The sequence below is a fragment of the Cynocephalus volans genome, chromosome 14 (assembly GCF_027409185.1).
Source record: "Cynocephalus volans isolate mCynVol1 chromosome 14, mCynVol1.pri, whole genome shotgun sequence".
In the NCBI taxonomy this organism is placed as follows: Eukaryota; Metazoa; Chordata; class Mammalia; order Dermoptera; family Cynocephalidae; genus Cynocephalus; species Cynocephalus volans.
The window spans coordinates 85209515-85281603 of NC_084473.1; the positions used below are offsets into that span (position 1 = coordinate 85209515).

Genomic DNA, 72089 nt, shown 5'->3' on the forward strand with positions numbered 1-72089 from the left:
TGGATAGATCCCTTTATCATTATATAATATCCTTCTTTGTCTCTTTTTATGATTCTTGGTTTGAAGTCTATTTTACCCAATATAAGAATAGCTACCCCTGCCCATTTTAGGTTTCCTTTGCATGTTATATCTTTTGCCATCCCTGCACTTTTAATCTATGTTTGTATTTATAAGTGAGATGGGTCTCTTGAAGACAGCATATAGTTGCGTCTGGCTTTTTAATCCAATCAATTAGTCTGTGTCTTTTGAACGGGGAGCTAATCTATTTACATTTAGGGTTGTTATTGATAAGTATTGCTTTATTCATGTCATTATATTGCTTTTGGTTCAGATGTTTTAAATATCATTTGCCTCTTTCTTCCCCCTTTATTTTTCATCTTCTATATTAGTTGGATTTTTCAGGTGACATGATTTAGCTTGTTTCTCTTTCTCATTTGCATTTTTGCTTCAATGGTGGGTTTTGCTCTTTCTTGTGAACCTGTGATACTGATTATCATTTTTCAGATTCCAGATGAAGGATTCTTTTGACTATTTCTTGCAGGACTGGTTGTGTGGTAGCGAACTCCCATAATTTTTGTTTTTCAGGGAAATACACTATTTCTCCTTGATTTCTGAAAGATAAATGTGCTCGGTATAGAATTCTTGGCTGGCAATATATTTCTTTTAGTAATTTGACTATATCATCCATTTTCTTCTGACCTCAAAGGTTTCGGTCAAGAAGTCTGCTGTTAGTCTCATGGGGGCTGCCTTATAGGTGACTTGATGCTTTTCTCTTGCTGCTTTAAGAATTCTCTCTTTGTCTCTAAGTTTTGCCAGTTTGACTATCATGTGTCTTGGGAAGGATCTTTTTGGGTTGAAACTGTTTGGGGATCTTTGGGCTTCCTGGAACTGAAGGTCTGCATCCCTTCCTATACCTGGGAAGTTTTCTGTTATTACTTTCTTGAATAAGTTTTCAATTTCTTTTCCCTTTTCTTTCCTTTCTGGAATACCCATGATTTGGATGTTTCTGCATTTGAAGTTGTCTGCTAGTTCTCTTAAATTTTGCTCATTTTTTAAAAATTCTTTTTTCCTTATTCTTGTCTGCCTGGGTTATTTCAAAAAGACCATCTTCAAGGTCTGAAATTCTTTCTTCTTGCTCTAGCCTGCTGCTCAAGCTTTCTGTTCTGTTTTTTATTTCATTGAGAGAATCCTTCATTTCTAGGAGTTCTATTACATTCTTTTTTAAACTGTTATCTCTTTGTAAATTTCCTCCTTCACATCCTGGATATTTTTCTTGTTTCATTGTGTTCTTTAGCTGAATCTTCTCTTATTTCTTGGAGTTTTCTTAAAATCAGTGTTCCTTTTCAGTCATCTCAAGGGTTTCTTGCTCTATGGGGTTTGGTACTTGAGAATTATCATATTCTTTTGGTGGTATATCTTCTTGTTTATTTGTAGTCCTAGTATTTTTATGCTGATGTTTGGTCAACTGGTAGAACATTTATTTCTTCTGTCACTCTGGAGTGGGTTATGAGGAGGAAGATTTCCTCTTCTATTTATAGTTTCTGCTGGTGACTTTTCTTGTATCAATGCAGTTGATCATGCAGTGGGCTGCCTTGGTTCCTGTTTGGTCAGTGCATGAGTACTGCACAGTCCTGGGCCACCACATTGTGGGTGGGCAGGCCTATATGCCCCCCTCTGATGCTCAGGTGTGGGCAGGGCCTGCATCTGTGTCAATCCCAAGGTGCAACATGTTTCCTGTGCACTCACCTAGGCCTCCACATATGGTGGACAGGCGAGTGGGTCAGCGTGCACCCCTCTGGTGCTTGCATGTGGGTGAAGACTGTGGCCTCATCAGTCCCCCTCATTTTTAAGTTTTTGTTTCTTTAACCCAATCATTTTTTATGACAACAATTAAGGTAATTCTGGGTCTTTCTCCTGGCTTTGAAGGTCCAATGCAATAGGTGTTCCCATTACTAGATAGGATGCTGTTGTCCTGAAAATTCTAGCCCTCATAATTAACCATGCTAGTGAAGTATGTCAGAAAGGTAAGCAGCTGAAAGGGAAAAAAAGACACTATTATAAATCTTAAAGTTAGTCCTTTGAAGGACTGTTCTAAAAAGGTATTAAATTTAAAACTAATTTTACACATGCTTATGGATTAAATTGTGTACCCCAAAAAGTGATGTTGAATTCCTCCCAATACCTCATAATGTAAGTAACATTATTTGGAATAAGAGTCCTTGTGATATAACTAGCTAATTAAGTGAAGTCATACAAACTGTAGTATCGAAGGTCCTTAATCGAACATGACTGGTAACCTTATAAGGTCTTTTATAGGACACAGAGACAGAGACACACAGGTGACCATGTAAAGATAGAAGTAGAGATTGGAGTTATGCTGTCACAACCTAAGGACTCCTGGGATCTTCCCCCACAGCTTTCACAGAGTGTATAGCCTAGGTGATACCTTGATTTCAGACTTCAAGCCTCCAGAACTAAGAGAAAGTAAATTCCTGTTGTTTGAAGTTACCAAGTTTGTAGTACTTTGTTAGGGCGGCCCTAGGAAACTAACGTACCCTCTATCCAATAAGTAAAGTCAGTGAGAATTCTGTCATGTTTTCTTTTATTAAAAATCAATTCCTGAAAATCTTACTTTCACAAAGTATTCTTCAAGACGATGAATTCCAGAAAATATTGCTGTTATCTCTGAATTTAATATAAATCTTTTTTAAGTTTCCAATTCTGATTGGTTGTTTTACCTCATAATCTGCTGACCTGAAATGTACAGAAAATGTGAATTATCTTAGCAGTTTGGGGGAAGTCAGGAAAAGGTTCTAAAATTTTTCTATGCTACCTATAGAAACAAAGCACATCATTACTAACTCTAAAAAAGAGTTTCTATTTCCTGTACATTAACAAACTGTGTTGCAAGCTGTAAAAGAATACTTAACACTGGATACAATGTCAGCAAAGGGATGCAAAAATGACCTTCATTAGGTTGAGGTGGGAGCAGGACTCTCTGGGTCTGTAATCTCAACCATAGTCAACTGAATGAGGAAGGAGTGAAGGGTTTTAGAGTAGTTTTTTCTGTATTGCCAGATTCTGTCAGTGTAGGGTTCACAAAACTAGAAGCCAGTGTGTGTAATTTGTATGACACAGGAAGACCGTCTTGGTGAAACTGATTGTGTTATCTTGGGGTCAGTGATTACAGACTGGAGAGTGTGATACCATTATAAATCCTGTTGACTGCATTCTGTAGACTTTATCAGTCCAAACTGTTCAGACTCATATTACTCTAGACAAGATTAGAGACCCACAGAGGACTTTTTCTCTACCCTAAACCCAAATGGAAGTTGTTTCTGATTAAAGGTGAGAATTTGTCCCCTGGTGAGGATTGACATCGATCCACCCAGCAGAGGGACTTCCCCTAGTACAGAACTTCCAAAGTGGATTCCTAAGCCCTGAGGCACCTGTAATTGAAGCTGGAAGTCTTTTCTAAATAACTAGTAATTATCACCCACAAGAGGATAATTTTATGGATAGTATTTTAGTTTACAGGAAACTCAGGGAAGGCTCTGTGAATGTGTTTATCAACAAACTAGAGGCTGTGAAAACTTGTTAGATATTTCCTGGGGAAGATCTTACTAATCTTTCATGTCCTTTCTCTGAAGAGTTAGGAACTTTCTCAATCCAGAGACTGTTTGGCTTGCTCATATTCTGGAATCCTAAAAACCCTAGATGAAAATGATTCTACATATTTTCAGAGCTAAGAGATAAAAAAATAAAAACTGTTAACAAAATTTGTCCCAAGGTCAACATTTGCACAGAAGGAGGTATAGTGAAGCACAATTTTTTTAAACATTCCCATAGTGTTCATAAATTCAATGAGATCGGCAAATACAGAAAAACGTTGGACGAGAACTTCGAACGTGTGTTGAGAATTTGACTTGAGCACCCCCTAGTGTCCTGTTGCCATAAGGACTAGGGCAAGTAGGTTCAATAGAAGTAGGGAAATTACACTGTCAAACTTAGGTCAAGCTAAGAAAAGCACCAGTCCAGGGATTATGTCAAAATGAGTAAAACAATCTGAAAATTACACAAATCTCTTTCCTGGCTGCCTAGTAACATTCTAGCGGAGGTCTAAGAGCTTATGTCTCCTACTTGGAGTTGTTGTGCAGCTAGTATTTCTGTGCACTCCCCTCTACAACTAAAACCATATCACACAAAATATTTCCCCCACTAATAAAATAATGCTCATGTTTGCTTCATAAACAGGGCTTGAGAAGGAGGAATGTACATTCCATCCAGTGTGTTTAATGAGTGTCTTTGTCTATAAAGGATGGAAGCCCCAAGTAGGCTTCCTTTGGTTCTAGAGGCAACACTTTCCCCACTTCAGAATACAGATCTGGTCCAGAGAGTAGGAGACATGGAAACCTGACAGCTGTGAGCGGGGCCCTGAAGGACAAAGGGAACTGCTAGAGGTCTAACCTGCAGTGCAAGCAGCCTTGTTACTTATTTTTACACATTTGTGGTGTACAGTGCTCTGTTTCATGACATGCATATAGTGCACAATGACTCACTTAGTGTAGATAGCATAGTTATGTACTCACTTCTCCTCCCCCCACCCCCTCCAATCCCAGCCTCTGGTAACCATTATTCTACTCTCTACTTCTATGAAAACCCCTCTTCCCTCTTTTTAGATTCCACTTATGAGTAAGATCATGTGATATTTCTCTTTCTGTTCCTGACTTACTTCGTTTAGCCTGATGGTTTCCATTTCCATTCACGTTGCAAATGAAAGGATGTTTCTTTTTATAGCTTAAGAGTATTCCATTGTGTATATGCCACAGTTTTTTTTTTTTTTTTTTAATCCATTGATCTGTTGATGGGCATTTAGGTTGATTCCATCTCTTGGCCATTGTGAATAGCGTTGCAATGAACGTGGGAGTGTGGGTGTCTTTTTGATACACTGATTTCTTTTCCTTTGGGTATATAACCAATAAGCGATAGATAGTGTAGTGGATTGAATTATGTCCCCCCAAATTCCCTAAAGCTTAAATTGTGTCCCCCAAGATTTATGTATTAGAAAATTAGCCCCCACTGTGACTGTTGAGGGTGGGAAATCCTATTATGGTAATTTAAAGATGGAGGCTTGACAAGGTGATTGGGCTGTAGGACCCTGCAGTACTGAATGAATTAAAAATGGTGGTCATGGGCGTGGTTCTGAGGGCGCTAAAAGAAGAGAGAGGAGAGTCTGTTTTCACTCTTTGCTCTCTCTGCTTCCATCATCTTGCAATGTGAGATCCCTGGGTCACAGCCACCACCACCAAATGGACTTTGAATTTCCCAGCCTCAGAAACTGTAAGCAAGAAATTTCATTTTTGTTATAAATCACCCACTTCAGCATACTTTGTTATAAGCAACAAAAACAGACTAATACAGAGAGGTCATAAGGTAGATCTGTTTCAGTTCTCTGAACAATCTCCACACCATTTTCCACAATAGCTGTACCAATTTACACTCCCACCAGCAATGTAGTTGCCTTTTCTCAGCATCCTAGCCAGCATTTATTTTCTGTCTTGTTGAAAACAGCCATTGTAACGGGTGAGATGATATCTCATTGTGGTTTTAATTTGCATTTCCCTGGTGATTAATGATGTTAAGCATTTTTCACGTACATGTTGGCCATTTGTATGTCTTCTTTTGAGAAATATCTGTTCAGGTCATTTGCCCATTTTTCAATTGGGTTATTTGTTTTGTTTTGATTTGTTTTATTTTTTGTCATTGAGTTGTTTTCGTTCCTTATGTATTCTGAATATTAGCTCCTTGACTGATGTGTAGTTTGAAAACACTTTCTCCCATTATGCAGATTGTCTCTTCACCTTGTTTGATGGTGTTCCTTGCTATACAGAAGCTTTTCAGTTTGATGTAGTCCTAATTTGTGTATTCTTGCTTTAGTTGCCTGTGCCTTTGTAGTCTCACTCAAAAAAGCACTGCCCACTCCCTTTCCATGTAGCATTTCCCCTGTGTTTACTTCTAGTTGTTTCATAGTTTCAGGTCTTAAATTTAGGTCTTTAATCCATTTTGTATGGTGAGCAATATGAGTCTAGTTTCAATCTTCTGCATGTGGATATCTAGTTTTCCCAGCACCATTTATTGAAGAGGCTATGCTTTCCCCACGGTATATTCTTGGCCCCTTTGTTGAAAATCAGTTGCCTGGAGTACAGAAATGCTACTGATTTTTGTGTGTTGATTTTGTATCCTGCAACTTTGCTGAAATCATTTATCAACTGTAGGAGTTTTTTTGTAGAGGCTTTAGGCTGTTCAATGTACAGGATCATGTCATCTGCAAACAGGGACAGTTTGACTTCATCTTTTCCAATCTGGATGCCCTTTATTTCCTTCTCTTCTCTGATTGCTCTGGCTAGTACTTCCGACACTATGTTGAATAGGAGTGGTGAGAGTGGGCATACTTGTCTAGTTCCTGTTCTTAAAGGAAAAGCTTTCAGCTTTTCCCCATTCAGGATGATATTGGCAGTGGGTTTATCATATATGGCTTCAATTATGTTGAGAAAGTTTCTGTGTATATCTAACTTGTAAAGAGTCTTTATCATGAAAGAATGTTGAATTTCGTCAAATGCTTTTTCAGTGTCTATAGAGATTATAATACGGTTGTTGTCTTTGCTTTTATTGATGTAGTGTATCACATATATTGATTTGCATATGTTGAACCAACCTTGCATCCCTGGCATAAATCCCACTTGATCATGGTGTATAATTTTGTGTATGTGCTGCACTATTCTGTTAACTAGTATTTTATTGAGGATTTTTGCATCTATATTCATCAAGGATATTGGCCTGTAGTTTTCTACTCTTGATGCATCTTTGTCTGGCTTTGGTATCAGGGTGATGTTTGCCTCATAGAATGAGGTTGGGAGAATGGCTTCTGTTTCAATCTTTTGGAACAGTTTGTAGAGAATTGGTACAAGTTCCTCTTCGAAGGTTTGGTAGAACTCTGCAGTGAACCTGTCCGGTCCTGGGCTTTTCTGTATTTGGAGCCTTCTGATAACAGCTTCAATCTCTTTTATTGTTAACATAGGGGAAACACTCCAGGAAGTAGGAGTGGGGACAGACTCCATGAATAGGACCCAAAAAGTACAGGCAACTAAAGAAAAATAAACAAATGGGATTATATCAAACTAAAAAGCTTCTGCACAGCAAAAGAAGCAATCAACAGAGTAAAAAGACAACCAACAGAGTGGGAAAAAATGTTTGCAAAATATATATCCACAAAGGATTAATATCCAAAATATACAAGGAACTCAAACAACTTTACAGCAAAAAAACAAATAACCCAATTTAAAAATGGACAAAGGAGATGAATAGGCATTTCTCAAGGGAAGATATATGAATGGCCAACAGACACATGAAAAAAAGCTCAACCTCACTCAGCATCCAGGAAATGCAAATTAAGACCACTGAGAGATACCATCTCACTCCAGTTAAGATGGCTAACATCCAAAAGACTGAGAATGATAAGTGCTGGAGAGGTTGCAGAGAAAAAGAAGCCCTCCTACACTGTTGGCAGGGCTGCAAAATGGTGAAGCCTTTATGGAAAATGGTTTGGAGGTTCCTCAAATGATTACAGATAGATCTGCCATATGACCCAGCGATTCCGCTGCTGGAAATATACCCAGAGGAATGGAAATCATCATGCCGAAGGGATACCTGTACTCCAATGTTTATTGCAGCACTTATGATAGCCAAGAGTTGGAACCAGCCCAAATGTCCATCACCTGATGAGTGGATAAGGAAACTGGTATAGCTACACAATGGAATACTACTCTGCTATAAAAAAGAACAAAATACTACTATTTGCAACAACATGGATGGACTTAGAGAAAATAATATTAAGTGAAACAAGTCAGACACAGAAAGAGAAACGCCACATGGTCTAACTTATTTGTGGGAGTTAAAAATAAATAAATATATAAACACAAAAATAAAGAAGTGGGGGAGAAGACATAATAACCACAAAAATTCCTTGAACTATTTAAGTCAAGTGAACAGATATGATGTGGGGGATGGGGGGTGGAGAGGAATAGGTAAAGGGGCATGAAAATCAATTACAATGTATATTGAGAAGTAAAATTTTTTTTAAAAGAAAAAGAAAATAAAATTAGTTTACCATAAGGAAGACATCAAAAAAAAAAAAAAAAAGAAGAAGAAGAAGAAAGAAAGAAAATCAGTTGCCTGTAAATGCATGGGTTTATTTCTGAGCTCTCTATCCTGTGTCATTGGTCTATTTTTCTATTTATGTGCCAGTATCATGGTTTTTTGATTACTATAGCTTTACAATATATTTTCAAGTCAGGAAGTGTGAAACCTCCAACTTTGTTCTTTTAGTTCAAGATTGCTTTAGTTTTACAGGGTCTTTTGTGGCCCTATACAAATTTTAAGATTATTTTTTCTATTTATATGAAGAATGTCATTAGTGTTTTGATAGGGATTCATTGAATATGTGGACTGCTTTAAGTAATATGGACATTTTGGTGATTTTAATTCTCCTTACCCCAAAACATGGAATATCTTTCCATCTATTTGTGTCCTCTACAATTTTTTTCACAAATGTTTTATCATTTTTATTGTAGACGTCTTTCACCTCCTTGGTTAAATTTACTCCTAGGTATTTCTTTTTTTTTTTTTTTTTTTCTTTTGTTTTTGGTAGTTATTGTGAATGGGATTACTTTCTTTGGCTATTTTTTTATTGGTGTATAGGATCATTATTGGATTTTGTGTGTTGATTTTGTATCCTGCCTTTATACTAAATTCACTCATTAGTTCTAATAATTTTTTGGTGGAGTCTTTGGGGTTTTCTGTGTACATGATCATGTAATCTGCAAATAAGGATAGTTTGACTTCCTCCTTTCCAATTTTAATACCCTTTATTGCTTTCTCTCGAATTATTGTGTGGCTAGAACCTCCAGTTGCTATGTTGAGTAAGACTGGGGAAAGTGGGCATCCTTGTCTTATTCAAGATCTTACAGGAAAAGACTCCAATTTTTGTCCATTCAGTTTGATATTAGCTGTGGGTTTGTTATATGTGGCCTTTATGGTATTGAGATGTATTCCTCCAACACCTAATTTGTTGAGTATTTTTATCATGAAGGGGTGTTTGATTTTATCAAATGCTTTTTCTGCATCTATTGAAATGATCATATGGTTTTTTTCCTTTATTCTGTTGATGTGATGTATCATGTTTATTTATTTGCATATGTTGAACCATCCTTGCACCCTTGGATAAATCCCACTTGATCATGGTGAATGAGCTTCTTAATGTGTTCTTGGATTCTGTTTGCTAGTAATTTATTACGGATCTTTGCATCTGTGTTCATCAGGAATATTGGTCTGTAATTTTCCTTTTTTTGTTGTGTCTATTTCCAGTTTTGATATGAGGTTAATGTTGGCCTCGTAGATGAGTTTGGAAGTATTCCCTCCTCTTTAATTTTTTAGAAGAGTTTGAGAAGAATTGGTATTAGTTCATCTTTAAATATTTCGTAGAATCTGTCAGTGAAGTCATCTGGTCCTGGGGTTTTCTTTGTGGGGAGACTTTTTATTACTGCATCAAACTCATTACTTGTTATTGGTTTGTTTACATTTTCTAGTTCTTCATGATTTGACCTTGGTAAGTTGCATGTGTCCAGGAATTTATTCATTTCTTCTAGGTTTACCAGCTGTTTGCATATAGTTTTTCATATTAGTCTCCTATGATCCTTTGTATTTCTGTGGTATCAGTTGTAACATCTCCTTTTTCATTTCTGATTTTATTCATTTGAGTCTTCTGTCTTTTTTCCTTAGTTAGTATAGCTAAAGGTTTATTGATTTTGTTTATCTTTTTGAAAAACCAGTTCTTTGCTTCATCTTTTGCATTTTTTTTTAATTTCTAATTCATTTATTTCTGCTCTGATCTTTGTAATTTCTCTCCTATTACTGATGTTGGGTTTGGTTTATTCTTGTCTTTTGAGCTCCTCAAGGTATGTTCCAATGTTAGGTTGTTTATTTGAAGTCTTTCTTCATTTTTGATGTAGGCATTTATTTGCTTAAAACTTCCCTCTTAGAACTGTTTTTGCTGTATCCCATAGATTCTGGTACATTGTATTTTCATTTTCATTTTTCTCTAGGAATTTTTTAATTTCCTTTTTAATTTCTTCGTTGACCCATTCATTGTTTAGGAGCATGTTGTTTAATTTCCATGTATTTGTATTGTTTCTACTGTCCCTATTATGGTTGATTTCTAGCTTTATTCCATTGTGGTCAGATAAGATGATTTAAATTTTTTTTAATTTGTTAAGATTTGTTTTGTGACCTAACATATGGTCTATTCTACAGAACGTTCCATAAACTGCTGAGTAGAATGTATATTCTGCAGCTGTTGGATGAAATGCTCTACATATGTTTGTTAGGTCCAATTGGCCTAGAGTACAGATTAATTCTGATGTTTCCTGGTTAATTTTCTGTTTGGATGATTTGTCCTTTGGTGAAAGTGGGGTGTTAAAGCCCCAACTATTATTGTGTTGGAAGCTATTTCTCCCATTAGGTCTAATAGTAATTGCTTTATATAACTGGGTCCTCCAGAGTTCGATGCATGTATATTTAGAATTATCATATCCTCTTGTTGAATTTATTCCTTTATTGTTATATAATGACCCTTCCTATCTTTTTTTTTTTTACTTTCCTTCTTGGCTTGAAGTCTATTTTATCTGATATGAATGTAACTACTCCTTTTCTTTTTTTGTTTCATTTGTGTGAAATATCTTTTTCCGTACCTGTACTTTCAGATGGTGTGTGTCTTTATAGGTGAACTGAATTTCTTGTAGGCAGCATATGTTAGTTCTTGTTTTATAATCCATTGAGCCACTCTGTCTCTTTTAATTGGGGCTTTTAATTTATTTGCATTTTGAGTTATTATTCATTTATAGGAACTTGTTACTTCCATTTTATTCCTTTCTTTCTAGTTGTTCTGTTGATTCTTTTTCCCTTTTTTTCTGATCTTACTGTCTTCCTTTGTGATTGAGTGGTTTTCTCTAGCAGCGTATTTTGATATCTCACTGTTTATTTTTAGTTTCTGTCTTATAAGTTTTTGTGTAATGGTTACCATGAGGCTTATAAAAATCATGTTATAGTTATAAAAGAATATTTTAGACTAATAACAACTTAACTGTGACATCCAAGAAAAAAGAAAAAAACAAAGCCAACTCTACACTTTGTCATCATCTCTCCCAACCCCTCACTTTTTGACAATTAGTTGTTTTAAGATACATCTTTTAATATTGCCTATCTCTAAATGGTAGTTTTGTATGTTAGTGTCTTCTTAGGCCTGTCTTTTAGTCTTCATGAAGTAGCTTATTTGCCACTCTTATTGCACTGCAGTATTCTGAGGTTATCTGTGTACTTACAGTTTCTTTTTTTTTTAATAGAATAAATTTGCAGGTATGGAATTGCCAGTATCAAAACAAAAGTTTTAATAAATCATGAGAGGATGGTTTTCACAATGCTTTACACATTTTTCTTTTACAGAAATAAATGAAACTTTGTTATCAAGATAGAGATAACTTAAGTACATGAGCATTTTAGGGAGATAACAGAATAAGTAAGAAAATAGTTTCTATTATATTCATGATTGGTGATTTTAACAACTCACTGTATACCAAAACTGCCTCAACATGTAGTCCTCAGATCTTCTCAGAGCCTTCCTGCTTTTTATAAAATGTTTGGCTATGCCAGAGAAGCTAAGTGGTAAACTGTGGATCTTTCAGGAAGAGATTCCACATGGAAGAAATTGAGAACTTGATCCAAGGGTACGATATCTAGAATAAATTGGACTAATTTCACTGCAATCTTGATTTTCTAGTGGTACTATAGCTTAGAACATTTGTGTTAGAGTCTGCCCAGATGGCTTGAGGTTTTCATGGCACCTTCCATTTAAAAAAAAAAAAAAAAAACATAATTTAAACTTAATTTTTAATTGTGCTACACACACACACATACACATGTACAAATATGTGTGCATGTATATGTATGTGTGTATATATATATTGTGTGTGTGTGTGCTGCATAATGATGTTCAGTCAACAATGGACTGCATGTATGATGGTGGTCCCATAAGATTATAATAGAGCTAAAAAAATTCCCATAGCCTAGTGATGTTGTAGCCATCATAACATCATAGCACAACACATTTACTCATGTGTTTGTGGCAATGCTGGTGTAAACCTACTGGGCTGCCAGTCATATAAATGTATACACATACAATTATATATTGTACAATATATAATCCTTGATAATGATAATAAACAACTATTTTACTGTTTTATGTATTTACTGTACTATCCTTCTCAATGTTATTTTAGAGTGTGCTTCTTCTACTTATAGAAAGAAAGTTTACTGTAAAGTAGCACTCTATCATATGCCAGCAGCAGCCTCATACACCTCGTGTTTCTTATATCCCTTGATTGTGTATTTTCTCTTGTGAATGATTTAATTTTGCATCATTTCATATATTATAGCCCCAAAATCCACTGTTAATGGTGCCAGTAAGAGGCCATGTTGAGTGATTGAGCTGTCAATAAAATAAATAAAATTTTAGATGATTAAGGACTCTGAAGGTGGAAAATCAGTGATGGTTATTGCTCACCAGTCAGGTAGATGCCCTTCCACCATAGCTACAATCTTGAAGAACAAGAACAAAATGACAAAAGTTGTTAACGAACGTACTTTGTTGAAGTCAATGAGACAAACAAAAATTTAAGAATGGTCTATATCAGATATGGAAAAAATTCTAATGACCTGAATTGATAAGCTGATCGCAAAGAAAAATAACTTGCCAGAGCAAATCATCAGTAATGGTGAAATCTCCCTATTCTGTAAATGAATACCTGAAAAAGTTTTCACCCATAAGGAGGCCAAGTTAATGTCAAGTTTTAAGACTTTCAGGGACAGGATAACAGTCTTGCTTGGAGGAAATGTTGCAGGCTACAAATTGAAACCCTTTGTGATCTGTCATGGTGGGAGCCCCAGGGACTCAAGCATATCGATAAGCAAATAGTGCCAGTGTACTACAGGGACCATAAGAAGTCACGAATGGCCCAACTTCTCTTACAAGATGCCCTCCTGAATTATTATGCCAGAAAAATGGAGAAGTACTATTTTAAGGAGGAGAGATGTTACAAAGATGGTGCAAAGAATATTCTTGATATCAGTGCTCCCCACAAGAATACAACTAGCAGTAAATGAAGCTCAAAATTGACATCCTGAATTAACCAGAATATGGAGAAAAAGGTGGGAAGTCCCTTGGAGCCTGTGGAAGTGAACAAAGCTATAAGTGGTAAAAGGAAAGATCACCTAAGACGCCTAAATCCCCTCCACTAAGCCAGCATAGCAGCCTGTAACAGAAAAGTTCCTCTAAGCCCAAAAAAGTGAGAAAAACAGAGACTGCTGGGATAAAAATTTACCACAGACTGCCTCCATCCCATCCTTCTGGCTAACATTGTGCCACACATGGAGAAATTCACTGGACCTATGCTTTCTGAAGTGAGAAGAAGGAATATAGGTAGGTGTTTGATTTGTACACTGGTCTGCAAATCTCTGTGGGAAGCTCACCCAGGGTCTGCTCTATGTGAAATGGGTGGAGTGTCAGGAGAGACGAACCACCCAAGGTACATTGAGGTGCACCTGCTTTGCATTCTGATCAGCATGGGCACCACACAGAGAAGTCTGGCCAGCACCACAGTACTACTGGGGGTACAACTCATGGGAAAGATCCATGTCTAGCCCAAATTTTCCATGCATATGGACTTTCCATTGACTGAGAAGTGACTAAAAGTTCAGCAATTTAATTCCAGTCCTCACAAGTCTTCCCCAGACTGGCAAAAAAATAAAAAGGCAAGACAGTAATTTAGTTCTAACCCAGTGCTCAAGTTCTAGTACTAGCAATAAGTCTTTCCCAGACTGGATGACAACAGCAGAACAGCATGTTAGTTTCAGTGCAATGTTTAAATTGTATTGTTCACTATAAATCCTTCCCCAGAATAGGAAACAACTACAGTCCAGAGATAAAGTTTTTATGTTAAGTGATAAAGGTATAAAAACACCAAAGAACACCTGCAAAAGATGGAAGAGGTAGCCATGCCCTCAAAAGTGCAGAAATCAATGTAAAGACACAAGTATCATGAGAACAGAGAAATATGACACTACCATAAGAAATGAACAAAGCTCAAGCAATGGACCAGAAGAACTGCAGAATTATGAAATGTCTGATGGAAATTCAGGATAATCCTCTTAAAGTTCAGGTAGTCACGAAAAAAATAAATAAATAGACTGAAAATAAAATGATATTGGAGGGAAATAACAGGAGAAAAATGAGAAACTAAAATGGAACCATTTTTTAATATATATATCAATTCTAGAAATAAAGAATATGTTATCTGAAATAAAAAGTTCAATAGAAAGCTCTCTCAGCAGACTTAATCAAACAGAGGAAAGAATCAGTGAGATCAAAGACAGAACATATAAAATTACCATCAAAGGAGGAAAAAGAAAATGATTTTTTTTTAAAATGAAATAGGCCTACAGAAGTTATTATTTTGCACCACCAAGCAAAATAACCTACACATAACAGGAGTTCCCAAAAGAGATGAGAGAAAAGTTATAGAAACATATTTAAGGAAATGATGGCTGAAAATTTTTTAAGTATGGAGAAGACCAACAGCATCCAGGTACAAGAAGCTCAGAAGTCACCAATCAAATTCAGCCCAAAAAAGGAATTCTCCAAGACACATCATAATCCAAGGAGAAATAAAGACTTTTATAGACAAACAAATGCTGAGGGAATTCATCAACACCAGGCCTATCTTATAAGAAATGCTATAGTTCTTCAATCTGAAAAAAAAAAAAAAAAAAGACACTACCATATAACAAGAAAGCACCTGAAAGTTAAAAATTCACTGGCAAAGTAAACAGAGACAAATTCAGAATGCTCTAATACTGTAAGTATGGTGAGTAAACCACTTATATCTTTAGCATAAAGACTAAAACACAAATCTATCAAAGGCAGTAACAAATGCAACAACTGTATAACAGACAGGCAATATTAAAATACATAACTTGAAACAAAAAGCTGTCAAAATGTGGGGGAATGATATCAAAGTGTAAAATCTGCTTTAGGTATCTTTTTCTTTTCTTAGCAACAAAAGTTAAGTCATTGTTAGTGTAAATAATCTGTTATAACTATAAAATTTTTTGTAAGCCTCACAGTAACCAAAAAGCAAAACCTATAATAAATACATTAAAAATAAATATCATGAAATCAATATATACTTCATGAAATCAGTATATACTTTTAGACATAACCACATAATTGTAAAAGAAGACAGTAAGAGACAAAAATAGGGGGAAAGGATCTAAAAATAACCAGAAAACAAATAACAAATGGCAATATTAAGTCCTTTTCTATTAATAGTAACTCTAAATATAAATAGATTAAATTCTGCAATTCGAATAATATATATAGTGACTGAATAGACTGAAAAACATGGCATAATTGTATGCTGCCTACAAGAAATTCACCTCACCTGTAAAGACACATATTGGCTGAAAGTGAAAAGATGAAAAAAGATATTTCATGCGAGTTGAAACCAAACTAGAGCAGGCATAGCTATAATTATATCAGAAAAACAATAGACATTAAGTCAAGAACAGTTTTTAAAAACCACTATATAATAATAAAGGGATCAGTTCAATAAGAGAATGTAACAATTCTAAATATATATGCACCCAAGTATATAAAGCACCCAGATATATAAAGCAAATAATATTAGATGTAATGGGAAAAGTAGACTCCAATACAGTGATAATGGAGAACTTTAATGCCCCACTTTCAATAATGAACAAATCATCCAGACAGAAAATCAACCAAGAAACATCAGAGTTAAACTTCACTTTAAATCAAATGAACCTAAGAGACATTTATAGAACATTCCTCCCAACAGCTTTGGAATACCCATTCTCCTCAGCAGTGCATGAAACATTCTCTATAATTGACCATATGTTAGGTCACGAAACAAGTCCTAAGAAATTCAGAAAAATAAAATTATATCAACTCTTTTCCAATCACAATGTAATAAAACTAGAAATCAATATCAAGAAACATTGACACCATACAAATACATGGAAAGTAAACAACATGCTCCCAAACAACAAATTAGTCAAAGAAAAAATTTTTTAAAATTAAGAACTCCTGTAGACAAATGAAAATGAAAACACAACAGAACCTATGGGATACGGCAAAAGCAGTTCTAACACGGAAGTTTATACCAATAAAAGCCTACATCAGAAAAGTAGATAGACTTCAAATAAACAACCAAATATTACAACTGAAGAAACTAGAAAAATAAGAACAAACCAAATATGAAATTAGTAGAAGGAGAGAAATGACAAAGATCAGAGCACAAATAAATAAATTTTTTAAATACAAAAGATAAATGAAAGAAAGTTGTTTTTTTTTTAAGACAAACCAAAGTGGACAAACCTTTAGCTTAACTAAGAAAATAAAAGAGAGAAGACTGAAATAAATATAATCAGGAATGAAAAAGGAAACTTTATTACTGATGCTATAGAAACACAAAGGAACCTAAGAGACAATTTTAAGCAGCTATGCTCCAACAAACTGGAAAATCTAGAAAAAATGGATAAATTCCTGGCAACATACAACTTACCAAGGTTGAGTCAAAAGAAATAAAAAACCTAAATAGACTAATAACAAACAATAGATTGACACTGCAAAAAGTCTCCCATCAAAAAAAAGCCCAGGATCTGATGACTTCACCAATGAATTCAACCAAATTCTTAAAGAAGAAAGAATACCAATTCTTATCAATCTCTTCAAAAAACGTTAAGAGGAGGGAATACCTCTAGACTTCTATGAGACCAGCATTACCCTCATACCAAAACCAGGAAAGGAAACACACAAACAAATAAAACTGAAGACCAATATTCTTGATAAACATAGATGCAAAAATGTTCAATAAAATACTACTGAACAGAATCCAACAACATATTAAAAAGATCATCCAACATAATCAAGTGGGATTCATTACAGGGATACAAGGATAGTTCAACATATGCATGTCAATAAATACGATATACCAAATCAACAGAACGAAGAAAAATAAAAAAGAAAAGGCATGATCATTTCAACGAATGCAGAAAAAGCATTTGATAAAATTCAACATCACTTTGTGATAGAAAACACTCACCAAATTAGGTATAGAAAGAATGTAACTTAACACAATAAAGGCCATACACAACAAAACCATAGCTAATATCATACTAAAGAGATAAAAGTTGAAAGCTTTTCCTCTAAGATATGGAACAAGATGAGGATGCCCACTTTCCCCACTCTTGTTCTACATAGTACTGCTAGTTCTAGCCAGAGCAATCAGACAGGAGAAAGAAATAAAGGGCATCCAAATTGGAAAGGAGAAAGTCAAACTACCCCCATTTTCAGCTGACATGATTTTATACATATACATTTTATATGTATTACGATTTTACATATGTAACTCTAGTAGATCTACCATAAAAACTGCTACAACTATTAGATGAATTCATTAAATTTGCAGAATATATAATCAACACACAAAAATCAGTAGTGTTTTTATACACCAATAACAAATTATCTGAAAAATAAATGAAGAACATAATCTCATTTACAATAGCCACCAGAAACATAAAATACCTAGGAATAAATTTAACCAAGGGAGTAAAATATCTCTACAATGAAAACTACAAAACTATGAAAACTTTATCCTGTGTTTATGGATTGGAAGAATTAGTATTATCAAAATGTCCATACTACCCAAATCAATCTACTGATTCAATGCAATCTCTGTCAAAATACCAATGACATTTTTCACAGAAATAGAAAAAACAATTCTAAAATTTGTAAGGAAGCACAAAAGACCTTGAATGGCCACAACAATCCTAAACAAAAAGGACAATGCCAGAGGTATTACGCTATCTGACTTCAAAAATATACTATAAGGTTAACAGTAACCAAAACATGGTACTGGTATAAAAACAGACACATAGATCAATGGACCAGAATAGGGGACCTAGAAATAAATTCAAGCAATTACAGCCAACTGATTTTTGACAAAGGGCCTAAGAATATATATTGGATACAGGATAGCCCCTTCAATAAATTGTGCTGAGAAAATTGGATATCTACAACCTACAGAATGGGAGAAAATATTTGCAAACTATTCATTTGACAAGGGGCTAATATCCAGAGAATATAAAGAACTCAAACAACTCACCAGCAAAAAACATATATAATCCAGTTTAAAATGGGCAAAAGATCTGAATAGACATTTTTCAAAAGAAGACATACAAATCACTAATAGGTATATGAAAAGAAATGCTCAACATCACTAATTGTTGGGGAAATATAAATTAAAACCACAGTGAGATATTATCTCACTCCATTTAGAAAGGCTGTTATCAAAAATACAGGAAAGGAACTTTCATACACTGTTGGCGGGAAAGTAATTAGTACAATCATTATGGAAAAAAGTATGGAGGTTTTTCAGAAACCTGAAAATAGAACTTCCCTTTGGTCTAGCAATTCCACCACTGGGTATATCCTCAAAGAAAATGAAACCAGTATATTGAAGAGATACCTGTATTCCCAAGTTTATTGCAGCACTATTCAAAATAGCCAAGAAATGGAATCCACCTAAATTTTCACCAAAGGATAAATGGATTTTTTAAAGGTGGTATATGTACACAATGGAAAACTCTTTACCTATAAAAAAGGATGGAATTCTGTCATTTGAAGCAGTGATGTGGATGGAACTGGAGACCATCACATTAAGTAAAGTAAGCCAGGCACAGAAAGACAAATACTCTATGATGTCACTCATACGTGGAATCTTAAAAAAAAAAAAAGTGGTTCTCATAGAAGTAGAGAGTAGAATGGTGATTATCAGAGGCTGGGAAAGAGATGGGCAGGAGAAAATGTTGGTCAATGTGTACAAAATTACAATTAGAAAGAATAAGTTCTGGTGTTCTAGGGTGACTCTAGCTAATAATAGTGTATTGTATATTTTAAAATAGCTAGAAATAAGGATTTTAAATGTTATCACCACTAAGAAATTATAAATGTTTAGGAGATGAATATGCTAACGACATGGATGAGATCATTATACAATAAATGCATGTATTGAAACAACACACTGTACCTCCAATAAAAATAAATAAATGAATAAAGTACTGTTTGAAGAATAACATACTTTTTGAGATTTTGCTTGTCGTTGGTAATCCTCCTACACATCCTCCTTTTATTGGTGCTCTTCATCCCAATATCAAATGCTGTTTCTTCCTCCAAACACCCTTCTGATCCAACCAATGGGTCAAAAAATTATAGCAGCTTTTAAGGCCTACTACCTGAGGAGGACCCTTGCTCAGACTATTGCTGCAACTGATTAAGACACTAAGAAGACGCTGATGCAATTCTGGAAAGATTGCATATATGACTGCGTCAAGAACCTCTCTTGGGCTTGGGGTAATGTCATCAAGATTTTTATGAATGACATCTGGAAGAAGAGTTTCAAGAAGTTTGTCCATGACTTCAAAGGCTTTGTCAAGAATAAGAAGCTTGCAAAAATCAGTAGGACTGTGATTGACATGGCAAGAAACTTTAACCTGGGTGTGCATATGAATGACATTGAGGAGCTCTTAGAGGTGGTTACTGAGGAATTGATGGATGACTAGTTATTGACACTGAAACAAGAACACATAGCTGAAGAAGAGGCAAGAGAAAAGAAAACTTCAGAAGAGAAATAAGAACCCTTGAGAAAATTTACAGTGAACAGTTTAGCAGAAGCATTTGCAGACCTCAACAAGCTTTTTAAAAAGTTTGAAAACATGAATCCCAACACCAAAAGGTTTTCATTAATAGAGAGAAGTGTTCATAGTGCATTATCTGCTTACAAGTAAATCTATGATCAAAAAAGAAACAAATTAAGCAAGCCATGATGGACATATTTCCAAAAAGAGTGACACGTCTTCAAGAAAAGCCTGAAGCAGATCCTTTAAGAGGTACCAGAAGAAGTATTGTTATCATAGAAGATCGAAGCTCCATATGGGTTATTGTCCCTGAACACCTTCCAGTAGGACAAGATGTGGAGGTGAAAGACAGTGGTACTGATGTTCCCAACATTCTGTAGGCCTAGGCGAATATGGGTTTGTGTCTTAGTTTTTAACAAAAAGTTTAAAAAGTAAAAATTTTTTTTTTTTATTTTATTTTCTCGATATACATTGTGGCTGATTATTGCTCCCCATCACCAAAACCTCCCTCCCTTCTCCCTCCCCCCCTCCCCCCAACAATGTCCTTTCTGTTTGCTTGTTGCGAAAAGTAAAATTTTTTTAAATTAAAAATATAAAAAGCTTATGGAATGAAGATATAATGAAAATATGTTTGTACAACCATGCAATGTATTTTAAGCTAAGTGTCATTACGAGTCAAAAAGTCAAAAAAATTTTTGAAGTTTGTAAGTAAAAAAGTTATTGTAAGCTAAGGTTAATTTACTATTGAATTTTTTATATAAATTTAGTGTAGCCTAAGTGTTCAGTGCTTATACTGTCTACAGTAGTGTACAATAGTGTTCGAGGCCTTCACATGCACTCACAACTCACTCACTGACTCACCCAGAGCAACTTATTTTCTCAACACATTTTCTAATTACCTTTCTGATTTCTTTCTGACAAATTTGTGGTTTAAGGTGGTTTTGTATAGTTTTCCCATATGCAAGTGTTTCAGTTCTCATTCAGCTGTTGATTTCCAGTTTTATTCCATTGTCATCAAAATAGATACTCTGTGTAGTTTCAGGATTTTTACATGTACTAAAACTTGTTTTGTGGCCTACCATATGTTCTATAATGGAAAATATTCCATGTGCACCTGAAAATAATGTGTATTCTGCCATTTTGAGTAGAGTATTCTGTATATGTTCATTAGGTCAATTGGACTATAGTATTTTTTAAGTCTTCTGTCTTACTATTGCTCTTCTTTCTGGTTGTTTTATCCATTATTGAAAGCTGGAAATTGAAGTCACCTACTGTTTTTGTAGAACTGTCTATTTCTCTCTCCAATTCTGTCAGTGTTTGCTTTATATATTTAGGAGCTCTAATATTTGGTACCTACATGTTTATTATTGTTATATCTTGGTGAATTTACCTTTTTATTATCACATAATGTCCTTCTTTGCCTTTTGTAGCAGTTTTTGACTAGAAGTTTATTTTGTCTGATATTAGCATAGACACTTATCTTCTTTTTGAGTTACTACTTGCATGGAATACTTTTTTCCATCTTTTCACTTTTAATCTATGTGTGACCTTAGTTCCAAATTGAGTCTCTTATAGACAGCATATTGTTGGGTACTTTTTAAAAATGCATTTGGCACAAATAAAAGCAAGTTAATATAAAAATATGTATGTATAAATTATTGAGAAGTAACACATGATTGGCTCATAGCTTGGAGCTCAAGAAAGGAAAAATGGAAAGATGAGAGCAATGATATCAGGGAAAGAGGCATGTAGATGGACACATGGGAGTGATACAAAGTGTAAGAAATCTTTTTACCAAATGTTCATTCCACTAGAGAGCCTCCATCATGCAAGAGGTGCTAACCATCAAATCAAACAAAAGCCTTGGCCAGGTGATGTCTGTGCTGGCTCATGGGCTCATGCATGTAGTAGCCATTTGGTAGGGTTGCAGGTCATGCATGGGTCCAAGGACTCCCATTCTTCAAGGCTGATGTTGGGACCTTCACGTGTTCATTTGCTCATTTGTCTACTGGGTACTGGTTAGCTGGATTTTTAAAATATATTCATTATACAAAACTTCTGGAATTAATGTGTATTTCAAATTTTTCTTGGCTTGTTTTCTTCTATTCTCAGTGTTGTCTCTCTATTAAAATAGTTTTATAAATTTATTGCCATGTAATTTATCAACAAAGAATACTTTTTGATTTTCTGACGAGTTTAATAAGCACATTTTTGGCATATGACAAAATTCTTTTTAATTTAAACATTTATTTTTCAAATTCTCATTTTTAATCTATTATTAGTTATTAATAGCTTATGTAATAAAATTTTAAAAACTTTTTCTCCATATGGATAGTGAATATTAAGTAGTCTTTCCTTTTCCCACCGATCTACACTGCAAAGATTATCCCATACAACTTCCTGGTAAAGTTTGTGTCGATCTGTGTTTGGCTCTCTGTTTTGTTCTATTTATCCATCATTACCTATGCATTACTCAATATCTTTCAGTCTTAGTTTTCACAATTCTATAATTACTCTTTAATTTTTTTGTTGCAAGCTTTACGACCTCACTCATCTTCTTTAAGAATGAGTTGGATTTCCTAACACCTTGCTCTACAGTGTATATCTTAGACACCTCTTACCAATTTTTTTTTTAATCTGTATTATTTTCATTTATTTTCCTCCATTGGGAGGGTATGTATACACATTAATTTAGGGAGAACTAACATCTTCTAACATCTTCACATTATTAGTCTTCCAGTCCATAAACTCAGCACATTTAGGTCTTCTTTTACACCTTACTACAGTTTACATTTACTACAAAGATTTTCCTTTTTTTTTTCAATTTGTGAACTAATGTGACTGTGTTATAATTTTGTTGCTACTATAAATGCCATAATTTCTTAAACTCTGGTTGTTAACCATTGATACTATTGTACAGAAATGTAATTGACTTATTCAAATTAAAATTATAACCAATAAACTGACTAAACTATATTATTAATTTTATGTTTTCTGGGGTTTTTTGGTATTTTTCTTGAAGTAGGAGAGAATGTCATCTATAATTCATGGAAGGTGTTGCCTTCCATTCCAATTATCATACTTTTTATTTACTTATTTTTCTAGGACTAGCTATCACACCCAATAAAATATTTAATAAAATATTTTTAAATGTTCTGGTTTTGTGATACTAGAGGGAATTGTTTTAACACTTTACCATTGAGTGGGATGTTTGCATCAGGGTTTCTGTAGCTACTGTTTGGTCATAGGGATTGCTTTTCTAAGCTTTATTAACTGAGACTATATAAAAACAATGAACTCCTGATGCATTTTTTTGCCTTAAGTCATTGAGATAGTTAATAAATTCCTTTATTCTGCTAACATGTTGGACTAACTTTAAATATAATTTTTATTGTCAACACAACCTTGCATTCCTTGAGTACAGTAGACATTGGGAATACTCATGACCATTATGTATTATATGTAGATAATGCCACTTTCAGTACTGATATATTTCTTTAGGATAAATGCATCTGCATTAAAGTATGAGATTTTTCTACTCATTTTCTTTTTTGATATTCCTGTTTCTGGTTTTGTCTTCAATAATTATAGTAGCCTTTTCAGACAGAATCAGTACATAATTTGAATTTTCTGATTCTCAAATGAATAGTAGGACTTACCTAATAAATCAACCATATTTGTTATCTCATTTGAGGGAGTATTTTTAAGTACTGATTTCTATTTTACTTTTTTTTTATGAATTGGAAATCTTGCTGTATTTTAGGTAAAATCAGTAATGACAGACTCACATGTACTTAAAACTGGAAAAGAATAGTAGTTTACATCACTAATGAACTGTGGGAAATACTTTAGTGTTTGTCTTCTTCCAGTAAGATGTTTCATTTTTAAGTATATTTACATACATTTATATGTAGCACATTTGTATACATACTATATACACCTATATGCTTTTATAGATTTCTTTTTTCAATTGACAACGGGTTACATTTTCTAGTGTCATTACATTTTCTTTTTTAAAATATTTTATTTTATTTTATTTTGTTAATATACAATGTGGTTGATTATTGTGGCCAATTACTGAAAAACTGTTCAACATCACTCAGCATTCGGGAAATGCAAGTCAAAACCACACTGAGGTACCATCTCACCCCAGTTAGGATGGCTAATATCCAAAAGACTGTGAATGATAAATGCTGGCGAGGTTGCAGAGAAAAAGGAACTCTCATACATTGTTGGTGTGACTGCAAAATGGTGCAGCCTCTATGGAAAATGGTATGGAGGTTCCTCAAACAATCGCAGATAGATCTACCATATGACCCAGCTATCCCACTGCTGGGAATATACCCAGAGGAATGGAAATCATCAAGTCGAAGGTATACCTGCTGCCCAATGTTCATCGCAGCACTCTTTACAATAGCTAAGAGTTGGAACCAGCCCAAATGTCCATCATCAGATGAGTGGATACGGAAACTGTGGTATATCTACACAATGGAATACTGCTCTGCTATAACAAAGAATGAAATACTGCCATTTGCAACGACATGGATGGACCTAGAGAGAATTATATTAAGTGAAACAAGTCAGGCACAGAAAGAGAAATGTCACATGTTCTCACTTATTTGTGGGAGCTAAAAATAAATAAATAAGTAAACAAAAAAAAACGGGGGTGTGGGGAAGAAGACATAACAATTACAATTCCTGATGTCTTTATTTTAATATGCATACAATAGCCATGTTCTTCTTTTCAGCTTATGCCAGTTTTTGTAGCTTATAGTTTGATGGGTGTTTTTACAAAATTTACTATGTGCATGTACTTCAGGTCACTCTTCTCACTGGCCCTGCAGTGACCACTTGGCACAGGATCAGCCTATGGGAATTCTAGCAGTATTAAAGTCAAAGAGATTAACCAGAAGTTTTTAAAGATACATGAAGTTATCTAGTCAAAATATATAAATAGGTTGGAAATAAAGAAGAAAAGATGATACTGAAAAAACAATAATCTTCAAATATTTACTAAAGTCAAACAAATTCCTGATATTTCTTCTCTTCCTATGACTCAAAGGTGACATTTTTGGCTTGCATCATGAATAGTAGAGGTGTCGATAACATCACTGACCAGGTGACCAAGAAGATACTTGTCACATCCGAGATGAAGAACACCACACAACCTTAGAGAATGAATTCTGCTGGAAGAAAATATGCAAAGGTGCTTGTAGATTTACAGCTCTGTAGAGTTGCTTGTTTTTATTAGACAATTGGCATTGCAGCAATTAAACTTTCTGGAGGTGACAGAGGTTAATATTATACTCGAAAACACAAAATAATATGGAAATTATTTTTACTTATCCAACAAACATTTTGTTATACCTATCAAGGCCTTATAAGGAATCTGTAAGATGTGAATTCCTTGTTACTGGGATAAATACTAAATTGTTCACTGTGGGTTCCAAAATTAGCAGAGCTGATGACTTGTGATAGAAGGCCGATATATATTTTTTGATAAATGAATAAACATAAACATCAAGGAATTAATACTGGGAGATTCTTGGAGCTCATTCTAGTAACAAAATATCAGTTTTTCCACACTTTTGTAATTCAACCTTCTGCATCTCAAAAAGTACGTAGAGCTATAGTCCAAAGTTTACTAATTGTTTCCAATTCATTCTTACCTGATCAGAATTTTTACCAATCTATATTGTTTTGTATAATTTACGGTTTTTGTGTGATTGATATTTATATTAACTTATTAATTATTCATGCATTTATTATACAACAGATGTCATTGACTTAATACTGCCCAATACAAAATATACATTTTACCAGTTTTCTGAAACTACTGTACCTTTAATTTTATTGACCCTACTTCCCTTTTTGTGTTATTTTTTCATGCACTCCAGTTACATGTGTATCTCCAACTCTATAGCATACTACTGTTGTTCTTGTGTGCAGCCAATATCAATTTATATTTATCCAAATATTTACTCTGTCCAGTGTTTTATCTCATATATCTTTATATATCTATCTAAGATTACATTCCTCCCATCAGTGGAGCTATGTTTAGCAATTTTTTATACGGTAATGCTGGTAAGTAATTGCCTTTGTTTGTTTGTTCTTTACAACAATGTTTATTTGCATATTCCCTCTTCCCCATTTTTCTCTCTCTCCTTCTGGGACTCCAGATATTTTTTAATTACTTATTGAGACCATTTTTTTGCAATTGGAATGATCAAGTTTTTGCATCTTCTACATAATTTTTAATATTCAACTTTTAACTCAACAAAAATAGCACATTGGAATTTTAATCCAACTCACCAAGGGATATATTATATTGAAATAGACAATCATAAAAAGTATAACTAAACATTAAAGTAGTTTGTTTAGCTATTTCAAACTTACTTTTGTTTCTACTGTAACATAATATAAATAAGAGGCCCTGTTATTGGATCAAAAATATCACGAAGCACTATTTTAAATGGAGTATACTTAAAGCATATATTTCCATATATTTATTAATAAAATATGGAAATCATATTCATTACCAACTATCATTTTGATGATGACATGACCATCATTTCTTCTGTTGTTTTTTCCTTCATTTTCAACACTTGCGTGATTGTATCATGTACCTTTATTGATTGATGTAGAGCTTAATGTTTGCAATGTTATGCCAAAAATGGCTTTTCCACATTATAATTATACAAAAAATAAAAGGAACTTCAACTTTTACTTATGATGTAGTAGATCTCAGAAGACCAGCACAGCCATTACAGCAAATGCAGAAAAAACAGAAAAGTAAATTTAAAAGTCATTTTTATGGTGACATCAGAGTGCTACAGAAGAAATGAAAACAAGAATACCCAAAATTCCAGACAGGGAATAGGTGTTTGTAGGTGAACTGATGTTATTTTGTTTCCTAGTGAAATTTGCCAAATTTGAGTGTTCACAGAAATTCTGGTTCATCCCAGACAGGGAGACTCTACAAGAGTAGAGAACCTAGCTGAGCTTTGGCAACTGCATGGAGCTGCCTTAATATATTGGACATGAGCTGAGCCTTTAAAACACTTGGCTGGATTCCTACATAGGACATTTGCTGAGGTCTGGGTTTAAAAAAATGACTGAGTGGCCAGGCCAGAAAGACAGAGCATAACCTCCTGCATTCTTGTGGGTTTCCCCCTGTAATGCACCACTGACCATCCTTTATGTATGTCTGAGACATGGACTCTGACCACTGCGTCTCCTGCTGATCTTCCAGCCCTAGAACTGCCTTCTGGTCAACATCATCTTTATCTTGACTATGTGGTCTCTCCTGAACAATCATTCTCTATCAAATCACCCCAAGGAGTATCTTGGGGACATAATTTACTTTTGGAAGATCACCTACCCCCTGCTGGGTTGACTAGGGATGCGTGATATGACCTAAAGGGTATTTGGACATGAACATCACTAACTATTGAGTCACTACAGACCTAGAGCCCTGTGTGATGCTCCACTTCCCCATGAGCTTGCAGAGGCATCAGGGCACAACTTTGATGCCAGGCAGGGGTCCCTTCAACTCTGATTCTTCCCAGAAAACACATCTGAATTTACATCTGGGTTCATAGTTCAACCCCTCTAGCATCAACACCCCAGCAAAGATGAGGCACAGCGCTGGGCATCGTGCCAACAGCTGACCTCTACCATGTGCCCTCACGTTCTCATTTACTGCTGCTGCACAACATCTTCAGATTCTCATTTTTCATGGGGCAAAAAATTGGTTTATATATTACAATGTATTCGTCAAAATTCTATTTAATATGACATATGTTATTATGTGTCTGATTGTTCCAGACTTGGTTCCTTATTTTTAAAATGTAGCTTAGAATTTAGAAAGCTCATATCTTATTCCAGCATGCTGTGACAGAGATCATTCAAGGACCTTGACACTTTGTTTCAGAATAGAATCACCAAAGTCTATCTGGTAGTTCAAAAACAAGAATGTGAATAGTTTTTTTTCCACCACCATCCTGGAAACAGCAGGATGCAAGGCTAGACCTGCCCCCTGTACTGGAGAGGGATGTGTGGTAAGAAAGAGTGAAAGTAAAGGTGGGGAGAGAAGAAAGAAACAGAATCTTAACATCGCCAAATACTATCCTACTGGATGCATACAAGCAACTCCTAAAAAAAAAAAAAAAAAAAAAAAGGCACTTGTGTTGCCATGAAACAGCCACAATCATGTGGCTGCTACGCTTAATGAATTTAATTGCTGAAAGTATCAAGGAAGGCAGCGAGGATCAATTTCAGCTTTTACTCAGCTCTTCCTTCCATCAAGTCTGGTTGGTTGAGTCCCTTCCATTCTCCTGCTCATTCTGCAATGCCCAGGCTGTTGCAGGTGATGGATCCTAACTGGCAATGCCGGAGGTGCAGCAAAGACACTTGTAATCAAGAGACCTCAGCTGCAACCTATTCCCGAGTTCTTAACCATCTTTCTCTTACACAGACTCAGAGGATCTGCTGAAATGCTCCCCAGGTAACAATACATGGGCAGTGGTACCATCCCAAGCATGGAAATTGTGTTCAGATCTGTATCATTTTGGGAGAATTATGCAGGGTTTTCATGCAGTAGTAAACCCCAACATCTTCAGCCTCCACCGTGCTGAATTTAAGTGTGAAATCTGTCCCTAGCCCACTGCCACTGAACCTGTCTGGGACCCCAGAATCCTGGCTAGAAACCAAATAGATCAGGAGTCGAGGAGGCTGGTCTGGCTTCTGTAGATACCAATTCAAATAGGTGCTTCCATTACTATGTAGGAGGCTCTGACCAGCCCTGCAGGAGATGGAGGCCGACTCTCCAGGGGTGACAGGCAGGGACAGTGGAGTCTGGGTCAATGCAACATCCCCACTGGATCCTGAAATAATAAGAAAGAGAAGGGCAAGGTTGTATTCAAACATTAAGAATCATTTCCATGATTTCATGTAATTAATTTCCTGAAAATTATGTACTTGTGAATGTGTGTGTGTGTGCGAATTTGATTGATTCCACAAAAATATTCATTTCGAAGGAATCAAAGATTTGCAAGACGCTAAAGTTCTGACATGAGTCTCCTAAACCGTATACTCTTTCTGTGTCACAGTTTTGACAAGAACACAAGTACTTCATTCGAGATTCTTCCTCACTGTCAAAGCTCTAAATCTCACATGCACCAACCTGGAGGATGAGACGTGCGTATCTCACATGTGCACAGAACACACATGGGAAGCAGTGGGACCCAGAGCTCACCCTCCCACCTCATTCTCCTCCCTCGTCTCCCTTCTGCCTTTACAATGGATCCAGAGCATCAGCAGCCCCAGGAACCCAACAGAAAACCTCACTTTGAGACATCCTACTGAGGATCACTGATAAGTCAAGGCTAGAGCTGAGGCTTTATCTCAGACCTGCCAGGGAAAGTCCTCCCTAGGGGACAGTATGCAAATCTCTTGGTGGGTGCAGCAGTGTGGAAAGAGTCGACAGGAGAGTGGGGCTCTCCCCTCTGAGCAAAGTGACATAAAATGTCTTACTTGTGTGGGTGAAAAACAATAAAGATAAAGTCCATGCTGCCTGCAGTATGTGTAAGAAGAATCATACAGTGAAAGTCTGGATCTCTGGGGAAGACACAGTACACATGGTGCTGCCACCCTAAGAAAGCATCAGAGACCCTGGCCATGTAGAGATGTGAGTCCGGGTCAGTCTCTGGGAGGTCTACGCTCATTCTGCTTGGCTCCCTCCCAGCCAATCTAGAGAAAGAAACAGCTCACAGCCCATTCCTACTGACCATCAGTGCTCCAAATGACATCAGCTAACTAAATATAGTTCAAAAGTTCTCTGGTATCTGCTCTTACCAGGATAACTATTTAAGAATTTTAAAATTAAGTACTAGAAATACTCTACCTCAAGACCAAGTGAATTGAACTACATAATAGCATTCACGTAAAAAGACCTTGACAGGAAGAAAAATCTATTTCTCTTACAGATGACAAATTTTGTGCCTCGGGTAGTGAATACGATTCCTGGTATCCAGTTGCTACTATCTGGTGAATTTCTTTCATGCTTTCACAGCCATATATATATTAGGTTAATTAAAGGATCCTTCAGGGGAAGAATTCCCACAGGACATTGGTACAGAATGAACAAGGAATAACTTTTTATTATTTTTTATGATTGGAGTTTAGCAAACCCTTGATACACAGAGTCTACCTCATCATGTAGAACCAGAACCAGGTCCCCTCAGGGTCCCAGTTTCTCATCTGCTCTGTGTGAGAACCTGAGTCTCTCTGCTGACCTGTACGTGGGGCAGCCACAGCCATGAGTCCACAGGTCAAAGGAGATTCCATCTGTGAGAAGACCAAGAACTGGATCCACAATTTTAACATCTCAGGGAGAACTGTACATATGACTGACATGTTCCTGGGACTTAATTTAAAGACGGTCACTATGAAATAGGGCTCTGGGTCAGAGCTGCTCAGCAGTGTTAGTCTACCACAGCACCCTTCCTTAAATAGGAAACAATCTGATTATTCTTCATGCATCAGCTTTTTGCAGGTCATGTTAAATTCAGTTGTTCCTGAAAAATGGTGTCAATGTCAAACTGTTTTCCTCCTGCAAACAAAAGCCTGATCCAACAGAAAGAACACATTTAGTATGTCTATGAAATCTGGACAAATTGAAACTCAAACTCATACGTAATTGACAAAAACAAAATTCACAAATACAATTCTATGTAAGATTTCACAAGAAAGCTTGATCTGAATGCTTTTGAGAAATCCTCAAAAATAGAATTTTTAAAGCAAGATTAAAAGAGATGATTGAGCAAAATTGACGTTGACTTTTAAACCCTGGTCTTGATGGCAGTAATCTGGATTGTTCATAAATCGTAGTCAAGAGGAAGGAATAGAATTATACATGTCCCTTGTTTCACTACTCAAGATTTATTTGTGTTTTTTAATTCCATTTCTTTTAAGTTTCGGTTTCTTCGACCTGATCATTTCTTGTGATGCTGAGTAAAGCAATTCTGTTTCTTACTTCTGGCTTCTGAAGGTAGCAGTGCAAATAGATGTTTCCTTTACAAGGTAGGAGACTGTTGCCCTAAGATTTCTTCTAGACATCCTAATTAACTAAACTAGTGAAAGGAGTCAGAAATACGGCCATACCAAAAAGCCTAGGCATGCAGTGGGTTATACCATTTAGGTGTGTGTAAGTACATCCTATGAAGTTTGCACAGCAATGAAATCACTTAATGATACATTTCTTGTTAGCAAAGTATGGCTGTATGTCAGTTCTCTGGCTGTTAATGCTAGTTAAGTTTGGTTAACAAATGGAGACAAGGCAGGGAGTCTTAGGATGAGCTTTCATTCCTCTCTCCCTTCCATCATGTCTGTTTACACAGAGGGTAATTGAACCACCTCCCTTTTAATGCCAATGTCATGTCAAGGCTGTCACAGCTGATGGAGCCTCACTGTGTGGTACCTGAGGTATAGCTGAGGCATTCATGGTCCAGAGCTCCCAGCTGCAAAGTGTTCCCTTGAGTTCTCTAATATCTTCCTGTTACACAGACTCAGAAGCTGCTGAGCTGCTCCCCAGACAAACAACACATGTGGGCAGCTGTGCTGTGCCAAGCTAGGAGGTTTATGTTAGGGGCTGTATCACTGTGGGTGGAGCATGTGTAGCTTGCATGCAGTAATAAACCCCAATATCCTCAGCCTCCACCCTGCTGATTTTGAGTGTGAAATCTGTCCCTGACCCACTGCCACTGAACCTGTCTGGGACTCCAGAACCCCGGTTGGAAACCAAATAGATCAGGTGTTGAGGAGCCTGGCCTGGCTTCTGTAGAAACCAACTCAAATAGGTGTATCCATTACTATGTAGGAGGCTCTGACTAGCCCTACAGGAGATGGAGGCCGGCTCTCCAGGAGTGACAGGCAGGGTGAGTGGAGTCTGAGTCAACACAACATCCCCACTGGATCCTAAAATAATGAGAGAGAAGTGCAAAGTTATCTACAAACCATGCAAGGTATTGCCATAATTTTTGTCTTTTATTTGTTTCAGGCTAAATCATTATTCATGTGTCTAGTTTTAATTTGTACACCAAAAATATCCCATTTCAAATAAGAAGCGAAGAGACTCAAGGCGCTAAGGAAACTCTAGAATTTGTCTACACCACCCCCCTTTCTGTGTCAGAGTCTTCATCTGAGCAAGTCCTTGCTCCTTCTGGAATCTTCCTCACTCTCAGATCTAAACCTCACTTGTCCCATCCTGGAGGATGAGATGTGCGCATCTCATACGTGCATAAACACACATGGGAAGCAGTGGGGCCCAGAGCTCACCCTCCCACCCCATTCTCCTCTCACATCTTCTTCTGTCCTTACCAGAGATCCAGAACATCAGCAGCCCCAGGAGCTGAGCAGGGAACCTCATCTTGAGAAGATGAACTGAAGAGTCCTGATGAGTCAAGGTTGGAGCTGAGCTTTTATCTCAGGCTTACAGGGAAGGTCCTCCCTAGGGGACAGTATGCAAATCCTCTGGAGGGTGCAGCAGCTTGGAAAGAGTTAAGAAGAGGGCTGGTGGCATCTCCAGTGAGCAAAGTGTCTTAAAAATCTTCTTTGATTGGAGGGAAACCAATAAAGATAAAATCTATGCTGCCTACATAGAATTCACCTAACTCCTCCCCTCTGTTTTCTCTTACATGTTTCTTGTTTTTAGCATTTTCCCAGGCACATTTGCATTTCTCTTTAATAAGGTTGAGTTTCAATAAATATTTGAGGATTCTTATTTCTTTGTTCATATTTGTTTAAAAGAGTCCATATTTGGTCTTTTAATTTTTTTTAATTGAGATAAAACACACAGAGTAAAGGGCAGAAATCTTAAATGTGCAGCATATTTAAGTTGTGTGTATATTCACTCTGCAGATGAAATTATAGAGAATTTCATATTCTTCTGATACCTCCCTCTCATACCTTCCCAATCAGTAACTGCTCTTCCTATCCCAACCAAGTTATCTATCTGTCACTCTTACATCTATCACAATAGTTTGGTTTTGTCTGAATTTCACATAAATTGAAGAAAGCATTTTTGTTTGTTTCTAACTTCTTTCTTGTTTCTTTACTTTTTTTTTTTTTTTCTTAAGAAGCTGGCTGGTACAGGGATTCAAACCCATGACCTTGGTGTTGTAAGGCTGCATTCTGTACAATCTTTACTATTTTTGAGACTTTTATTCCTCCTGTGCATTCAAGTTGCTGACTGCTGTCCTTTTCGGTGATTCTGAATTATTTCCTCTTAAGTTTGTTGTAGGTCATGTGTGCAAGTAACCATTTGTTTTTCATTCTTGTTTAAGAAATGTTTCTACTTTGCCTTTATTTTTGAAGGATAGTTTCACTGGATGTAGAATGCTTGATTGCCCTTTTTTTTTTTTTTTTTTTTTTTTTTTTTAGCTTTCAGCATTTAAATGTCATTCCACTGTCTTCTAGCATCCATTGGTCATGATAAAAGTTAGATAATGGTTTATTATTGCCTCTCTGTATATAGTGAGTCAGGTTTTTCATAATGCATTCAAAATTTTTTCTTTGTCTTTCAACATTTTAACTGTAATGTGTGTGATTATGAATATGATTGTGTTTATCCTGAAAAATCTTCATGGATTTCTTTGATCTATACATTAATGTTTCATTGCAATTGAAAAGTTTCTGCCATTATTTTTTTAGCCACTTTCTTTTTCTCTTCTCCTTTGTGACCCCCATTATGCATTAGTTGGTATTCTTCACATTCTTATAAATCTCTGAGTTTTTGTTTATTTTTCTTTAATTTTTTTATTTTCTTTAGATTAGTAATTTCTACTGATTTGTCTTCAAGTTCACTGATTCTTCTACCAACTTAAACTGCTGTTGGACCTATATAGTGAATTTTTCAATTGTGTTTTTGTACTTTTAGCTCTAGATTCTCATTTGTTCCTTTCTAATGGCTTCTATTTCTCTGCTGAATCCCTATTTTTTGTCATTGTCTTTATATTTTTCTTTTTCAGTCATTGATCATAGTTCTGAAAAAATTCTTTGAATGGTCCGTATAATAACTGCTTTAAAGTTTTTGCTAAATTTAATTTTTAGGGACAGAGTCAACTTCCACTCACTATTTTCATTCCTCAATATAGTTTGCTCTTTCCTGTTTCTTTGCAGGAATTTTTTATGGAAAACAGCATTTTAGATAATATTTTCTTACACTTCTCTCAAATAATACAGAGTCCTTGATTCTATTTTACTTTCTAAGCATTGTTGCATTTCTCTTTAGTAACTTGCCTGGACTTAACCTTGCAGAGTTCATTTTCTTCTTAGTGTTTGGCCACTGATATCTCTGCTCCTATTTCTTAGTTTTAATTTTTAGCTAGGAGCTTCCCAGGTATCTGCAGAGCTTAGTAATCACCAATGATTTGGGTAGAAGTTCTGCTCAGACACTGGGAGCCCCACAGTCTGCCTTCTGCTGACCCGTCTGTCTGTGGTTTGCAGAGTGCACACAAAGTGCAGCCAGTTCTCACCTCCCTCTGCTTTCTCCACTGGGTCCTGCTGGGTCCCTGTCACTCATCCCTAGAGCTTCTAAGTCACAGGAATGTGCACAGAGAATATTTCAGCAATTCTATGGCTCCCTCATGTCCAGGAATGCACTATTAACATTCAGCTGGTTACCACTTGCCTCATCCAGGCCCATCACCTAGGACTTGCAAAGCTGTGAGCTTTTTCTGTTACTGTCCTACAGAGTTCACCACATTTAGCTGGAAACACTGAAGGATCTCACTCCACTCCCCACCTCAACTCAAGTCCACCCATGTTGGCAGCAAGATGCTGGTGTTTGCTGCCATCCTCATGTAGATGAAAACACACTCCTGCAGTTCTTGCTCACTCAGCTGGGTTGAAAGGGAGCAGTCCCAGGCAAAAGACCACAAACTTTCTGCCCTCAAGCAAAGTTCTAGTACTTTTTTTAAGAATAAACAGTTCTCAATTTGTTTCACATCTTTGGCAATTTCCAGAGCAGTCATAGAGCTGGGGTCTGGAGCATGGGTACATGTGAAGTGACAGTGGTTCTGGGGCCCTGGGCATGGGTCAGCCTGCAGCAGAGGTGGCTCCAGAGTTTCAGGTCACAGCCAGGATCAGGCCTAGTTTTTGGGCAAGTGCAGAGTGGCGGGTGGGGGTGACTGGGTGGTAGGGTGAGATGGGAGGCAGCCTGGATGCCAGGCAACACCACAGTGGCTCCTTTATTAGGAGGTGGGGGCAGCAGTAATAGCAGCATCTCCCTCTTGGGGTGTGTGTGACCAAGGCTGTAGGTTACCTCACAGGCAAGAGAGCTGAGGAGCAGGCTGCTCTGATCCATGCAGATGAGCACTAAGGGACCTCCTCTGGAAAAGCTGCAGGCAGTCAGGGTTGCCTGGAGGGCTGTTGAGGTTTCCAGCAGCAAAGGCTGGGAGGGTCCTCTGCAGGTCAGGCCGCTGAGCACTGCGGTGGCACTGCCCCCTGACTGATCCTGAACCTCTGCCCTTCTTCTGTGTTCCTAAATGTCCCAGGATGTCTGAGGTACGCGCATCACCCAGCCATCCTTTCTGTGTGGTTATTCCTGGTTTTTTGATGCACTGTGTTGCTACACGTTCTTGACTGGCCTCTTGAGCCCTCCCAGGACCATTTTCCTTCTTGGACAGCGAATTGTTGTATTTTGCGAGAGGAGGAAGGCTGGTGTCTCCTGCTTCGTCATTTTGATGACCTCACTCTCCCAGGACATAATTTTGATGACGAGATCTTGTTTTTCACCTTACACTGTCATGAAATAATATTAGGGCATGTTGAAGTGAATTATTTACCACATGGGAGGGATGTGAATGGTTTAGGCCAGAGCGTGGACTGTTGCCAATTGTATCCTCCGAGATGGCTGTGACAAGATCTCCCATCCTACAGCTTCTTCTATCACAGTGAAGTTGGCACTCCTCCCATTGAACCCCTTGTTCTATACGTCTTCCCCTTGAATCTTGGTGGGCATGTGACTGTGGTGGAAGTAACACTACATGTCCTCTGAGGCTATAAGAGGTCATAGTGGATGCTGAACTTCTGCGTGGTACTCTGGGGGCAGTGTAGCTGCAGCCAAGCAGCCACAGGTACAGGCTAACAGCCCGAGCTGAGAACCCAGCCAACATCTAGCATCAACCACTTCCGAGATGACTCCTGCCCCAGCCACCATCTGACTGCATTCATAAAGACACCCTGGCAGGAATCTTGGTGAGCCCAGGAAATGTCTAGAATCATAGAGTTGAGGCAAATGATTGCAGTTTTCACATACCATTAAGTTTTTGAATGATTTGTTTTGCATCAATAGTATCTAGAATACCAAATTATAAATATAGAAGGAACAAGGAAGCAGAAAATTTCTACTGATGCTAAATTAATCTGGATAAAGTATGTATTACTTACAGTATCTTTGCAGTTTTTCTCTGTTTGACATTATGCTAAAATAAAAAGTTGCATAGTAAAAGTTACAACACTTTTACTATGTAACTTTTGATTTTTATAAAATAAAACATTAAGGAGTAGGTGAAAATACTCAAAATGTTACTGAGAGAAAATAAAGGAGGCCCCAATAAATGGAAGGTTATACTGTGCTTGTGCATTAGAAAACTTAATATTGTAAATATAATAACTGTCCCCAAATTAATTCAATATGGTGACAATCAAAATTCGAGAGGATTTTTGTTGAAATTAAAGATGTTTTTATATGTAAGTGAACATTCAAAGAGCCAAAAATAGCCATGCTAATCTTGCATAAGAAGAACAAAATTGAAGGACTGATGTTACCCAATATTAAAACCTATAATACTCAATGGTAATTAAAATAGCATTGTGTTGGTGAAGAGTGAAACAAATAAGCCAGTGTGATTAGTTGGGGAATCTATAAGCAAATTCATACATATTATGGTCACTCAACTCACCATAAAGATGCTACTGTGATTGTCTTAGTCCATTTGTGCTGCTATAAAAAAATACCTTCAAATGGGTAATTTATGTACAACAGTAGCTTGTTTTCTCACAGTTCTGGAGGCTGGGAAGTCTGAGATCAAGGCACTGGCAGGTGCAGTGTCTGTTGAGGGCTGCTCTATGCTTCCAAGATGGCACCTTGTTGCTGTGTCGAAGGGCAAACACTGCATGAAAACTCTTTTATAAGGTATTAATCCCAATCAGAAGGGCAGAGCCCACGTGACCTAATCACCCCACAAGGCAGCACCTTCTAATACTGTTGCATTGGGGATTAAGTTTCAACATGAATTTTAAAGGGGACGCAGATATTCAAATCACAGCAGTGATGTGATAGAATAAAATTATAATAAGTGAATCATATTGTATGAACTGAGTATCCTTATTACATTAAAATGAGTCTTAACCTCTACATTTTACCTCTACATTAATGCAGATATGAATTCTAAATGGATCATACATTGAAATATGAAAGGCAAAAAAGTCAAACTTCTAGAAAATAGTATAGAAATGTATTTCATGATCGCAGGTGTAGGAAAAAAATTCTTAAAGAGGATGTACAAAGCACTAAGTACAAAGAAAGATTAATAAATTAAATCCCATTTGTATTATTTTCTTTTTATAAAGTTTTAAACTAATACATTAAAAATAGTATTGATGAATACATATAGAAAAATAAACTACAAAGAGGAAAATCAAGTTCCAAAGAACATAAGATTCAGAATTGTGATTAACTTGGGGGGGTGGAATAGGCATATAGGAAGAGAACTTCAAAACAGATATGTTATTACCCTAACTTGCATTTTGTGTAGTAGAGTCACAGGAGCTTATTACACTTATATAAACTGACAAATAAATGAGTGACTGAGCCTGTGAACAAATAAATAAGAGCCATGGATGGGCCAATGATGAAAACGCATCATGGACCAGAAATTAGAATTAACATATTATCATTATTGATTATTATTATTAAATGTAATCAGTAAATGAAGGTGAGAATAATTGAAAAAGAAAGAGAGAGAGAGAAAGGAAGACAAAGGAAGAAAGGAAAGAAAGAAGGAAGGAAGGAAGGAAGGAAGGAAGGAAGGAAGGAAGGAAGGAAGAGAAAGAAGGTGGGAAGGAGGGAAGAAGTAAGAATTAAAGAAAGAGGTCTTGCTGGAGGGTAGAAATCGTTACACTAGAGTCTAATCTAAATAAGTTGAAATTTCATTTATAAATGCCAAGTCATTGTATAGGAATAATTCCTCAAATTTAAGTTATAAATACAATTTAATTATAATAAAAATATACATAAAATGACAGTATTATTCATGCAAAAAATATAAAGCAGAGTCAAGGTGGAGAGCAACAAAAGGAACCAAGTTTTTTCATTACACTAATTTAAAATACCATATGGTGAAGGTTATTGACCAATTTTTTTCTTGACTTTGGAAATACAAAATCATAGATTTACATAAACTTAACAAAAATTAAAATATGCATATATAATTCTCTTCATGATTATCTTTAAAGGAAAATGTAAAACAAAGAAAATATAGACTATATTTAAAAATACAAATGACGCAAAGATAATGCCAAGTGCAAAATAAACCAAATCCTGACAGCAAGATAGTGGCACTGGTACCAACACATCAGGATTCCACACTGTTGTGAAGACCTGTGTAAAACCTGCATTTACCCCTCAAGGGAATAGGCTCCCTTTTTCAACCAAGAGGACTGAAGCCTGAATGTTCTTTGAACAAAAGCTCCTCTATTGGACTGACGTCTGACCAGATGTTCAGATGGGACCAATCCCTCCTTATCCTCCCAATTATACATCTATGAGTATGCCATTTCTTTTTATGGACAAATAATATTCCATTGCAAGTACATACCACATTGTGTTTTTCCATTATCACTTAATGAGTATTTGGGTTGTTCCAATTTTTGGCTCTTTGAATAATGCTGCTATAAACATTCATGTGCAAGGTTTTGTGTGGACATGTTTTCATTGAAGAGGGGGAGGTTATAGACCTAGGAATAAAATTGCTGTATTCATGGTAACTCTATGTTTTGCCTTCTGAGGAACTGCCAGACTGTTTTCCAAAGGGGCTGTACCATTAACCTGTTTAATAAGAAGAAAGGATATATTAGTGAATGAGGGAATAAGAGCAATCTTTCAGTGAGTGAGAGCTGCTGGAATATAGCAGGATGCAGAAAAAATAAATCTGAGGTAGCTCAGAGACACTCATTGATTACTCTGTTAATTTGTCCAACTCTTTACAAATCAGGATCTCTGGAATTTCTGCCTGGTATATGCCAACTCATTCCCATAGTTATTGAGAAGAAGGTATAGGCTGAGGGCCAGATGAGAAAGCTGGGTCAGAAAGAAAAGAATTGGCTCAAGACACAAGCTAGGAAAAACAAATCAAAATTAAAATGAGAAGCTGAATAAAAGAAATGAGAACTTCCCATGGGAGAAAGAAAACTTTGAAAATGCATGCCTTGTTTTCATGCAGTGTATCTGTCTTTAGAATCTTGGGCTTCTGGACTTCTGTACCAAAACTCCTGATATAAAATGACTGGGACACTAATGTCTACTCCTTTTACTAATTAAATTGTTGGTTGTCTTAACTCCTCACGAAAAGTAGAAGAACTTTGAGAAGGCAGATTCATTGTTACCCCTCATTATATCAATCCCACACATCTCGCAAGATAGATGTTATCACATGGATGATTCCTGAAAACACGCTAAGTGAAAGAAGCCAGTCACAAAAACCACTTATAGTATAAATTTACTTATGTGAAATGTCCATAAAAGGCTGGTGGGAGTTGTGGGAAATTACAAAGTGACTGCTGATAGGTAAAGGGTTTCTTTCTGGGGTGATAAAAATATTCCAAAGGTGATACTTCCATTGTATTTTCCATCTATCGTTCTGCTGTCTGAAAGCATTTGTATAATTGTGATGATTGCACAACTCTGTGAATATACTAAAAACCATTGAATCGCACAATTTAAATTGAGGTATGTGAATTATATCACCATGAAGAAATTAATTAAAACTATAGGATTCCAAGAACTTGGACAAAGAATAACAAGAATATATCCAAAGGAGAGATTTGTGGGCAGGTGTCTGGGACCTATTTCTCTGAGCTGTGTTTTACACATTTACAGATGGTCTGTCTTTAGAATTACTGAGGAAGAGCTTTGTCCTAAAAGGAATCACCAGAATTCTCTGCAATGCTCTTAAACAAGGTGAATGACCAAACAACTTCCATCATTATCTGTCCAGGTTTCACTCATCTCACCTCTGTGAATGGTGTAGCATGTATGATGAAGTATAAGTTTTTGTTTCAGGTTTTAATGAGTAAAATTGCCAGTGGCTTCAATGCATTCTTAGAAATAGAAAATACTTTGAATCAAATTTTGCTTACTCTGTGAATATTACTTGATTTGGTTCATAAATTTAGGATGAATAAGAATCATTAAGTACAATTTATTTCGAGTAGCTTGGAGTTTAGATCCTTTCCACGACAAAAAAGAGTGAATGGTGATTCGTGTGTCCCTGAGGTCACTAAGACTGTGTGAAATTTGTAAACTCTGGCGCCTCTTACACTTGATGAGAAGACTCATATATGACATGTGCAAATCTATATGATTATTAAATATAATTTGATGAGACTATAAAAAATGTTTATCTGCAGTTAATTAGTTAAAATGATATGCTTTATAGATTATTTTCTTTAATAAATTTTTTGGTAGGGTAAATCTTACATATACAAATATATTCACAAATCATAACATGTGTATATACATTCACAAATCTTAAGGGCACAATTTAATGAGTTGTTCTCAGTTTGGGACTATTTCATTACTGTACATTTGCTTTGTTGCACATGCTTCTGAGTAGAAGGACTGGATCGCAGGGGGATTTATGTGTTCAGTGTCAGCTCTCCAACTTGCGTACCACTTTATTTTCACAAACACAATGTGTGAGCACTCTAGTCGTTTCATTCCTTCACTGTATTTGGTATTGTTAATCTTTAGTTTTAGTCACTCTGCTAAGTGTTTAATAGCATTTTGCTATAATTTTCATTTGTAGTTCTGTGATGATTATTGATGTTAAGCAACTTTTGTTGGCCATTTGTATATATAATCGACCATGCACCATTTCCTGAGAAGAGGTCCTTTCCACGCTGCTCCGCAGTGTCACCTTTGTCATTAAAAGGTAGAAGTATGTGTGTTGGTGTGTCTCTGGATATTGTCTTGTGCTCTGTTGGACAATCTGCCTGAACTCACACCAGCACCACAGCTCTGACTTTCAATAGGGTAAGTCCTCAGTTTAACTATTCTCCAGATTTGCTGTGGTTGTTCTAGGTTCCTGACATTCCCATAAAAATTTTCGAATCAGCATTATAAATTTCAATTTTAAAAAATCCTGTTGGGATTTTGATTTTGATTATGTTGAAATGATATATTAAGCTCTGAAGTATCGGCATATTTTCTATATTAACAGTTTTAATCCTTGAACATAATATGACCTTCCATTTATGTACGTTTTCCTTGATTTAGTTGAATAATTCTATAGTTTTCAGTGTATTTTGCTATTTTTTCTAAATATTTATTATTTTTGTGCCCCCATAAATGGTGAGTTTTATAATTTTTATTTTGACTATTTGTTACAGTTATATAGAAGTCAAGTTGATTTTTTGCATATTGACCTTGAATCTAATTACTTGCTACTTCTCTTATTAATCCTAATAATTTTGTCTTAGTTCATTCCTGCTACTATAACAAAATACCTTAGACTGGGTAATTTGTAAACAATATAAATTTATTTCTCACAGTCTGGAGGCTGGGAAGTTGAAGATCAAGGAACCAGTTGGTGTCTGGTGAGGTCCTGTTCCTCGTAGACGACACCTTCTCTATGTCCTCACATGGCAAAGGGCAAAAAATGGATTAAAGAGCTTCCTCAAGCCATTTTATAGGGTCACTAATCCCATGAAGGCTCTTCCCTCATGATCTAATTATCTGTGAAAGGCTCTACTTCTTAATACTATTGAACTGGGTGTTAAATTCAATATGAATTTTGGAGAAACAAAAACATTAAAACGATACAATTCTACCCCTAGCCCCCCAAAATTCATGTCCTCATCACATACAAAAAAATACATTCATTCCATCCCAATACACCCCAAATTCTTAACTTGTTCTAGCACCAACTTTATTATTTTTTTAGTAAAAAACACTATTTATATTCATAATTGTAGCTGCATCACTTTAAATAAAACACATTTTCCTATTACACACTCACTTGAAAGATTAATAATTGAATATAATAATGACAGCTAATTTGGATTTTAAATCCTACTCAAATGTATTATGATATTAATCTTCATAAAATTAAAAATGAGATACACTAAAACATAATTAGATGTTCATGATAAATGTTTAGTATTAACACAATTTACAGGAAAAACTATATACATTTGCTATTTTTTAACTTTTATCTATAACATCTTTTTTTTACTTTTAACTTCTCAATATACATTGTACTTGATTTTCATGACCCTTTACCCATTCCTCTTTCACCCCTCCCTCCCTCCTCTCCCTCCTCCCCCCCCCCACTACATCATATCTGTTCTCTTGTCTTAAGAAGTTCAAGGAATTGTTGTGATTGTTGTGTCTTCTTCCCCCCAACACACCCTTTACTTGTTTGTGTGTTTATTTATTTACTTTTAGCTCCCACAAATAAGTGAGAACATGTGATATTTCTCTTTCTGTGCCTGACTTGTTTCATTTAATATAATTTTCTTTAAGCTCATCCATGTTGTTGAGAATGGTAGTATTTCATTCTTTTTTATAGGAGAGTAGTATTCCGTTGTGTAGACATACCACAGTTTCCTTATCCACTCATCTGATGATGGACATTTGGACTGGTTCCAACTCTTGGCTATTGTAAATAGTGTTGCAATATACATGGGAGTACAGGTATCCCTTCAGCATGATGATTTCCATTCCTTTGGGGATATTCCCAGCAGTGGGATAGCTGGGTCATATGGTAGATCTATCTGTAATTGTTTGAGGAACCTCCATACCATTTTCCATAGAGGCTGCACCGTTTTGCAGTTCCACCAACAATGTATGAGAGTTCCTTTTTCTCTACAACCTCTCCAGCACTTATCATTCTCAGTCATTTGGATATTAGCCATACTGACTGGAGTGAGATGGTATCTCAAAGTGGTTTTGATTTGCATTTCCTGGATGCTGAGTGATGTTGAGCATTTTTCATGTATCTGTTGGCCATTCCTATATTTTCCTTTGAGAAATGCCTATTCAGTTCCTTTGCACAATTTTTAATTGGGTTATTTGGTTTTTTGCTGTAAAGTTGTTTGAGTTCCTTGTATATTCTGGATATTAATCCTTTGTCAGATGTATATTTTGCAAATATTTTCTCCCATTCTGTTGGTTGTCTTTCTTTTCACTCTGTTGATTGTTTGTTTGTTTTTGTTGTTTTTGTTTTGTTGGGTTTTTTTGGGGGGGGGTGGCTGTGCAGAAGCTTTTTAGTTTGATATAATCCCATTTGTTTATTTTTCCTTTAGTTTCCTACGCTTTTGGGGTCATATTCATGAAGTCTGTACCCACTCTTACTTCCTGGAATGTTGCCCCTATGTTTTCTGTAAGAGGTTTTATTGTTTCAGGATGTATATTTAATTCTTTAACCCGTTTTGAGTTGATTTTGGTATATGGTGAGAAGTATGGTCCTAGTTTCATTCTCCTACATATGAATATCCAGTTTTCCCAACACCATTTGCTGTGAAGCAGTCTCTTCCCCACTGTGTAGATTCAGTGCTTTTGTCAAACAACAGATGCCTGTAGGTGTATGGGTTGATTTCTGGGTTCTCTATTCTATTCCATTGATCCATGTGTCTGCTTTTATGCCAGTACCATGCTGTTTTGGTTATTATAGCTTTGTGATATAGTTTAAAGTCAGGTAGTGTAGTCCCTCCAGCTTTCTTTCTTTCTTTCTTTCTTTATTTTTTGCTCAGGATTGCTTTGGCTACATGTGGTCTTTTGTTATTCCATATAAATGTCTTGACAGTATTTTCCATTTCTGAGAAAAATGTCATTAGAATTTTGATGGGGATTGCATTGAATTCATAGATCATTTGGGGTGATATGGACATTTTCACAATATTAATTCTTCCAATCCCAGAGCATGGGATATCTTTCCATCTTCTTGTGTCCTCGTTAATTTTTCTCAATGGTGGTTTGTAGTTCTCTTCACAGAGATTTTTCACATCCTTGGTTAACTTTATTCCTAAGTATTTTATTTTATTTTATTTTATTTTTTGGTGGCTATTGTAAATAGGCTAGCTTTCTTGATTTCTTTTTCTGCATGTTCACTGTCAGAGTATAGAAATACTACTGATTTTTGTGTATTGATTTTGTATCCTGCCACTTTGCTGAAATCATTTATCAACTCTAAGAGGTTTTTTTTGTAGAGGCTTTAGACTGTTCGATATATAGAATCATGTCATCTGCAAACAGGGACAGTTTGACTTCATCTTTTCCAATCTGGATGCTCTTTATTTCCTTCTCTTCTCTGATTGCTCTGCTAGCACCAACTTTAAAGTCTGTCTGAAGTCTCATCTAAATATCATTTAAAGTAGATATGGATGAGACTTGGGACATGATTCATCCTGAGACAAATTCTCCCTCCAGCTGTGAGTCTGTGAAGTCAAATGAGTTCTTCGCTTCTAAAATATGATAGTGAGACAGGCATAGGGTAGACATTTTCATCACAAAACAAATAGGCAAAAAGAAAGGGTTAAAATGTCTCAAGTAAGTCCAAAACCCAGTAAGACAAACTACATTAAATCTTGAGTTTGAGAATAATCTTCTTTGACTCTATGTCCTGACTTCTGGACATTCTGGGGCAGGGATTGGGACCCTGAGCTACTGATAGCCCTGCCCCCTTGGCTCTGCTGGTGACAGCCCATGCAGCTGATCTCATCTGTTGGAGGCAAGTACCTGCAGCTCTCCCAAGTTAGAGTTGAATGTAAGTGGCTCTGCAGTTCTGAGATCTTGGGAGTAGCTCCACTCCCCTGACCTCACTGGGCATTGTTCTAATGGGAGCTCTCTTTGGTGGCTCTGCCCTTGTGGCGGTTCTCTGCCTGGGTCCAGAGGCTCACCAGACATTTTTTGCAATCTAGGTGGAGGTAGCCAGGATGCCCCCATAGCTCTTACACTCTGTGCTTGCAAATTTGGCATCACATGGATGCAATCAAGGTTTACCACTTGTGCCCCTGAGAGGGGTGGACGCCATGGCCCACACTGTACCTGGGCCCATTGGAGCCACACCTGGAGCGGTTCATTAATGATAATACAGGCTTTTGCCAGCATGCATCTCCAAATTCTTCCAGTCTCTACCCATTACCCAATTCCAAAGCTGTGTCCACATTTTTATGTAGTTGTAATAGCAGCACCCCACTTCTCAGTATCAATTTCTATCATAGTTTGCTCCTGCTACTATAGCAAAATACCTTAGACTCTGTAATTTCTAAACAATAGAAATTTGTTTCTCATAGTTCTAGAGGCTGGAAAGTCCAGATTAAGGCACCAGCATATTTGGCATCTGATAAGGGCTTGTTCCTCTGTGACATCTTTTCTGTGTCCTCACATTGCAAAAGGCATAAAGTAAAATAAATGAGCCACCTCAAGCCATTTCATAAGGACATTAATGGCATTATAATTATAATTAATTAATAGCAGAGCTCTCATGATCTAATCATCTACCAAAAAATTTCACCTCTTACTACTATTGCATTAGGGCTTAAGTTTCAACATGAATTTTGGAAGGACACAAATGTTCAACCATAGCAACTTTCTCTGTAGATTATTTTGAAATTTCTCTGCATATAATTCTTTTATCTGAAAATTATGATAATTTTAATTCTTTCACTCCAATTCTTCTTCTTCTTGCTCGTGTTGCCTTATTGCTATAAGCACAACAGGTTTACCTTTAAAGGCATCCATTCATGTGAGTTTGATCTGATGCCACTGGAGATGAAATTGTTTCTGAACCCGGATGTGCAAAGAAGTCTGAGTATATATGCCAGAATCATAATCAAAATCTTGACAGCATGTTACTTTCAGAGCCTCAAAATTTCAAAATAGAGGCAAACATGCTAAAATTCAGCAATCATCTCAGCAGCTGCTCATAAAGGAAGCTGGTGGTATGAGCAAAAACCACCAATGGTCTCATGGAGGTTTTTGTTATGTGGTGAATCACTGTGGTAGACCAGTTACTATGTAGCTGACTGTGATAAACTGCAAAATCTTCAGGCTCCAGGCTGCTGATGGTGAGAGTAAAGTCTGTCCCAGACCCACTGCCACTGAACTGGGCTGGGATACCAGTGGCCCTTGTGGATGCACCATAGATGAGGAGTCTGGGACCCTGCCCAGGTTTCTGCTGGTACCAGGCTAAGGAGCTGCCAACACTCTGTTCCTGCAGGTGAGGGTGGCTTTTTTCCTTGGAGGCAAAGACAAGGGAGCTGGAGTTTACATCATCATGGCTTCTCCAGTGGTATCTGAGATTAGAGATGAAACAGAAAAGTCACCCGTGCAATCTAGATCGTACCTATTGTCTTCACGGTAGAACCAGGACTGGAGATCTAAATGGAGCTTTAATTGTGGTGTTGGAAGAGCAGAGGTTCCAAGTCACAGAAACCAACAACACTGAGAGAGTTTTCACTGACATGCAGAACCACCAGTGTTCCTCTCACCTGAGATCCAGAGAAGCAGGAGGCAGAGGAACCGAGCTGGGGCTGCCATGCTTCACTCTGGTCCTAACTGAGGCAGATCCTCTCCAGAGCTCTGACCTGGGCATTGCTATTGGCTCTGGACAGTAGGACGGGCTGGGAGGGAGATGCAAAGCAGCTGGTGCGGGACCAGCTGCAGAGACACCTGCCTCCTCTTCTCTGCACTCGAACAGCCCATGCCCAGGTGGTCAGGTCAGGAAAGGCAGTTGGCTCAGCCTCACAGTAGAATTTCTCCCCTTTGGTCACAGAAATTAATCCCTGTGTTCTCCTGTCTCACCAATATCATAGACTCAACCAGATACTGTTTGGCACAAGCCTGTTGAGAACAAAATAGAAGCCTATGGTACCTTTTCTTTCTTCTCCCAACATGTCTAGGTGGCCCCCTAGACATGTACATGATTATACTTGGTTGAAATGATCCATTGATCAGAAATTTGTCTTCCAGACATACCTTTTCTTTGCAGGTTTGCAATCTTTCCTATGGGCTGTGAAGCCATCTCATTCTTTGTAAGAATTACTGAAGAGCGACACTCAATTAGGCCCAGTGGTGTGGGTGTAAGGAAGACCACAACTGCGCAGATGAGTAGGACCTGAGCTCAGATGCCTCCGTGATGGATACCATTTCCCCAATGACAGAAAATGGTGCTGTCCATGCACACAGGGAACTACTTTTGGATGATCCTCTATTCTCTGCACAACTCACAACTCCATTCTCCACAATCCATGCATTAAACCAGACTTGGGCCCTTCACTCTTTAACAACTTTGAAAACTTCTAGTCACACTCCTGATCTAAACAAGAATCCAGAACTCATGGCCCCCCCCACCCACAGCCAAAGGGATGGTTACCTGGCTCCAGCACTGTACCCCCTGGCCCTAAGATCAGAGGTGCCATCCTGCTGTAATCCCACAGCAGAGCAAAGTGCTCAGCCTGCCCCTCAACACAATTAGCCCCTGCCATCCCAAGCCATGCACAGAGAGACACACACCCTGCAGTGGCCCCCCAGGCCTCCCTGCAGCACCCTGTAATGTAATCCACCAAGGCAGCGGTGGAGGCTGCAGCACTGCCCCAATCTAGAGACATCCAGAAAGAGGAGGAAAGATGGCTCCAAGCAGAACTGCCTGCTGCACTTTGGGTTCAAGGCATCAATGTTCTAAAATAGCAATGAAGCAGTAATCAATAAAAAACTTCCCAAAGAACTCCTATTACAATAGATTTAAAACTGTGATAAGGACTTCCGTTCAAGATGGCAGAATAGATGGTTCCCAGCATCACTTTCTCTCACAATCAACCAATTTGCATCTATTAAAAAGCAATGACTGCCAAGCTGGAGCCGCTAGAGCTCAGGGGAAGAGGAGGAAAGATCTACAGAGTTCATGAAGGCGGGAGAAGCTACAATGAGAGAAAGAAAAGATCACTCCAACTTGTTTAGAGCCCTGAGCACTTCAAGGTTGGCCCTGGTGAGCTTACAGAACAAAAGCCAGCAAAAGCCACAGCTTTGCCCATCGTATGAAGTTGCTTGGAGGTGCAGAGGAGAGGAAAGCCTTGGAGGCCCCCAGGCCAGCAAGACCACAAACAGGGTTCCTGTGGACCCATATAGGAGCAAGAGGCCACAGACAACTGAAAAAAGGAGCCACTCAGAGGCCAGTGAGTCATTGCAAGGGACCAGCGTGTGGCCCATCCCACAGTAAGTGTTTGGAGTGCAGGGGTGGGGATGTGGGGGAGACAGGCCCACCAGAGGAACGTTGGGGCACAGAATGGACAGCTGATCTGCCTCCAATCAGCACAGGCCCACTCAGTGGAGACTGGTCAGGAATATAGAATTGCAGGGGGTACAGTTTGCTGAAAAGACTCAGGCCCAGACCAGAGTTTCCACACAACCCAGGTGTACTGGACCTCATAATACCCTGGAAGTGCTTACAAAGTCAACAATTAAATCTCAGCTGCACAAAAAGAGAATCAGCAGCAAAGCAGTAACTTGGCTCCACCACAAGGGCTCAAGCGCTGGTCCCCACAGGAAGTTCCCCCATTTTAGAAGTAACCAGAGGACCAAGAACTTAATTCCAGTGCTGAGTTTAAGTTCTGAGAATAGCAAATAATCAAACACAGAACTGAAAGAAAAAACAAAAAACTCACAGATCAGAGACAAAGTTCTGATATTAACCAGTAAAGGTCTAACACCACCAAAGGTCACCTATAAAACCTAGAAGGACCAGAAGTCCCCCAGGCTCACAAGCTAGGGTGGGGGTATGGCAAAGGGCCTCAGCCACACACCTCCCCACATCCACATACAGCCCAACGACAACCACCAGGCTGCCACCAGAAGCACCCTGGGCTCCCAAGCTGGGGCAGTTGGGGACCAAGGACCTCAGCTGTGCCACCCCAACCTCCACATTCAGCCCAGCAACAACCAAACCACCACCAGAAGCACCCCAGGCTCCCAAGCCAGAGTGGTGAGGGACTGAGGGCTTCATCCACGTCCCCCGCCATACACATCCAGCTCAGTGACTACCACTGAGCCACCACCAGACGTTCCCTGGGCCCCTGAGCCAGGGCAGTTGGGGGTCGAGGGCCTCAGCCACATCATGCCGACTTTCACATCCAGCCCAGCGATGACTACCAAGCGACCACTGGAAGTGCCCTGGGCTCCCAAGCTGGGGTGGTGGGAGGCTGAAGGCCTCAGCCATGCCCCCTGATGTCCACGACTACCACCAGCCCAGTGACTACCACCAAGCCACTGCCAGAAGTGTCCTGGGTTCTCAAGCCAAGAAGGGGAGCCACTGAGGGCATCATCCATGACCCCCAACATCCACATCCAGCCCAGCAATGACAGCCACATCTGGAAGCACCCCAGGCTCCCAAACCAGGGTGGTGGGGGGTTGAGGGCCTCAGCCATGCCCCACAACATCCACATCCAGTTCAGTGATGACCACCAAGCCGCTGCCAGAAGCACCCCGAGCTCCCAGTGTGGGGGGGGGGAGTGCCGAGGACCTATGTCATGCCACCCCGAAGTCTGCATCTAGTCCAGCCACAACTGAGCTGCCACCTGAAGCCCCCTGAGCTCCTCTGCCAGAACGAGGGCGGTTCCATGGGCCCCAACTGTGCCCCTCTCCTTCCTCCTCCACCGACCCTATCTCCCTTCCCTTTCCCCTTCCCCACCAGCCACTCCACAACAACATCTTAGAACGTAAAAATGGAACAATAATAAATAAATAAATTTAAAAATACAATAATAAATAAGTAAATAAAGAAAGAAACAAGAATCCAATCTGCAGTTTCCGTGTGTTCGTCAGAACTGTACACATGTGGTGGTCAGTGCTGGATCCAAGCATGGTTCCCTGTGCAAGCTGAGTATGTCTTTGGGCTATATCCTTTAGTTTTGGTCTTTATTTTCTATAAATATGCTGCTCTCTCTAAAGCAGTTAGACTTTTTTGCTTTCCCATCTTTTCTCTATCTCTCAAGAAAACGTAATGAATGCTACTCCAAGTTCCAAGAAAATCTTTCACACTCAGCAATCAGAGCTACATCCATAGCCACAGCCCAGTCACCATCATGGCAGGCCCTGATGTTAAACCATCTGGGTGGCGACAGAGCTCCGTCGCTTAGGGACTGCGTGACATTGCTCAAGTTACTCAACATCCCTTTGTCTCAGTTTCATACCTGTGAAACTGTGACACTAATAGTATCTACATTACAGTGCTGTTTACACTTTAAATAAGATAAAACATTTAGAACAGTATCAAGGGACATAGTATATTCTGCTTTAATTTTGTTATTGTTATAATATCTAGCATTATCATGATCATCATTATCATAAATAGACTGCATAACTTAGCAGAGACCTGGAAAACAGTCTTAAATTCAATCAAGTAGGTTTCCGTCACAGCCTAGATTCTAGAGTCTTTCACTGACCCACTCGCACTCTCAAAATTCTCATTATTTGGTCTTGATCTACATGGAATTGCTCAGACCTTCATGCTCACCCAGACCTGTCCAATGTATTTCTTCTCACCATTCATTATCAAAACTTTGCCCTGTGAAAGGTTAACATGTTTTATTTCTGTCTTCTTTCTTATATCATACTTATTCAGCCTTTTTAATCTTTTCTGTTTACTTACACTTGTTTCAAGACTTACAATAACGAAAAACTACCATTGTCACTTTGGAGCCTGCACCAGTATAATTTCTTCAGGCTTGTCATTTTGGAACTTTGTAATTTTTCACACTAAGAAGGGTTTTCCTGAGGGCAGTATTTCTTAAAATGAAAATTTTTATCTGATGACAGGCCATATAATTAATTTAGAGCATAATGACCAGATTTTTTAATTACAAAACTAGAATAATAGAAAAAATAGAACAGAATAAAAAAAAAAAAGGGTATGTCATATAAACTAGTGGTATGTATTGCTTCATGAATTTTTTTTCACATAGACACATGGTCACTGGTTTAAGGAATATCTGCATTACATGGAGGTTTCCCTACTTTTTGTGTTATGAACAAAAACCTATCATATTATTACTATTACTCTCAAAACTTTAATCTGTATGAGATAAAAGCAAAGAAAGTTTTCTGATATAAAAGTATTGGAAGCAGGAGACACTTGTCCTGTGATGGTGTGGTTGTTGGTGGTGGTGTTGTTTGGGAGTACAGTGGGAGTAAAGCAGCTGGAAGATTTACAAGTTCTGCACTTCCTCATACTTACTATTTCCTATAGACGCATACAGATGATGGGCAGGGATCTCGGACACTTCTAGAGAGAAGTCTTGTTTGCTATTTTCAGAATGTCATTCCTGACAAAATGTTTTCACTCACATCCTAGGTGGGATTGGAGTATGAAGGAAAGGACTAGAGTAACAAGAATAAGTGTTCAACCCTCAGGTGGTAGCTGAAGGCATTGGGAGTTGGTAGATTTCACAAATTCAATTAAGTGTCATCCCTTCAACATGATGAGGATAGGCACATTAAACCAGGCTTACTCCTATAAAAATCACTAGATTAGTTTATAGTAAAGGAACTGCACATTCCCTATTAAATAGGTTTTCATTCAAAACCATTTTACAACTATTCTTATTATTTTCTTATGCATACTGAGTTGTGGAGAGCACATCCTGAATTTATATCAGTGAGAAGCAGGAAAATTCTGTATCGGTTGGGAGGGGCATTTAAACACTATCAAAGTTTTGTGAAGGAGAGGCTTATGTCACAACAGTTTCCAGAGCATTAAATAAAAAAAGGGTGAGTGGTGTCATACTTAAAAGAACCAACAGATCATATGGGCTATACTACCACCCAGAAAAAAATGGAAACTTTTCGTATGACTATTTAATGAAGAGGGGAAAATAAAAACAGGGGAGAGAAAGAAGGAGACACAAAATACAGTATCATAAATAAAAAGGGGAAATTGTTAAAGAGCCTATGACAGTAAAAAAGATAAAAGAAGGATATTGTGAACAATATTAAGGCAACTAATTTGACAAGAGTAATAAAAAACATATTATAAAAATCTCCAGGAAAAAAAACTCCAATCTCACATTTACTTGACTGATGACTTAATACTTATTAAAACCTTCAACAGAGTCAAAAAAGAGGAAATAACTCCAAAATTATTATATAAGGTCATTAATAACTTCCAGTTCTCAAAAACTAATACAGACAATACAAAGAGAAAAATGGAAGTCCAGTATCTTTCATGGATATAGATGCAAAAATCTTAAAAGTAAAATAGACAATTGAATTTATCTATCTATCTAAATCTAGATTGAATCTATCTTTTAGATAGATTCAGCTTTCTGTTTTTTTAAGATTTGTATTTTAGATAGATATCTACATTACTTACATAGAGAGACAGAGCAATAGAAGACAAATATAGGATAATTCGTCAGGACCAAGTGGAATATATTTCAGAAATGCAAGGCTACTTTAACATTAGAAAATTGATGCATATAATTCATCACATTGATAAAATAAAAAATAAAAACTATGTAATTATCTTAATAGATGCTGAAAATTATTTGGAAAAAAGCCGACAGCTATTCTTGCCAAAACTCTTAATACATCAGGAATAATGGATAAATCCTCTAATCTGATAATGTGTCTACAAAAATCTTAGGGAAAACATCTTACTCAGTGATAAATTATTGAATATTTTACCCTTCATGTTGAAAAAAAAGAGATGTTCACTTTCACAAATTTTACTAAAAATTATACTGGGGGTCCTAGCAAATGCAATAAGACAAGACAAAGAAATAAAAGGCACAAGTTTGGTAAGAAAGAAGTAAAAATCCTTACATACCAATAACAAAATTGTGTACCTAAGTTCCTAAAGAATCTACAAATAAACCACTAAGAATAATAATTTAGCAAAGTTTCCGGATTCAATGTCAATATACACAGTATGTTCTGTATATTGTGATGAAAGAAAATTTAAGTTAATAGAGACTTTTTCCTGTTCATAGTGTAGAAAATTTGATATTATGAAAATTTTATTTTTTCCAAAATTGATACACATAGATGAAATGCAATCTAATTAAAATCTTCAAATGATTTCTTAAAATCAATGAGCTGATTCTAGAATTTACATGGAATTTCAGAATTACCTAGCATATTCAAGGAATCTTAAAGAAGAAAAAGAATTAATATTGTTAAAATGTGCATACTAGCCAAAGCAGTCTATGGATTTGGTGCAATCCCTACCAAAATTCCAATGGTATTTTTCACAAAAATTGAACAAATAATTCTAAAGTTTGTATGGAACCACAAAAAAATCCAAGTAGCCAAACCAATCTTGAGAAATAATAACAAAGCTGGAGACATCACACTGCCTGATATCAGTATACACTACAAAGCTGTAGTTATCAAAATAGCACAGTACTTGCATAAAAACAGACACATAGACCAGTGAAATAGAATAGAGAGTCCAGAAATAAATTCACATATTTACAGTCAATTGATTTGTGACAAAGGTGCTAAGAACAAGACTAGGAAAGGACAGCCTCTTCAACAAGTGGTTTTAGGAAAACTGGATATACATATGCATAAGAATGAAATTAGACCTTTATCCCACATCACATACAAAAATCAACTCAAAATGAATTGAAGATATAAATGTACAACCTAAAACTATAAAATTACTGGAAGAAAAAATAGAGGAAAAGTTCTATCATATTGGTCTAGGCAATGATTTTTTGGATATGACACTGAAAGCATGGGCAACAAAAGCAAAAATAGATGAACAGGATTTTATTAAACTAAAAACTTCTGCACAGCAAAGGAAACAAACAAAAGCAAAAATAGATGAATGGGATTTTAATAAACTAGGGAGCTTCTGCACAGCAAAGGAAACATTCAACAGAGTGAGAAGACAATCTACAGAATGGGAGAAAATATTTGCAGACCATAAAACTGATGAGGAGTTAATATCTAAAATACATAAGGAACTCACACAACTCAACAACAAGAAAACAAACTTATTTTTAAATGGGCAAAGGACCTGGATAGTATTATTTTTAATAATACTATCAATTATTAATTAATAATAATATTAACTTCAATAATGTTTTTCAAAAGAAGACATACAAATGGCCGATGGGTATGCAAAAAAGTGCTCAATATCACTAATCATCAGAAAAAATGCAAATTAAAACCACAATGAGATATTACCTCACACCTGTTAAAATGGCTTTTATCAAAAAGATAAAAGATAACAAGTGTTGGCAAAGATGTGGAGAAAAGGGAATCCTTGCACATTATCAGTGGGAAGTACAGCATTATGGAATACAGTATGAATGTTCCTCAGAAAATTAAAAATACAATTACCATATGATCCAGCAATTCCACTTTGGGGTATATACTCAGAGAAAATGAAATCAAGATCTTAAAGAGATATTTGCACTCCCATGTTTATTGCAGCATTACTCACAATAGCCAAGATATGGAAACAACCTGTGTTCATCAGCAGATAAATGGATAAAGAAAATGTGGGGTTTATATATACAGTGGAATACAATTCAGCCTTTAAAAAGAAGGACAAAATGGATGAACTTGGAGTACATTATGCTAAGTGAAATAAGCCAGGCACGGAAACACAAATACTGCATGATCTCACTCATATGTGAAATCTGAAAAAGTGTAGCTCATAAAAGAAGAGAGTAGAATGGTGGGTACCAGGGGATGGAAGTGTGGGGGAGGGTGAGATGGGGAGATATTGGTCAAAAGGCACAAAGTTTCAGTTAAGTGGAATTAGTTCTGGAAATCTATTGCACAGCATGGTGACTATAATTAATTACAAGGTATTGTATACTTGAAATTTGCCAAGAGAGCAGATTTTAAATGTTCTCAAAAAAAAAATGGTATGTGAGGTGATGAATATGTTAATTAGATTGATATAATCATTCCACGATGTATATACATATCAAAACATCACATTGTATACCATAAATATATACAATTTTTGCCAATTAAAAATAAATTTATAAAAATGAACCTAGACACAGACCTTACACTGTTTACAAAAACTACGTCAAAATGGATCGTAGACCTAAATGCAAAATGCAAAACTATAAAACTCCTAGAAGATATCACAGGAGAAAACTTAATTATCCTTGAGTACGGCAATGACCATTTAGATAGGACACCAAAGGCATAATTATTAAAGAAACAATTGACAAACTGAACTTCATTGAAATTAAAAACATCTTCTTTGCTAAAGACTATGTCAAGAGAATGACAACACAAGCCAAGTATTTTGAGAAAATGTTTACAAAAAACACATGAGATAAAAGACTATTATCCAAAATATAAAAGAACACTTAAAATTCAACAATAAGAAGATCTCCAACAGGATTAAAAATGGGCAATACACCTGAACAACAGAGACCTCACCAAAAAGATATACAGATGGAAAATAGTATATGAAAAGATGCTCCGTATCATATACCATTAGGAAATTGCAAATTAAAATGAGATACCACTACACACCTATTAAAAGGGCCAGAACCCAAAATATTTACAATATTACATGCTGACAAGGAGTTAGAGCAACAGAGACTCTCACTCTTTGCTGGTGGAAATGCAAAATGGTACAGCCTCATTGGAATACAGTTTAGCAGTTTCTTACAAAGCTAAGTCTACACACCATACAACTCAGCAATCATGTTCCTTGGTATTTACCCGAAGGAGTGGAAAATTGATGTCCTCACAAAAACCTACACATGGATATATATGGCAGTTTTTTTTAATAATTGCTAAAACTTGGAAGCAACCAACACGTCCAGTGGGTGAATGGATAAATTATCCAATGAATTAAATATTATGCAGCCCTAAAAAGCAATGAGCTATCAAGCCATGAAAAGACATGATGTAAACATCAAAATGCATATTACTAATGGATGGACCTTGAGAGAATTATATTAAGTGAAACAAGTCAGGCACAGAAAGAGAAATACCACATGTTCTCACTTATTGGAGGGAGCTAAAAATTAATATATAAATTCACACACACACATACACACACACACACACACAAACCGGGGGGGGGGGAAGAAGATATGACAACCACAATTATTTGAAGTTGATACAACAAGCAAACAGAAAGGACATTGTTGGGGGGGAGGGGGGGAGGGAGAAGGGAGGGAGGTTTTGGTGATGGGGAGCAATAATCAGCTACAATGTATATCGACAAAATAAAATTAAAAAAAATAAAAATAAAAAAAATTTAAAAAAAAATAAAATAATAAAATAAAATAAAATAAAATAAAATAAAATAAAATAAAATAATGCATATTACTAAGTGAGATTACGCATTCTATACAGGCTACATAATGTATGATTCCAACTACATGACATCTGGAAAAGGCAAAACTATGGGACCGTGAAAGGATAAGTAGTTGTCAGGAGTTAGTGGGGAAGGAGTAATGAATACGCAGAGCACAGAGCTAGGAAGGTGATATTACAGATCAGGAGTTGGCAAACTATGTCCCCTGGGCCTAATTCTACCTATTACTTATTTGTGTATGACCTTTTAGCTAAGACTAGCTATTGCATTTTGAACTGGCTGAAAAATTCAAGAGAATACTGTTTTTATGATGCATGAAAATTATGGGAAAATCAAATGTTGGTGTCTATAAATAAAATTTTATTGGTTTACAGTCAGACTCATTCACTTAAATATTGTCTATAGCAGCTTTGGCAATACAAAGGCAAGACTGAGAACTTGAGACACGATGTGGTGCTCTCCTCACTTTGCGCTGCTGCCAGCCCTGTTAGAAGTTGCAGTGATCCGTTATAACTGGACAGGATGTCGACTGACAGGCATATCACCATACAGTAACTTTTCTTTCATTCGGTACCAGTGCAGGTTCAACACATTAAATCAGAAAGAGAAAAGTAGACTTCACTTGTTATGTCATGCCTTTAAGGCACAGTGCAGTGTGTATTATGTTTTTGTATCACATCAGATGCCAAAGCATAGTGTTTATTATGCAATGGCACTGCAGCTATGCAAAAAGAAGACAGTATATGTCAAAATTACCAGACTAAGCACCCTTCACAATATTCCCAACTCATAGGAGAGCAATGGTCAGAAAAATTAAAACATTTAAAATGCAATAGATCTTCATAGCAGACTTTCTTCACAAAAATATAAAATGAAAATGGGGCCTCAGCCAAACCAAGCTTTTGAGTGGCTCATTTGTTAGCTAAGCGAGTAAGCTGTTTACCCATCATGACTTAAACTGTGTTTGATCACAACAACCAAAAACTCTTAACAGGAACAACAAACTTGCTTACAACTATTAACCTTTTAGTGAAAACAGTTCCTCCAGGAGTCAGAGTCATTAGAAACAGCATCAATAGCAAATAACAAAACAAGGCAAATTATTTTGAATTGGTTTTTATTGGCTCTTAATGAGTCCACTGATATTACTGAATTGTTTATTTGATGAATAAATGCAGAGTTTGAAGTGAACTGAATGAGCTTGTTTGAATAATCTGCATGTGGAAGTTACATTGGAAAATATTTTCAAAGTAGAGAAAATACTAATTAATATAACTTGAATAGGAATCTGCTAAAATGCCTTACAAATTTTGGTGGCAAATATGTATTGTACATGCAGCAGAGAAAGGCTTAGTTAAACACCTGTTAAGATAAGATATAAGGAGTTTAAAGCCTGTGGTTATTTACTGTATTATTCATCAACAGGTACTTTGCAGAAAGTACTTTAAGATACTGTGCATTATTAGAATAGTAGTATCAACACTAATGGACTTAAGCATCATCAGTTCCATGACTTTTTACCAAAAATAAAAGCTGAATATCCAGACTTGCCCTCCCCCACAGCAGTTGATGGCTTAGCTGATCAAGTTTTACTGCAATTTTTCTAGCTTAAGACTCAGATTGAAATTTTTCTGAATAAGGAAGAACCACACCCAACCAATATTATGTAACATAGAACGACTTCAAAATTTAGCTGCAGACTCGATAATGTTTCTTAATGAGTTCAACCCAAGATTACCAGGCACAGCAGCACTTCTATGTGAATATACACATTTGTAAGTCATTTTGAAACCAATTAAAGTCGTTTGACTCACAAGTAATGTCCAGCTGTTTTTTTATGCTTCCCATGCAGTCAAATGTTAAAGCACATGACAAGATCTCATTCCCACACAAATCTGCACAGGATATATTTTCCGTTCAGAACTTCATGTGAGTGCAAAAGCGCTTGCTGCATTTCAAAATCCTGTGTAATTGAGGACCTTCCATATAATCTTCAGTCGGAAGTAATTCATCTGATATCCTAAAAGACACAACTCAAAGGGATTGTAATGAATTCTATAAATGCCTTCCAGGAAATAAATGGGCTCAATTAAAATCGATTACTCATGGTCTGATATCAAAAGTAGGCAGTACCTGTCTGCGCAAAAAGATATTTGCAGAGATGAAATACATATGAATCTTATTTCTGATCAGCATTAATTGATAAAGATTTGCAATGGATTTTGATGATAGAGAATACAAACTTTGAACCCCATTTAAGTGAAAGGTTATCCATACCAAAAATGACTTCTATTCTTCTCATTTTAGAGCTATATTTAAAAACTCATATTCAGTTATTAATATTAAATTATAAATTTTGAATTTGTAATCAAAACTTTTTTTCTTTTGTTATATAGGTACCTATATAATATAGTTGATTTTTCTCCTTGGCTCACAAAACTTAAATATTCATTATCTGGGATACTCCTGATATAATTTGATAAATTTTGTCTTTTATCTATAGAGTCAATAAATTTACTGTAGTTATGATTAGTATAGTATATATATCTTATTATAGATAATATTTTATATAAAATATAATAAATTATAATATAATGATTTATATTATTATTATCATGTGTTCTTGGAAAATACTACCTAATTTATAACTTAAGACAAAGTACATAAATCAAGCTCTGAGAATTATGATTTTTTAAAAAATTTCCTAAAGGCTTAGTATGGAAAAAGAATAAACGAGGAAAGAGGGAACATTGTCAGTGTTACAAACAGTTTAACTCACTCCTTACAATTCTCCCACACTTCTAGACATGCAAAATTCTGGAGCAGAGTCCTCCACACTGAGCACCTACTGTATGCCAGGCCCTCTTCATTACCAATGGATACATCAATGTTCAAAATAGACAGAGGTCCCTAACACCATGAAGCTTAAATTCTACTAGAGAGAGTCAAACTACAAAGTGTAAAATGATGAAGAAATGAATCATACAGTAAGTTGGAACGTGATAGTGCTTTGAACAAAAGCATGGAGCACGGTATACTATGAATGCATTTGGAAGGATCTTTGAGAAGAAAGGCCTTGGGCTGACTTTTTTTTTTTTTTTTTTTTTTTTTTTTTGTCGTTTTTTCGTGACCGGCACTCAGCCAGTGAGTGCACCGGTCAGTCAGCGCAGCACTCTACCAAGTGCGCCACGGGCTCGGCCCAGGCCTTGGGCTGACTTGATGGAGTGAGAGAGTGAGCCCAGTGGGAGTCTGGAGGAAAAGCATTGTGGGCTGAGGGACGGGCTAGAGCAGAAGCTTGACGGCAGGATTGTGAGCGTCTTATTCAGGGCAGAACCCGGCCAGTGAGGCTGGAGCCGAGTGAGTCAGAGGATGGAGCCATAAGAGAAGGGGCCAGAGAAGTAACAAGGTGAGTCCAGGTCAGGTGGGGCCTGGTAAGCATTTGAAGGACTTGGGCTTCTGCTCTGTGTGAAGTGGAATCCAGTGCAAGATTTTGAGCACAAGGAGAAGCATGACTCACATTTTTAAAAGATCACTCTGGGGCCAAACCCGTGGCTCACTCGGGAGAGTGCGGCACTGGGAGCGCCAGGGCCGTGGGTTCGGATCCTATATAGGGATGGCCAGTGCACTCACTGGCTGAGCGCGGTGTGGGCGACACCAAGCCAGGGGTTCCAATCCCCTTACCACTCTGGCGGCTGGCTTGAGAACAGACTAAAGGTGGGAAAGGGGAGAAGCTGGGTGATCTTTGAGGAGGGTGTGGCCATGGTCCAGGTTAAAGATGGTGGAGGTTTCCACAAGGGTGGGGCAGTGGGGATGGGAAGGAGGGGTCATATTTGGGATATATTGCAGGTCTGGGGTGATTGCTTCCACTTCTGTTTGTTACAAGGTACCTGGCACAATGTGCTGAGCATGTAGCACCTATAAGTATTCTTGATTTTTTGTTGTTGTTGAGAATTCTCCCTCTGTCCGCTGGTGCTCAGGAAAGAGACTTCCTGTTTCCTCCTAGACTTCCACTTGGTTGCCCTTGAGGAACCAAGCTTTTGCCTCTATTTCACATCCCTTTTCCTGATTGTCCCTCTCTCCTGAAAGGAGATGGCCCTGTGTTCCACTATGGAGAGTCTCAACCTTCTACCCAAAGGCCTCAGTCTAGTGTTTCCTTTTTTGCCTTCCTGTTACTGTCTTGTTTCTTTGTCATTGTCTTAGCCAGGAAATAAAGTATCACCTTTTCTTTCTGATACTTAGCTGTTAAAAATGCCATCTTAGTTAATCACACTGATTACCTTCAGAATTATTAATGAACGTACAAAATGGTATTAACAGATGCAAATCTCTGTGTTTGGGAAGTTGCATGTGGAGCCATGCTACTGTCAGCACAGGTGCCAGTGCTTCTCAAAGAACTGTTTCAATCAGCTAGCTACATAGAATTCCTCCTGTGGTCATACCCCTCACTGCCTTCTGTATACCAAATGTTCTGAGTAGAACCCTGGCTTACTATGTGGATGACCCTGGACATGTTCCATAACTTCTCTCTGCCTCAGTATCCCCAGCTGGAAGATGGGAATAAAACATACTTCTCATAGTAAGACTTAGCTCAATTCATGACATATAATGACCATCCTTTTTTATTGCCCTCATTCTTATCATTGTTGCTGTCAAGTTTATAATTCAAGATGTTTATAGTAGATCAGAAAAACATTGCCACATGTTCTTCCCTTCAAGAATAGAGTCTTTTTCCCCATGTCTTGAACCTAGGCTGGTCCCTGGATTTGCTTGACCAGTAGAATGTGATGAAAGCAACACTGTGCCCAAGAGTCCAGGCCATAAGAGTCATAGCAGATTTCACCCTCCCTCCTCAGAATGTAAAAACCTGATGTAGGCTGTTAAAGGATGAGAGGCCACATAGAAGAGACTGAGATGTCCAGCCAATAGCCAGCACCAACCACCACACATGTGAGTAAAGCCACCCAGTGACATAACAGTGGGAAAGTCATTCCGATGGGGAGGAGTGTCTTATTCCTGACACTGTTCAGAATTGCATGGTGATTAAAAGCAGTTTTATTATCAATTTAAAAATTTCTACAGACAATTTACCCTCAAATATCTGAAGCTGATGTGAAATGCTCCCAACCCCCCTCCCCTTGTCATGTCATTGAGAGGAGAACCAAGGATCCCCAGATGTCACCAATAACAACTGGCAGATACACGGCTGGGAGCAACTTGGACCTCCCAGCCCAGCTGACCCAGCTGACTGCAGCTGCAGGAGTGCGCCCAGGCAAGACAGCAGAGAAACCACCAGCCAACCCATGCAGTCACGAGAAATAATAAATTGTTTCAATTATTTAAGTTTTGGGTGCTCTCTTATGCTACAATAGAGAATGGAAATATTAATAAATAAATCTATTTAAAGCATCTGTTAAACCACAACTTGGCTTTAATCCCTTCCTCTTTTACTCTATGTAGATCTGGTTTAAATGGGAGATAACAACTTCAACCGGCCCCTGCTTCACCAGGTCAGAAAACAGACTCTGAGAACATAGGCCTCTACCATATGGATTCTTCACTCCTCTCACATCATGCCTCCTACAGAAAGCTGATGTCTTTGTACCAGGGCAGGTGTCCCCAGCACAGACAGTGTATTTTTGTTTGGGGACCCATCAGTGTGAGAGGCTGGACGAAGTGCTGCTGGCAGTAAAACACCCCAACATCTTCAGCTTCCACTCCATGGATGGCGAGGGAAAAGTCAAAGCCAGAGCCACTTCCCCGGAACCTGGATGGGGTTCCAGTGGCCCGGGCAGAAGCCCCAAAGATGAGCAACTTGGGAGCCTCCTGGGGTTTCTTTTGGTACCAAGCCATGGAGGTACCTATGTCCATGCTGCTTCTACAGGTGATGGAGACAAAGTCACCTTGAAATACTGCCAGGATCTCTGGAGACTGAATCAGAACAATCTGCCCTCTGCAGCCTGCAAAGATACCCCATCCAGGAAACACAATGTCTTACAATTTCTCTCAGATGATCAGAAGAAATTGCCCTGTTCCTTCAGAGAACCATGCCATGCTTAAAAATGACAGACAGTAAGTACCCCTGAGCCTTCTCACCTTAGTCTGTGTGCAAGAATCCAGATACAAATGGCTATCAGTGTGTTCTCAGGCACAGGACAAGCTATGAAAGGGCACACAAACGTGATACAGCCCCACCCTGAGGAGCTGATGTATGAATCCATTCTTCACAGCCTCAACAGTACCTCTGGGAGCCTCTAAAGGGAGAGTGGACATGGAGTGAGGAGCAAGGACAGAGCACTCCTTGGTCCTCAGGGAGGTTGAGGACAGCCTCGAGGCTGTTTGAGTTTCAGCCCTATTGTTAGCCTTGGATTCTGTTCTTGATTTTCTAACAGGAGTTAAGTCAAAACAATTCTACATATTGCACTGTAATTTTTAAAGTACATTTGAGCACATTGCCTCTGTGTCGAGGGCTAAAGTTCCAATCATGATCTGCAGTGGAAATGTACTTACCCTGAAAGCCCATCACCAGGAGGCAGAGGAGCTGGGCCAGGAAGCTCATCTTGGAACGTCCACAGAATCTGCTGCTCCTCAACCTAAGGGCAAGGGCAATGGGGTTGAGCAGGTAGTTACCTGTCAGGGCTGCTCTATAGTTGGTGCCCATTACCCCAGGGTTAAATAAGCACAGGGTTTCTTGGAATTAATTTGCATGTCTGGTGGCCTAAAACAGAGCTCCTCTCCAGGGGCCTCCCAGGGCTGGCTGGCTTACAGCACCTGCAGCTTTGAGGAGGTGGTGGAGGGGGTGGAGGTGCCTCTGGTCTCACAGAAGCTGAGGCTGGACTGAGGAGGACAATAATGCTGCCCTGTTCACAAGACATCTCTCCAGAGGCTGGGACAGAGGTCACCCCAGAGCCAGCCAGATGTTCACAGAGTGGCCACTAAACATTCTATTTTTATGGAGATAGGGGCTATTTAGCTTTCTGCTCTTATGAGGCACTAAATTAACAGTTGATGTAAGCCCTGTGTAAGCAGTCAGACATCACAGTAGAGTCCAGCTAACCTGTGTTCATATAGAACCTTCTGGAGCCCACTGGCCTTCTTCATCTCTGGATTTTGTTAGGTCACTGTTCCTGAATCCCTGCAGCCTAGCCTGGAGAGGGCAGATGTGAAAAGTAGGTGGGAAAGTGGGTCTTCCTAGCAGCCCTCAACAATTGCTGGGGTCAGATGAGGGACCAGTAAGCAAACACTTGATTTTTGTGTCCCAAATCACAAAGATAATTGGATACTTTTTCATAAATTAGGGATTTCTCCCATCTAGTGAGTCAGATATGACTAGAAAATTGACTTTCATGCAACACTTGGCAAAACATGTCAAAATGCCCCATGAACTTTAATAAAAATATAAAAAAGCATGTGAGTCAAGATGGAGGACTAGAGGTGCCCAGTGTGCAGCTCTCCCATAGAAGAGATCCAGAGCAGAGAATGAACAGCAGAAATCAACACAGGAGAAATTCTCCCTTGAGACAAGAAGAGTCTATTCAGCTGGATTACTTCCCAGAGGTAACCCATGATTGCTCCTGCCCCAGCCTGCCTTCACCACAGTGGAGGTTGCCAGCACCATTGTCTAGCCACAGGGTAAGGATCCATCTCTCCCTATGGGAGTTCTCCTCGCCCCCTATAGCAGCCACTGGCACCCACCGCTGCATGGCCCACAGCACCTAAAGCCACAGCCCCAGCCCTGGAACTGCAGACCAAGCAGATCCAGTCACTACAGAGACCCTACCCCCCAACACCAGAGTGCCATTCTATCCACTGCAGCCTCCAGAGACCCACTCCACATGGCTTCCTTCATGGCATGGGGGAGCCAGTGTGCAGCAAACCCTGGAGTCCCCCCCCTTGAGGCTTTTGCCACTAGAGACCAGAGTGGGTTGGCATCAGCTATGGGTGCCCTGCTCTTTGTAGTTCCCACAGGGAGAGGCCTCAGCAGCTTGGCAGCAGCCCTATGAGCCCTGCTCCTCATGACTCAATGGGAGTGACTTGAGCTCCTCTACACTACCCCTGGGAGACCCACCCCTCGCAGCTTTCCTCCTAAGAGGTCTCAGAGACTCAGCACCAGCCCCAGGAGGCTCGCCCTTTATGGCTTCTGCCTTTGGAGGCTTGAACTGCTGGACAGCATCCCCAAAGCCTCCTCTCCCCCTGTGTATCATCCACCACAAGAGCCTCAAGCCTCCCAGCAACAGCCTCCAGAGCCCTGCCTCATGTGTTCTTCATCACAGAAGCCTTTAGCCACAAGGAAGCTGCCTCAAGAGCACTGCCCCATGTGGCCTCTGCCCAGCCACACCCTCTGTAGTCCTGCATCACATGGTTAAGCAACAGGAATCTCACACCTACAGGCTACAGATTCTGGAGCTCTAACCCTCACAGCTCCCACTGTGGGAGCCCAGCCCAGCTAGGCCACAATACCAGGAGCCCCACTTTGCATGGCCCCTATCACCCTCTGCCACACCACACCTGTCAGTGCCCCCAAGTCTGCTGACTCTACCCAGAGCACCTGAGTATTCCTGAAACTTCTGGAACTATAATGTCTACCTGGAATCAAAACTGAAACATCCCACCCAACAGGCAACATAAAACAAGTCTGCAGAAGAGATTCTCTCTCCTCAAAAGACATTCAAGTAACTGAAGAAACAACTGCTCTGCCAGATGACCAAACATCAATGTTGGGATACTAGAAATATGAAAAAGCAAGAAACTATGACACACCCAAAGGAATGTAGTAACTCTTAAATACAAGATCCCAATCTAAAAGAAACCCTTAAAATTTCTGAAAAAATAATTCCAAGCAACAACCTTAAGGAAACTCAGTGAGATACAAGATGAGTCACACAGACAACACAATGAAATGAGGAAAAAAATCCAAGGTATGTAGGAGGAAATCTACAAAAAGGTTAATGCCATAAAAAAAGGAAGTGGCAGAACTCTTGGAACTGAAGGACTCATTCAATGAAATAAAAGCATTTGAGAGATTTAGCAGCAAGCTAAAAAGCAAGCTGAAGAAATAATTTCTGATCTCGAAGACAGTGTTCTCCAAATAAACCAAGCAGACAAAGAAAAAAGAATTTAAGAAAATGAAGAAAACCTTCAAGAGCTACCAGACAGCCTCAAGCATACAAATGTCTGAATCATAGGTGTTCCAGAAAGGGAAGAAAAAGAAAGAGGCATTGAGAACCTATTCAATGAGATAATATCAGAAAACTGCCCTGGTATTGGTAGAGAAATGGATTTCCAGATTCAAAAAGCTCAAAGATCCCCCAAACCGATTCAATCAAAAAACGTCCTCTCTGAGACACATTGTAGTTAAACTGGAAAGAGCCAAAGGCAAAGAGGGAATCCTAAAAACAGCAAAAGAAAAATGTCAAGTCACCTATAGAGTAGTCCCCATCAGATTAACAGCAGTCTTCTCAGCAGAAGCCCCACAGGCCAGAAGAGAATGGGATGATATATTTAAAGTACTAAAGAAAAACACTGCCAACCAAGAATACTATGCCCAGCAAAGCTATCCTTCAAATATGAAAGAGATACCGTGTATTTCCCAGATAAACAAAAACTATGAGAATTTGGTACCACATGACCAGCCCTACAAGAAACCTTCAAGGGAGTTCTGCACCTGGAATCCACATAATAATAAGAATAAGAATAAGAATAATAATTACCACCATGAATACACGAGAAAGAACAAATCCCACTGGTAGAACACATAGGCAAATGAGAAAGAGGAAAAAACTAACCACACCACCTCAAAAAACCAACAAACTCCAACATCAAAGAACAACCCAGAAAGAAAGGAAGAAAAGATACCTAAAACACCCACACAAAAGCAATTAAATGGCAGAAGTTAGACAGTATCTTTCAATAGCAACAATAAATATTAATGGATTGAACTCCCCACCCAAAAGACATCGAGTGTTTGGATGGTTTAAAAAACTAGGTCCAACCATATGCCGCCTATAAGAAACCCACCTCACCTGTAATTGTAAAGGCTCTCACAGACTAATAGTGAAAGGATGGAAAAAGATATACCATGCAAACAGAAGCCAAAAATGATCAGTAGCAGCTATTCTTATATTAGATTAAATAGATTTTAAACTAAAAATTATAAAAAGAGACAAAGAAGACCATTATATAATGACAAAGGGGTCTATCCACCAAGCAGACACAACAATCATAAATATACATGCTCTCAACATTGGTGGACCCAGATTTATAAAGCAAACATTATTATACCAAAAGAGAGATAGGCCTCAATACAGTAATAGTTGGGAACATGAACACTGCCCTTTCAGCATTGGACAGATCATCTAGGCAACAAACCAACAGGGAAACACAGGATTTAAACTACACTTTAGGCCAATTGGACTTCGTGGATGTATATAGAACATTTCATCTAACAACTAGAAAATATACATTCTTCTCATCAGCATATGGAACATTTTCCAAGATAGATCACATATTAATTCACAAATCAAGTATCAAAAATTTTTAAAAATTAAATTATTTCATGCATTTTCTCAGAACACAATGGATTAAAACTAGAATTCAGTAACAAACAAAACTTTGGAAATCACACAAATACTTGGAAATTAAACAATATGCTCCTGAATGACTTATGGGTTAAAGAAGAAATCAAACAAGAAATCAAAAAATTTCTTGAAACTAACTATAATAACAACACATCATTCCAAAATCTATGGGATACTGCAAAAGCAGTACTAAGAGGAAAGTTTATGGCAATAAATGCTTACATCAATAGAACAGAAAGACTTCAAATAAGCAACATAACATTACACCTCAAAGAACTAGAAAAACAAGAACAATGCAATCCCAAAGTTAGTGGACAGAAAGCAATAATTAAAATCAGAGTAGAACTAAATGAAATAGAGACCAAAAACACAATACAAAAGATCAATGAAACAAAAAGTTGATTTTTGATAAGATAAACCAAATAGACAAACCACTAGCCAGACTAACTAAAAAACGAAGAAACTCAAAACCACTTCGAGATATCATCTCTCCCCAGTCAGACTGGAAATTATAAAATAAGAGAGAGAATAACAAATGCTGGTGAGGATGTGGAGAAAGAGGAACCCTCCACACTGTTGGTGGGACTATAAATTAGCACAGCCATTATGGAGAACAGTATCGAGTTTCCTCAAACAGCTACAGACAGAACTACCATATGACCCCGCAATCCCACTACTAGGGGTATATCCAGAGGACTGGAAATCATCATGTCAGAGGGATAGCTGCACTCCCATGTTTAATGCAGCTCTATTTACAATAGCCAGGAATTGTAGCCAAACTAAATGTCCATTGATGGATGAATAGATAAGGAAATTGTGATATATATACATAATGGAATACCACTCAACCATTAAAAAGAATGAAATTCTAACGTTTTCAGCAACATGGATGAGCTTGCAGAAAATTATTTTAAGTGAAACAACCCAGGTACAGAAAGAGAATTACCACATTTTCTCACTCATAACCAGGAGTTGAATCCATAACTAAACAAATAAACAATAATCACAGCAAAACATTGAAAGAAAGAAACAACAATCGCAGCAATACACTGAACTTTAGAAAGAGAAAAAAGAACTAGGAGGAGGAGAGGAGGAGAGGGAGGTGTGCTAATGAGGAATTGGTTAATGGATACAAAGAGTAATTGTGTATAGTAATGATGAATGGACTAACCATCCAGAACTGACCATCGCACTTTGTACACATCTACTGAAAATCAACATTGTACCCCACATGTATGTATAATAACTTATCTTTAAAAATTGAAAAAAAAAAATTAACTAATTTTAAAACATTTATTAAAAAATATAAATTGGTAAAAAAATACAAACAAAATCGTCTTTTCCAAACTTTGTACAATTTTGTCATCTCACTCTGCCCACACCAATTATAACTTCCTAGTGAGTAGAAAGGTTAATATAGGAGGTGAAGATAGATTCAACTTGAGACAGGGATCACACATACCCTCCATGAGGGCTGAGGATAACTGGCTGTTGGGAAAATAGGATAATTTGATCAGGCACCCCTCGCCTCAGAGCTGGTTTACGGGCAGTTCGGAAAACATCGTGTGGGTGGAGTACATGCGCCTGCAAGGTGACAACACTTTGACTGGGTTTTACTGCCTCAGGTGCCCACCCTGCGTGGCCATGTTTTCCAGGCCTGCAGCTTCCAAGGACCATGTGGCCAGTTGCCTAGCTCAGAGACCTGCATGAAGAGGTCTGGTGACCCAACCTGGCATGTGAAGGGTTTGTGACCCAGTCTGTGAATGGGCTTGAGGGGTCTGGGAGCTCCAGACCCAGCCCTAGCTCAACCATCAGCCCAGTCGGTGCAGGATTACTGGCAGGTAAAAGAGCAACAACAACTAGTGTGGTTGCCTAACTTTACAACTAGTGTCACAAACAGGATTAAGAGCTAGACACTTGGCACTGTGAGCAGGATATGCAACATTAGCCTTAGTCTCACAGTAGCCCTTGTTGTAACCATACAAATTGGTGTAGTCAGGCAGGATTACACCACATCTGGCGTAGCCTGTGACAGGACTCTGAGCAGATACAGGAGCCAAAAGCCCTTAGAAGAAGGAGGAAATGTGGCTATTTGTGAACATGCTGTGCCCTGTGGCCACCTTCCGGTTGACCGGGATCTGGTTGCTGCACACTGTACTGCAAGGAAGCATAGACTAGGTACTACAGCAGAAAACCCGTTGGGAGGGGAAAGAAATGTGGCTGTCTTTGAGCATGTGGTGCCCGGTGGCCACTTTTCTGCTAACCAGAGCCTGGCTTTTGCTCACTCTGCTGCAAACTGGTCGAGAGCTGATGCGGAAAGCAGAGTTGTTGGTGGATGATGTGCAGCTACTGGCAAATTTGAGGCAGAAAGCATAGTCATTGGAAGCACGGATAAATGTCCTGGAGAACAACGTGCAGCGACTGACCACTCTTGCCCCTCACACCAGGGAAGATGACCAACCCAATGGTAAGTTGGGAGAAACCGTGCATCTCTAGGTACGACCTGTTGTACAAGAGAAATTGAGGCATGAGCAGCCTATGGGACCAGATGAACAACCAGTGGGTGATCCACAGGTGACCCGGTTCGCCACCTATGTCCCGTATACCCAGGCTGAACTGGTTGACTTGGGGAGACAGTTCAGGCAGAAACGTGGGGAGACCCCGGCTGCTTGGCTGTTGCAGTTATGGAACCTAGGGGTGGATAGTGTACTGTGCTCTGGTGAAGAGATGAAGAAATTGGCCTCCATCAGCATGCACCTGTCCTTGAGACAGCAGCTGCAGAATAGCCACAGATATGCAAAAGGGCAAGGTAATCAATCACTCCTTGATGGATTGGGTGAATGCAGCTGCCCGAACCATGTGGGCAAATGCTGGAGAACTGCCCGAGATTGTTAGTAAATGGCAAATGTATGCTGAGCTAGTCCAGATAATTCGAGAGCTGGGGATGCAGCAGTCCATGTTTAATGTGAACACTTGTGGCCCAGACAATGAGAACTTTACAGGCAGCATGAGAGACATAGTGCTGCAAAATGCCCCATCAACATCCTTTGGGTCACTGATGGCCATACTGGACCCATACATTTGTTGTCCTATACATGAGGTAACAACCATGAGAGCTGGCCTGGGTGAAGTAGAGGATAGAAGACAAGCAAAAGGGGTCTGAAAGGTGGCTAAGACCAAACCCCCAAGAAATACTCGGGATTTTGTCCCAAAGGGACCAAGCAAGTCTAACCATAGCCAGATGTGGCTTGACTTGCTTGCAGCAGGGGTTCATAAAAAGAAAATTGGGAGTTTCAAGATGGCAGTGGCTGTGGCGGTTGGCGTGGAGTAGCTGAGGTGGAAAAGGCGGCCACTGGGCCTCAGGCAGCCGGGAAACTTGTGGACCTTCCTCTTGCCATCTCTTAAGGGAGGACCGCTGCTGCTGGCCAGTCGTGGGGGGTGTCCACCACTTTGCCCCCAGCAGGAGAGGCTGCCTCGTTTACAGGCAACAGCTTTGAAGTGTGGAACAGGAAAAGAACTGTTTCTTAGCTGCAAAAGCGAGTCTCTAAACAGGGAACACAGCGCCAGGGCTGCTGTGGATGCAGCCAGGATCCTGGAGGCTGGGGCCGGGCTGAAGGCGGCCAGCGGCCCTATTCAGGATTCGAGGTTTCAGGCCAGCATTAAAGAAGATTCCTGGGAGCACCGGAGCCGCGCCGCGGGACCGACTGAACAGCCCAAGGCGGCAGCGGCCGAGATGGGAAGGCGACAAACCAGAGGCAGAGAGTGAGCGCCCGACCTGGCACACCCCTGTGACCAGCCCCTTGACCAGCCCTGCTTGGGGGGGCTGACGCACACCCAGCTTCGGCCTGCACCACCAGGCCACTCACCGACCCGGGGCTGCCTCCATTTTCCCAGGTGCTGGCAGCTCCGCCCGGCACGGCCCCTCACTGAGCCTTCCCACTTGCTTGCCCTGGCGCGGGGCTTCCTGGGGCCTGCGGGTTGGCCTCCCCTCCCACTCCCTCTACGGTTCTCTGGAGGGGCTGGTGGCATGGGGCGTCCCTGGGCAGTGTCAGGAGGGCAAGGAAATACAGGCAGGGCTGACCGTCACTCCAACACACCCTGGACTCCAGCCCCCGGTAAACATACTGTTACTGGGAGGCAGATACCATCTCTGCGGCCACCAGTTTGGAAAAAAGCCTAACCAATTTCTGATTGGGAATAGTGTGGTAGGAGACTTCCGAAGTCCGCTTGAACCTGCCGGAGAGCTGGCTGCAGGCGGGCGCTAGACTCAATCCATGCCGGGGGAATACAAAGGTGAACAAGTCCCAAAAAGATCTACACAGTGCTACAAAGGCACCCAGAGCGACCGGTCGTCTGTGCCTAGCAGAAACCTGGTAGACTTCCTGGGCGAGGCGGTGCCGAGCAGGGTCTTGAAGGCCCAGATGATAGACGAGGGTTGCAGAAGACACATCCCAGCCCAGCACAGTGCGCACAGAGTGGGGAGACGTGCGGCCAGGGAGGCTGACACTTGACAGAAACCACACACCCGGTGGTGGGGTCGCCACTGCACGATCCAACAGCCTGGGCCAGAGCACAGGGAACAGGGAGAAGTCCTGCACAGGAAGTGAAAGCTCAACAGAGATCACACACCCTGTGTTATGTGATCCACCAGCCCAGCAGAGTCCAAGCTGACCAGAAAGGTAACTCCCTGGAGAGGCCCAAGACCCGAGGCAACCATACACACAAGGCACTAGAGGCCAACTGAGCAGTCACGGAGGTAGCCATACCAAATTGGCAACCACAGCAACATCTTAGTTAGTCAGTAGTCTCAAACCGGTGGACTGTGAAACCCCCTGCCACAATGAATAAACACCAAAAAAAAGATACCAGAAATACAAAAAATCAAGAAAGTACACCACCAAAAGTTAATAAATCTCAAACTCTAGATCCTATAGAACAAGAAGCCCTTGAAATGACTGACAAGGAATTTCGAGTGATAGTTCTAAGGAAACTGAATGAGATACAAGAAAACTCAGCTAGACATCAGGATGAAATGAGGAAAAGTAT

General features: G+C 38.4%; 2 gene segments (V, D, J or C); both read right to left on the reverse strand.

Annotated features, from left to right (window-relative positions):
• Window positions 1–28437: 28437 nt before the first annotated feature.
• LOC134362621 (immunoglobulin kappa variable 2-28-like) lies at window positions 28438–31387 on the reverse strand. The segment is given in 3 exon segments: window positions 28438–28769; window positions 30180–30231; window positions 31364–31387. Coding segments are annotated over 3 exon segments (408 nt in total).
• Window positions 31388–31522: 135 nt separating this feature from the next.
• On the reverse strand, window positions 31523–32311 carry LOC134362622 (immunoglobulin kappa variable 2-28-like). The segment is given in 2 exon segments: window positions 31523–31860; window positions 32263–32311. Coding segments are annotated over 2 exon segments (387 nt in total).
• Window positions 32312–72089: the final 39778 nt, after the last annotated feature.